This window comes from Cryptomeria japonica, chromosome 2 (assembly GCF_030272615.1).
Source record: "Cryptomeria japonica chromosome 2, Sugi_1.0, whole genome shotgun sequence".
Classification (NCBI taxonomy): domain Eukaryota; kingdom Viridiplantae; phylum Streptophyta; class Pinopsida; order Cupressales; family Cupressaceae; genus Cryptomeria; species Cryptomeria japonica.
In genome coordinates, this window is record NC_081406.1 from 136,869,436 (window position 1) to 136,941,524 (window position 72,089).

Sequence of the window (72,089 nt, forward strand, 5' to 3'; positions counted from 1 at the left end):
AGGCATATTTCTTGGCTATTCCACCAAGAGTAAGGCATATAAATGCTTCAACAACTGGATACAGAGAATTGTTGAGAATGTTGATGTTCATGTAGATGAATGTCCTGAAGTCTCAAAAGGAACCAGTTTAGACAAAAAGAATGAAGATTCTTTCATTTTGCTTTTGGAACCTAAAACTGTTAAATCAGAAACCAGTAAAGCAAATTCTAATGTACTTGTTCAACCGGAACAAATAAATTTAGAAGAAGATGATAATGAAGAAGTTAACCTGAAGAGAACGATCATGTTATTCCTAGGTATGTGAGACTGAATCACAGTCTTGAACAAATTATTGGGGATAAGGATGTTGGAGTACTAACTAGAAGGAGAATAAGAGAGAACTCTTGCATGATCTCCACCTTTGAACCTAGAAGTGCTAAGGAGGCATTTGGTGATGATCATTGGGTTAAATCTATGGAGGAGGAATTGGATCAAATTGAGAAGAACAATACCTGGACCCTGGTACCCCAACCGGTAAACAAGAATGTTATAGGTACTAAATGGGTGTTCAGAAACAAGTTAAATGAAGATGGTGTTGTAGTTCGCAACAAGGCAAGATTAGTCTGCAAAGGTTATGCGCAAGAAGAAGGAGAAAATTATGGAGAAACTTTTGCACCTTTTGCACCAGTAGCAAGTCTGGAAGGTGTCAGAACTTCAGTTGCATTTGTAGCTCATAAGAAGTTCAAGGTATACCAAATGGATGTTAAGTCTGCATTTTTGAATGGGATATTGGAAGAAGAGGTTTATATAGAGCAACCTAATGGTTATGCATTGACAGATAAGGAAGACATGGTATGCAGATTGCATAAAGCTTTGTATGGATTAAAGCAGGCACCTAGAGCATGGTATGAACGACTTCATACACATCTGATGAAGATAGACTTTGCTAGAACTAGTGATGACAACAACATTTATCTCAATTCTGAAGGAGATGAAATACTGGTCAGTGAAGTATTTGTTGATGACATTATATTTGGAGGTAATGATGACATGAGCAATAGTTTTGCAGACGAAATGAAGAATGAGTTTGAGATGTCATTAGTAGGGGAAATAAAAGAATTCATAGGCTTGCAAATACAGCAAATGAAGAATGGTATTTTCGTTACTCAATCTAAGTATGTGAAAGAGGTTTTGAAGAATTTTGGTATGAGTGACTATAAACTAGTTGGAACCCCAATGGTTACAAGTTGTAAGTTGTCCAAGGAAGATAAATCTAAGTCTGTAGATGAAAAGGAATACAGATCAATGATTGGCAAATTACACTATGTTGTTCACAGTCGACCGGATGTTGCCCATGCAGTTGGTATAGTTGCTAGATTTCAAAAGAATCCAAAGGAAGCACATCTGATGGCAACAAAGAGAATTTTTAGATATCTGAAAGGTACTGTTGACTATGGGTTATGGTATCCATATGGTGGAAATTTTGATTTGAAGGCATACACAGATGTTGATTGGGCAGGAAATATTGATGACCAAAAGAGTAGTACCGGTGGAGCATTCTTTCTAGGAGGAAGGCTAGTTTCATGGAGTAGTAAAAAGCAGAGTTGTACTTTACAATCTATTGTTGAAGCTGAGTATGTAGCAGCTTACATGAATTGCACACAAGCTATTTGGATGAGGCGTATTTTGGAAGGTTTTAAGATGAAAATCTCAGAACCTATAAAGATTCTATGTGATAATACAAGTGCAATAAACATCTCTAAAAATCTTGTTTTGCATGCAAGGACTAAGCACATTGAATTGAAGTATCACTTCTTGAGGGAAAAAGTTCAAAGTAAAGATGTTATGTTGGAGGATGTTTCTACCAAAGAGCAGCTTGCAGATATCTTTACCAAACCTCTGTCTAAGACCACTTTTGAGTATCTTAGAATTCAATTGGGGGTTGTCCCTCTTCATGAAGTTAGTTGAGCATGATGCTGATTGCATCAGTCCCTGAATTACATGTAGAATTTTACATGGATTAATGAAGAAGTGGATATATTCCACAGGGGGAGCATCAAGTTGCAGTATGTTGTTGATGCACAGTGAGAGAAGAATTACATGTTTTTACTTTCACTTTGGCATTGTTGTCAAAGGGGGAGAAGAATTATGTGTATGATTAGGGAAACCAGCAGTAGGTTGAAGACAGATAGAGCAAGGTGAATACTTGGTAATGTAAACCAGGATTCCTATTCACCAATCTCAACAACAATTAGAGGAGTTGATATTTGTATTGCCATCAGGGGAGATTGTTGGCATTTTGCATATAGATTGCATTAATGATATGTTGTCATTGATGTCAATTGAACCGGTAATGGTATTTATGTTATTGTTGATATCGTTGTTTTTGATATTGGCTAGTAACTGGTAGGAAGAGTTTTGTGGAAGGTGTTGTAAACCGGTATGTTAAGTTTGTGAGTTGAATCGGTAAACCGGTGTAAAGGGTTAAACCTTTCTATGCAATATAACCGGTAAACCCTACCTGTTGTTTTTTGTTAAACCCTAACCGATCAAGTTTGTTGGTTTATTATTTGATGAGATGGAGACACGTGTGATCATTGTATGAGGATAAGTTCAGATTGTTTTGGCGTGTTTGTTTGATGTCTTGGGAAGGAGCAAAGTGGATTGCATCTAATGCATAGTGCGTGATAAGTTACAAAGTCCGATGAAGTGGTTGGAATTTTCTTGAAGAATGTGAAGAGATTGTTATGATTTCTAATGGTCAACATTGTACCAACTTGTTTGTAATCTCGATGATGAGAATTAGGTTTTTGTTGTGTCACCAACCTAATTGATTTGTATTTAAGGTTGATGAAGTTGTTTGTAAAATTTATTGGCAAGATTGTCAGAAACTTGTTGAGTGTGTAGTTGCCTAACCGGTGAATGGATCTGCACTTTGAGTAAAGGCGGATTGAAGCTTAAAAGGATCTGATCAAGCAAATATATTGTTATTCAGACAAATCAAGAAAACCTGTTGTTTTCTAACAATTACAGCATAAGTGAAATCCCTTAACCAGGTAAGCTCTAACAAGCTTGGTTACTTATTAACCTCTAACAAGGTGGTCCATTAGCTTGGATTCTTAAATCCTCCAGCGAGGTTACTCCTAACATGGTATTGTGCTTTTCATCAAGGCATATTTGTAAATCCCTTAACCGGGTGATTCCTAATCAGAATTAGTTCTTAACAGGACTTATTGTAAAGTTTTAACAGGCTTGGCTCCTAATAGGGTGAACTTCAGAAGAGTTCAAATAGCTATCCTTGTGAGTTTCATCTCACCGTGGTTTTAACCTATTTGGGTTTTCCATGTATAAACATTTGTGTCAAGTGGTGAATGTTTTTGTGGTTATGATCTTATTTGTTGATTTGATTAACTTCTGATAAGGCATGATAACTAGAAGCATTGAGAGATGAATATGTTGAGATATGATTAAGCATTGTTGATGTTTAGAAAGATTGAAGTTGTTTACTGTTAAGCTGTCATAACAGTCAAACCAGTTGGCGTTAAGTATTCTTATGAATATTGATCTTGATAGTGATAAGTTTACTTTGTGTGATTGAATTTGAGTTTGGGAACTTTGTATCAATTTTTCAATATACTGATTCACCCCACCTCTCAGTATTCTACTGGATACTTATTATTTCATCATACCATCACTCATCCCTAGCTAAGAGGGAGTGTTGGTGTATGTAGCTAGGTCGGAGCCCTTCTAGGGCTGACCTAGCACACCTAACATGTGTATGAGCCTACCAAAGCATAAAATGTGTTTGTATTAATCAAGCCCTATGTAGGTGACATATGTAACTTGTATAATTTGCATTGCAACTGTGACCTATTCCTCTTGGCGTCAATATTGACAAGGTCGATCAAGGCAATTTAGAGGGCTAGTGTCACATATATATGTAATGTCAACTTTATTGTTCTAACACACAATTCAATGAATACCTTCTATCTTCCATCAAGCAATTACATCTATATTTTGGTATCCTACAACAAGCATCTTTGTGATCAACGAATTACATTAAGGAGACAACGAATCATCATTAGAAGTCAGTGAATTTTTGGTAGATGCACAACGTATACCTTTGAAAGCACAGTGAACCTTTGGAGGACTGTGAACTGATCTAAAGAGGTAGTGAACATCATCTAAGTGGTAGCGAACATCATCCATGTGACATCGAACCAAACTTGATGACAACTTCAATTTGTCATCCTTTGTGTGACAGCAACATCAGTACCACAGATAAGTTTATCAATATTGTATGTCCTAGGTTACTGTGCTAATAGCTTCAAGTGGTGAAGCTCATTATAAAGATCAATTAGTTATTATCTAGTAAAGATCTGAGATTTGTTGTTGGGTTTTTTACCTCCAAGAGGGAGGTTTTCTCAGGGTATATTGGTGTTATTTGTCATGTTTTTTGTTATTGCTATCTAATTGCTACATTCAAATCCTAAAATTAACAACTATAAATATCAAAATGGTCTATTAATGGTAAAGGGGTTGTGTCCAATTAGTGAGGATGATGATGTGTTACACTTATAGCTAAAAAACACTTGGACTTAATAATAACTAAGTTGGCTCAAAAATTCTCAAAATGTAATGGAAAAAACTTGAAACTAACAATATACAATTCTCACACTATACCAAATCATAGCCAATGCACCTTTAGTCTCTTTTGTAACTGACAATAATTAATAACTCTAATACCATTTCAAAAAAATGAAGTTTGAGATTTTGAGTGAATGTTTGAACAGTTGTTATAGTTAATTGATATATATCATTAGCTATGAATCTGAATCATGATACATTTATTGATGTTAGAGTATTCTCGTGATTAATTTTATTATTGTTATATTTGCTATCATGATATATTTAATTGCTTTCTTTTAACATGTTATAGACAATTTTTTTAAAACATTCTAATTTTTTTCTTGTAGTAAGGATGTTTGGCCACTCCTAGGATGTTTGAGGGACTCTCAAATGTCTCCAACAATCTTGAGGGCCACCAAATGTCAATATGATGTTTCCTCTTGCTACAACATGTTTCAAAAATGTTTTGAAGTTTTGAAGAGTTTTGGAGATGACCAAGGGACATCCCTTGCTATCCTATTATACCCAAAACATCCCATTATACCTAAAACACCATTGGGGTTAGGGATGATGGTTTGAGAACCGCAGAACCCTATGGAACACATAAAATAGATGTATGATTGCTAATCATTTTTAATCCATTTGAAAGGTAGGATGAATTTGATGGATTGGCCCCCTTGTTGTAGTAGCTTAGCTTAAGGAGGCTATTGTAACAAATATATACTTACTCATCATGTTATAAATAATATAAAATACAAGTATATTAGATACATGTTGGGGATTTTTCTTGTTTTAGACCTTAACCTAGTTTCCAATTATCCTTTAAGGGTGCAAGGAATCCAATAGCTTGTTGGACCTTAGAATGACTAAAGGATGAGGCATTATGAATAAAATGGGTTAGACAAGATCAACACGTGAGAAATTGAGAGAGTTCCTCTCTCCTAGTTTGAGCTTGATCAAGCTTATGGTGTAAAGTAAGGATTTTGGGACATAAAAATTTTTGGATAAGGGGAAATAAAATTTCTAATCACATTCATTCGAAGCTTTTTTTTTAATAAAGATGACACACACATAACTTCTATTCAAAGGTACATATGATTGAGTGAAACAATTTTATTATTCACTAATATGCCTTTGAACAAAATTACCTTCAAACAAAGACTCCTTCATTTGGAGATCTTGTCAAAAAAGAAAGAACTAGGAAAAAAGAAGGTTTTTTAGCCCTTGTGGGTTGTTATTTGCAAAAAATCCATTGTAGCATGTTTTTGAAATTGTGATGCCAAACCAATGATTTGCTACATCTATGAAACATTGAGTTTTGTCAATGCCACATCAAGAGTTTGTTCCAAGTTTACTTCGAGCGGAGGTCATGGATAGATGACATGGTCGGCCAGGGCTACGAGGAAGGAAAAAGACAATTTAAGTCATGTATGTAGGTTCATTATTGGAGCCCTAGGTTGAAACTTCATCTACCTTTCCAAAAATAATATGGTACAAATTTTGTAATTAACCTTGTTTTCTTTAGGCCATTATTTTTTTAGTTTACATGCTAATGAAAATCCCAAGTTCTTTATTTTCCTTGAGATAAAGCCCTAAGTTGAATCCCTCCATTACCATCTCCTCTTCATATATTCCCATTATTGAATATTTGACCATGAGGAGAATTCTAATCACAATGCTCACATAGAATATCTTGATATAGAAAATAAGTTAGACAACTAGAATAAATCACAAATCTTAAAAGATAAATGAGTTAGGTGATGATAAACAATCATCATTCTTAGTTGATGAACTCTAGTACCTTATTTGATTAAATATTACAAACTAGACATGTTGAAAGTGTTGAACTGACGACATAACTTAGGGGGGTGGCGGGGGCTAGGAGAATCGGTTCGAAACTTCAAAACAAGTAAATTGTAAATAGCATTCAACCATTCAACAACAACACTGAAAACACATCAACCACCTTGAACAATTTTAAGAGACTCCATACATCTTGAGTTTTTTTCCTACACCTTCCTTTCATGATTGCGGAGACTTCATGGAGACACCTTTGGTTTTGTTTCTTCCCAAGGGGAGGAACGATGTTCAGTGATCACGGAGTAGCTTCCTCATTCAGTTCAATCTTCTGTGCATATTCTACATTGGGGGGGGCTACTTGGTCTCTCTTCTCTCTTATGGGGGACTTTTTCCTCATATGGGGTTTTGTCCTTCTTCCTTGAGAGTTCTTTTGTATTTTTATCTCTTTTGGAGGGAGTTTTTTCCCACGTGGTTTTCTCTCTTTCTCTGTTTGTGGGAGATTGCATTGCATTTGTACATGGGTACATAATACGGCCTTGTAGTTAGGACTCATCTTGCATTGTTAGTTTGAGTCTACATTCCCTTAAGTTTCACTTAAGGGGGTGTTGGTGTAAATTATGTCTCATTAATTACACTTTACTTAAGTTAACTTAGATAATGCATTTCACAGTAGTTTGCATATGAGACACTCAGGGAAGTGTGCACATGGGGAAGTTGTTTCTAGGAGAAATTCCACCTTTTGTGGTCTTATCTTGTTGTTACATTCCACCTTCGGCAAATGATCCACTTCTTGTGGAAAATTTTATTATTTCTCCTACCTACCCTCACCTACGCTTGTTTTTCATTGGACCACATGTCATGATTGTGTGCTCACATATCCATATGGTCTTGTCTTTATAAGCAGACTCATCTTCATTGTATGGTTGATCCAATTGATCATATTTTGCATCTTGATGAGAATACAGTTTATTCTTATCAATCTTTTGTCTCTCTTGTTTGTTCTATTCATTGGGCTCTAGATCTTGGTTATTTTTGACAAATTATTATAGAGTTTAATCTACAAAGATTGAAGGAATATAGATTTACAATATCCAAGAAAGAGGATGTTTTATAGGGCTGAGAATAGGGGATTGAAGAATTCAGCCTGAGAGAACAGTTTGAATGCATAGATAAGGTGCAGGGAATAAAAGAATTATAAATAAAAGAGTTTGTTAAGATTTATAAACTTCAATGATATGTGTGTTTGCCAATGAATATTAGTATGATATAAGTTCATCTTTCTAGTCTATAATCTTTTATTTATTAGAAGTTGAGTCTTTACTTAATTAAAGTAATTTTGAATTGTGAATGTTTAAGGTTAGAAGGAGCTCTTGCATCAGTTACTTAGTCCTAAAATCAATATTTTGGATAAATAATTGCAACATTCAAGTAGTTGGAATCTACTAACAATGACTACAAATAGAGTAACAACAACTACATTTTATTTGAACAAGTTTAAATTGAATGATAACTATTGATGCATAAATCTATATTTAAAATACAATGTGCAGTTGTGTAAGATGCATAAATCGATATTAAAAATAATTTGTATAGTTGTATAAGCTGAAGTGGCTATATATTGAAATATTGATGAGGTGAATAAGCAATAATAAAAAAACTAACTCCCAACCATGTTTGTAGAATTTCTATAAACTAATTTGTTGTAAATGTTCCAACTAGGATGATGGTTAATGAAACATCCACACCCTATAATCTATATTATCATGGTTTACCTTAATTGACGGTAAATGAACATTCCAGATTATCTCAACACAAATCATTATAAAAACTATACTCAAGAGAAACTCTTTAACATTATGTAATACAAAAATACAAGTGTGTTGTTCTGATTTCCTATGTTGTGTAATTTATTTCAAATTTACAGTTAGCCAATTTGTTATTGGTTTGAAGATTTCAAGTTTTTGTGTGATGTAATTTATTTCAAAAATTACAAAAATACAAGTGTGTTTTTTTCAATTTCCTGTGTTGTGTAATTTTTCAAAAATACAAGACGTCGTCTTTAGTTGTGCAAGTCATTTTGTATCTTGCCTAAGGTTGTGCGCCTTGGTTTGCAAGTCGGAAGAAGTAAGATCTTTGAATGGTGACCATAATCATTGTAAGCATTTGATAAATATATTATGAGTTAGATTCCTACCATGGTTTTCCCTAGTTTTGGTTTTCCACGTAAAAATCTTGGTGTTCTTGTGTGGATGCATTTACTATTTCCGTTATTTACTTTCTAGCATACTGGTTTGAATGGATATTGTGTTTCAAGCAATTTAAATTGATGAATTAGTTTATACTGATTCACCCCCCTCTTAGCATTCAATAGTGTTCAAGAATTAGAGGCCTTATCAACTCCAAACCTACCAAGCATATCAACCCACTATGCCATTAGCTCCACTCAATATGACCCTTAAATAGAAACTATGACCAAAAATTCAGTCTTGGGTTCCCATTTTTGAATATTTAGTATTAAGGAAAGTATCTTTGGTTCAAGGCAAGTTTTGACTTCCATTTTCCAAGCCCAAAAAGGCATTTTTGAATATTTGACTTTGAAAGTGCCTCCTAAATAATTTCACAAATACATAAGACTTCAACATTACAAGGTGAACAAATTATTTAATAAAATAACTAGACTTTATCACAAAATTAAACACCTATGATATTAAAGCTAAACTATTAAAATTTTATAAAAAAATACTCCTAGTTATGCAAGATGGTTCTCATAGCCTAGGATACTCCTGCATCAATTTCACACATTTTAGATCTTTAATTTCTTCATACTCAAAGTATTATTCCATATCATTTATCCAATCAATCAATTCCTTATACTCAAATCACCTACATAGTTATAAATCTTGATTCTAGGTCTCTTTGTTGAATATTCGGGCAACTGAGAGTGGGGGTGAATCAGTTGAAAACTTAAATCAATTTCTTCAACACTTTCATAAATCCAGAGTAACCAACATAATTAATCAAAGTAGATATAACATGAAAACACATACACAAAATAAATTACACAATGAACACCAGATATGACATGGAAAACCCAAGAAGGGGAAAACCATAGAGAATGTTAGTTAACAATATATAACACCAGTTAAGGTGATTTTTACAAAGGGGGCTTACTACCAGAATGATCACTATAGGAGGGCTCACTACCTAGAAAAGGCTCACTGCTAAAGAAAGAAAGAAAAGAAAGAATCAACCACTGCAACATAGTCTGCAAAACCGGAACTACTTCCAGTGCCTCAACACCAACACACTTTGCATATCCTCAACAATTAGATCTTTCCTTTTCAAACTCGCACATCTTCGATAACAATGCTACATAATAACTCATGTAGATCATCCTCAACATATATATATATATATATATATATATATTATTTCTAGGAAACATAATCTTCTAAGTTGGTCGAGATAGAAATCTAAAATAGGTCAACACTAAACATTTTGGTGGTGGGAAGGAATGAGAAGTAGACCATACCTCAACACACATCATCGATCAAATCAGCACATTACATCCTATAACATAAAAAATGTTATCCCTTGTAATTAATGTGACAAGTGGCACTTTCCTCCATGTCATCAGAGGTCAAGCTCTGACATCATGTCCTTTTGTCCATTCAAACCATCCATGTCAGCTCTGGCTAAAGCATTACCAACTCTACCAGCATGTCTCCTTCGAGGACACATGCGCAATGTGAAGACGTTCGTGCAATGCACTAGCATCCCGCAAATCTGATAGTTCGTAGGTGGTCGTTTGAGCGTTATGCATGCACCCAGAAGTAATTGTAACGCATCTGTATGTGTCCACCGATGTTCAGTTTCCTTGCAGAGCCTTTATCTATCAATTTCAAAGGCATTTGGGAGGATTCTTTGGTAAGTTTGGCAATCTTCTTGCAGCTTAATCTCTTGGAGATCACTTTGGATAGCATTCCATCAACACCACTATTGTTATATCATCTCAAGCACACTACACCAACATTTCCAACAATTGTTCGTGAAAGGGGAGTTTCCTTAATCTCTTTCTTTCATTTCTGATACTTTTAATCAATCTTTTGTTGCATCCTTTTAATTATCTTTATCATATTATTATTCCCATGGCTTCTTGGGTTGTTCGTGGAGGTGGAAACACCAAAACGGGGGTCTGATTGTGAGTGTTTTCATCCTTCTCCTTTCCTTTTATTTTATTTTAGTCATTTCGCATCTCACAACTTTTAGCTTAGTTCATTCATTTTTTGTGTTTCATTATATTATCCATATATTTGAAACTTTATGTACGCACTTTGTACTTCGTTCGTACAGGAGGACAGAGCATCGCACTGGTGTCCCAGCTCTATGCGCTCATCCTCGGGACAGAGGCTTGATAAATCCGTTCGTGAGTCCCATATCATGGGTAATTGTCCTGGTTTGTTATTTTATCCCCTGGCTCATTTTAGTGCCAGTTCACAGAGGTAATCAAAGGACAATTTGTCCTCAAAGATGCATCATCCTTGAGGTGACAAATTCCCTCCATTACATTTTTGTGAACCAGACGTGAAATGGGATTATCTTTGTACACTTGCTTTCTGCTCCATTTAGGTGCATTTAGTCTTTTAGATTTTTAAAAGTTTAAAAATCTAAAAGCAAAATAAAATAAAATAAGAGAAGAAGAGGAAAACCAAAAAAAAAAACTTTTATTTGCATTTTGTTTAAATTTCTGCATTTTTTCGTTTATCATTTAAAACCAACTTTAACATTTGGTGTCCCTATAGTATGGCCCTGAATGTCGTGTAGCTTGTCTATGAGATTTACAACTCAGATTGCAACAGGAGCCATAGTCAGGAGGTCATCCAGGAAGAGTTTTCCCCCTGATTGCTACAATCCTCCTCTACCTAACACCATGTAGGGTGAGTAGTCATTTGATCCCAATGAGTTCTTGACCTCTCATAGTCTAAAATCTATTCCGACTGGGGGGCTTCTCCTTCTAATTCTCAATCTAACTCTACTAGGAGTTCTACCCTGTCTTCCCCTCCTATGGTCGATCACAATTCTGTAGTCACTGTGGACCTTGAGAAGATCAATATGTTGGAACAAAATCAGAGAGACTTTGAGGGTTTCTTGAATAGAGAGATTGTCCTCCCCTAGACCGGGAATGTCATGAGTACCTTGAGAGACATGTTAATCTCTAATAAGAGAGGCCTGGAGATGTTGAGGGTTTTGTCCATTATTTTTAAAAACCATGTGCCTCTGGCAGACGCACCCCTATGGACAATCAATATGATCCTTTTAGTTCTTAGGTTAGTGTTAGCATTCTAGGGCTGAGTGCCCACACAATGGGCTCCACCATACCTAGCGTCAGTGCTTCAATAACTCCCTTGGGCTACATAGGCATGGCTAGTAGTTTGACCTTCGTCGTTGCTCGGGTTTCAGTAATCAGCGCTAGCACTACATCTGTTGGTGGCACTAGTCCTTCTAGAGGGTCCGGTGGAAGTGGCGATAGATCTAGCCCACCTCCACCTCCTCCACCTTCTAATCCTGACCTAAATACAATCTTACAGAACATAGGGCAGTTACAGTGGCGGCTAACAAACTAAGCCTCTGCCTTTGGTCAATCATTTGTGTCTGTCTGTTACAGGAAAAGACTCCTTGACATTACCATCCTAAATACTATCCTTCCAACTACTGCTAAGTCCCTGAAGTTTGATAGGTTCAATGGTGATGGGACTCAAACGTGCATATAGATTCCTTTATGACTATGTGTAGTGACTACCATAGTCTAGATTTCATCTTGCTGAAATTGTTCTCGCATTCCCTCAAGGGGATAATGTTAGAATGGTATAGCTCCTTACTTGACCATTCTATTTATACCTTTGATCAGCTTATGGATCTTTTCCTCAAGTGGTTTCAAGAGAACATTGGTAGCAGGGTCACTATCACTGACCTTGTTCATTGTAAATAGAAGCCCAATGAGAAGATCACTGATTTCATTTCGAGATATCAAGCTATCTCGACCAAGATCCCCTTTACCCTCTCAGATAGTGATCTGCAGAGGATGTTTATCAACAATTTGTAGTCGACATTGAGGGAGAAACTATCTCTTAATCCATCTTAGAACTTCGCTAACATGTGCTCTGCTTTCACCGATTGCCAACACACTGTATCGTAGTTCAGAGATACTTCCTTGAATCCTTGCGGTGGGTCCTTTGCAAGCACATCCACGGATAGGTCCCGAAAGAATAAGGTTGTCGCTAATGTTGCGGCAATTCCTCTAATGGCTATTGCACAAGCCCCGCAACAAAATAAAGTCTTCACTAAGTTGAATGAATCCTACTTGAGCATAATGCATCGGTTGTTGAAATACAACCTTATTACCCTTCCAGAAATCAAACCATTGTCTGATAGTCAGCCTTATCTGCATTGGTATGACGGTTTGAAGTTTTGTCATTAACATCGTGTGCCTGGTCATGACACTAAGCCATGTTATTGTCTTTGACATGTTGTCCAAGACCACATTGACAGTGGTGAAATCAAGGTGGATGCACAGAACCACAAATCGAATAAGTTTGTTGATAAAACCAACAACGCCTTGCAAATTTCTATCAATCCTTTCCCTTTGCATTCAACAAACTTTATCTCTACATCGGATCCTTCTTCAGATGATGGTCCATATGTGAACATGGTCACCATGACCCCCATTAGCTCACCTCCAGCCTAGAAGGGGAAGGTATCTGATTTATCCTTGTCATTTACCCCTCTGGATGCCTCGTATTGCAGACATCATGCCCCTCTTTACGTCCCTGTCAAGTTGAACTATCAAAATGTCACAAGTGTGATGGTTGACCCATCTAGCAGAGTCGATGTTATCACAAAGGAGACTCCCTTTGTGAACAGTTGGCATAGATCAGCGTATGATGAATATCACGCAACTTTGAGGATGCATGATGGGTTCTCTATCTGCCCCTTGGATAGTATCACCTTGATGGTCCTTATAGGGCCTAAGGTTGTGTCCTTTGTGTTCATCATCATTCTCGAATCAAACCTCTTCTAAGTTAAGCTCGACATTCCTTGGTTGATTCCTATGGAAGTAGTCCCCTCGGTTGTGCACAAATGTCTCAAGTTTCCCCATGAGGGCATGGTGCATGTCATCTAGGACACTAGATACCGACCCCTGATCGCTCATGGGGATTTTTTCGTTGGACCACTTTTGGCCTGCTCTATTGGGGCCTATGCTTCCACATGGTGATTTAATGTACCACACTTATTATTAGTATAAAATGAGGGATTCGACCCCTAAATCTATACAACCTAGTGTTTTGTTGCCACCTCCTGCATCGACCCCTCCTCCATCGATTCTTGTCTTGGAGTAGGGAGTGCCTCATGTCTCCTCAAAATTGGGGGTCGAGGCTAAGTCTGCTCCCTCGAATACACCTCTGCATCCGCCTAGGACCGCATAGCCTCCAACAATGTCTATTGTTCTTGCAACTACGTCCAATGCAGCCAAGGAAAAGACACCCTTGCTATCAAAGTTCGTGGCCCACCCTCCCTTCGAGCTTCCGATCATGACCGATATTCCTCTACCATCTCGCTACAAGAAGGGGAAGCGCTCTTCTTGTGTTCCATCATCTCTACTTGCACCTTCCTCACAACCTATGCTAGCACCCTCTGTTCCTCTGACCTCTCCTCGAGCGAAACGAGGTAGGGCGCTTGTTGTTGTGAATATGGTGCCTCTCCAGGATGCATCTCTTGTTTTATTAGTTGGGCCTTCTCCCATCCTTGATACAATTCTAGAGGCCTCTCCTATGGAGCATGATGCTCCTGAATCCTCTCTGACTCCGATTGGTGGTCCTCACCTCCGTCAGAATCAGCGTGCGTGTGAGCATAAACACTTTCAACAGGCCCAAACTTAAGAGCGTGATGATGCCTTATAGTTTGCTAATGTAGCTCTGACACCCAACGATGTTGTTTTAGAGTCTATTACCTCGATTGCTCCCATTTCTGCACCTATTTCGATCTCGCTCCTTGCTTCTTTAGGGGCTTTCGATCAACCTCCCTCTAAACAGGTGCAATTTTTCATCGCTCCTTCTTTGGATCCACCTCTTATCACTTCTTTGTCGGAAATGCCTCCCTTGTCTTGGCCCCTTAACATGTCACATACATAGGTGGTGCCTAGTGTAGCTTTGTCTACCCCGCTTACTTCGCCACCACTCTAGCATCCAAATTTTCCTAGGGTCCTTCAGCCTGCTACGGTTGATAGGAGGCCTAACACTCCTATCTTGTGTAGGCACAAGTTTGAGCAGGGCGTTGTTCTGGAGTTCTTACGGTGCAAGTCTTCACAGGTATTTTCTTCATCCCTTCCTTTGCCTATCTCAATGCTTGTTGGTTTACCTATTTTTGTTTGTATTCGAGAAGGCCTCGCCTTCTCCTAATTTTGTCACTGCCCCTCTTCTAGAGGTCGACAGTTTTGTTCTTGTTTCATCTTTTCCAAGTGAGTCACATGCATCCTCCAGGGAGGCCTGCATGTTTGGCTTCTTGGAGGACATACAAGCCTTGTCTACTATCTTTAGACAATTGTTGACCCTCACCTCCTTCGAGCCTATAGACGAAGACGTCGTTGCTACTCTGTCTCTTTCCCTCGCTGCTGCTGAGGCACCCGGTGCGACACTTGCGGTAGTCCCTCTCCAAGATCACCGCCTTCTCCCTATGACCTAGATTGGGAGGACAAGGCTCTTCTTGAGGATGATGATCTCCTACAATACGATCCCCTCCTAAGGGTTGATTGTTAGGACTTATTTTTCATCTATATATGCTTGCATGTGTGTGTGATTGTGTTCCCATGTGCTTGATTTATCTATTTGTTCCCTCCTGGAGGACCCAAGTCACTCTGTAGGTACTTGGATATGGGAGGTTGACTTTTTTATCCATTGTGCTCTCCTGAAGGACTCGAGTTACTCTGTAGGTGCTTGGATACAGGGGATTTTCTGTCGTACACATTCCTCTATTTGTCTACCTCCTTCTATTTGTCATATCTTGATTTTTGACATTCAGGAACGATGCAAAGCGTTGGGGGCATTCTTTTCCTTCTTCCATGTTGACCCAAATTTTTATTTTCTCTTTGTCTTCATGTGCTCTTCTTCAAATCTGATAATTTTGGCACTATGACGATACACCCATCTCATAGTGATACTATATATCTTTTTGACACTGTTATGGTTATGATGTCAAACTATCAGATCCCCATGTCCTCTTGCATTGCATATTTTGATGTTGTGGATATCTATGTGCCACTTTCTCTTGGTTGCATTCCACGGAAACATCTCGTTATGTTGACATGTCACAACTGCTCTTCTCCTTAGAATGACATGCCTTTCATGCCTATCATTCTAAGGGGGGGAGCATCATATGTGCACTTATCTTTTTAGCTTTGGAATTTGTCCTTTTAGCTTTTGCATTGGTGTCTTTTATCATTATTTTCCTTGTTTGCCTAGGTGGAGGCCAAACCACTTGATCTTTTTCTTTTTCAAGATCGCTTAGGTGAGGGCCAAACCACTTGATCTTTTCTTTTCCCGTGGTCGCCTACATGGGGGCCAAACCATTCTTGAGTGCCTTTGTAGGGACCAACCTACTCCTTACCAAATTTATCTTCCCTATTGCATGGCTATCTAGCACGTTGCTACCCATGCTAGTAAATCTATCTTTACCCACCCTATCGCATGGCTATCTAGTGTGTCGCTACCCATGCTGACAAAATTTTATCTTTATCTGCCCTATCATATGGTTATCCATATCGGCATATCACGCCCTATCGTATGGCTATCTAGCATAACATATCTTGCTACCCATGTCGATGTATCTTATACCATGGTGAACGCTTATCTCGTATCTTTCCATAGTTAGGGGCTTTCCTCCATAGAGAGGTTTGTTTATGTTAAGTTGTCTTATCCATTTATTTTCTTATCATCCATCACGCTAGTCTACAACTAGTATGTTTGAGATCTACCAAATAACAACATCTGTACCAAATCTCAAAATCATCTCGCTAGGGGCAACCTTGTCTGATCAACAAAATTTTGCCTCCCTATTGCGACTGGTCTTTCTCTGTATCTTCCTCTACGTTATCTTCACATACCTTGGCAAAGGCATGCTCGCTAAAGTGGGGGCAAAATGTAACATAAAAAATGTTATCCCTTGTAATTAATGTGACAAGTGGCGCTTTCCTCCATGTCATTGGAGGTCAAACTCTGCCATCATGTCCTTTTGTCCACTCAAACCATCCATGTCAACTCTGGCCAAAGCATTACCAACTCTGCCAACCTATCACCTTCGGGGACACATGCTCAACGTAGATATATTAGCATAGTGCACTAGCATCCTGCGAATCTAATAGTTCGCAGGTGGTCGTTTGAGCACTATGCCTATGCTCGGAAGGAATTGTAACGCCTCTGTGTGCACCCACTGACGTCCAATTTCCTTCCAAAGCCTTTGTCTATCAATTTCAAAGGTATTTGGGAGGATTCTTTGGCAAGTTTGACAATCTTCTTACAGGTTAAGCTCTTGGAGATCACTTTGGACAATATTCCATCAACACCACCATTGTTACAACATCTCAAGCACACTACACCAACATTTCCAACAATTGTTCATGAAAGGGGAGTTTCCTTAATCTCCTTCTTTCATTTCCAATATTTTGTTGCATCCTTTCAATTATCTTTATCATATTATTATTCTCGTGGCTTCTTGGGTTGTCCATGGAGGTGGAAACACCAAAACGGGGGTCCGACTTAAGTAGGCTCTAAAACACAACCCCAATATTTTTCCTTCTTGCTTTTGTGTAGGTTCACGGAATTGAGAGAATCATCATTTAGCGGGAGGCTTCAATCGTGGACCGATTGTGAGTTTTTTCATCCTTCTCCTTTCCTTTTATTTTATTTTTGTAATTTCGCATCTCGCAACTTTTAGCTTAGTTCGTTCATTTTCTATGTTTCATTATATTATCCACGATTTAGAACTTTTTGTACACACTTTGTACTTCATTTGTATAGGACGACATCACATCACGCTGGTGTCCCAGCTCTGCACACTCATCCTCAGGACAAAAGCTTGACAGAGTCGTCTGTGAGTCCCGGATCGTGGGTATTTGTCCTAGTTTGTTATTTTATCCCATGGCTCATCTCAGCGCCAGTTCACAGAGGTAATCAAAAGGATAATTTATCCTCAAGGATGCATCATCCTTGAGGTAACAAATTTCCTCCATTATAAATTTTGAACCCAAAATATGACTCACACACTACACCAATGCTACTACTCATCCTCCAATTGTAGACTTAATCCACACCCAAAAATCATTGCCCAAAACAACAAAAATAAGAATGGAGTCAAGCTACACATGAATATAATTGATCAACACCATATCCGATAAATAAAGATATCTGGATCACCAATACTAAAACATGAATGACAACAATTATGTTGACATCAATGAAAAACGATCATAATCATCAACATCATATTTGCAACAATCTCCCCCTTTGTCATTGATAGCAACATCCATCAACAACAAACAAATAACTCTCTCTACACAACTCTGCATTAATCCATCTTCTCATCAACTTTGCATACATCCCCCTTTGACAACAATGACAAAGACATACATAACTCCCCCTATGAAACTTACTCCTGCTCCCCCTAAGAGGAAGCACCCAAGCATCAGTCCAAGTAAAAATATGCAAGTTGTTCACTAGATCAATGCACATCCAAATGTACATCAATTCAAATTAGGAAGGGGTAATACCCCTAACTTCTACCATAGATACTCAAAAGTATCTTTTCACAATGCCTTCGTGAAGATATTTACAATTTTCTCTTTTGTAGGTACATACTCAAGTTTTACTTCATTATCCAACACCTTTTCCCTCAAGAACTGATACCAAATAGATATATACTTTGTTTTGGAATGTTGTATCAAATTCTTGGAAATGTTTATTGCACTAGCATTATCACACATAATTGAGATGGGTTCATTGAACATAGCATCAATATCCTTCAATGTCTACATCATGTATAGAATTTGTGTGCAAATAAAGATGTTGCAATATACTCTACTTCAGTTGTGGATAAAAAGACAAAATCCTACTTCTTACTTAACCAAGCAACTAACTAGGAACCAAGAAAGAATGCTCCACCACTTGTACTTTTCCTGCCATCATTAATTTTGGCCCAATCCGCATCAGTATAAGCCGTTAGAGTAAAATCTGAAGTTCCAAGATACCATAAACCAAACTCTCCTGTTCCTTTTAGATATTTGAAGATTATTTTTATTGCCACAACATGCGATTCTTTCAGTTCTTGCTAAAATATAGCTCCCAAACAGACTACATACATGATATCCGGTCTGGTAGCAGTCAAATATAACAGTCCTCCAATCATTGACCTGTACTAACTGGCATTTCCTTTAGGGGACTTATCAACTTTTGTCAACTTGCATTTGTTGGTCATAGGTGTAAACACTGATTTGGAGTTCTCCAACTTAAACTTCTTCAAAAATTCCTTAATGTATTTCGACTGAGAAATGAAAATTCCTTTGTCATTCTGATTTACTTGCAAACGAAGAAAGAAATTTAACTGACCAATCATGGACATCTTGAAAATTCCTTCTGCATCTCATTAGAAAACTTTCTACATATGCCTTCATTCTCTTCAAATATTACATCATCAACATAAAGTACAACAATTAAGGTTTTACCTGAATTAGTTTTGAAGTATAAATTATTGTCATTCGAACCATTATGAAAACCTTGATCAATCAAATACTTATCTAGCCTTCTGTACCAAGCTCTAGGAGCTTGTTTCAATCCATATAGGGTCTTTTTCAATCTACAAACGATGTTTGGATTATCTTTCAACTTAAATCCTTCTAATTGTTCAATGTAAACTTCTTCTTTCATATCTCCATTCAAAAATGTTGATTTCACATCCATTTGATAAACCTTGAAATCCTTAAAAGCTAGAAAAGCCAAAAAAATACTAATTGCCTCCATCTGAGCAACTGAGGCATATGTCTCCTCAAATTCAATTCCTTCAACCTGTGTGTAACCTTTGAAAACCAATCTTGATTTATTTCTCACAACTTTTATATCTTCATCTAACTTGTTTCAGAATACCTATTTTGTTTCAATCACATTCTTATTTTCCGGTCTGTGAAATAATTCCCATGTCTGATTCTTCTTCATTTGATTTAGCTCTTCTCTCATTGCTTTTATCCAATTTTAATCATTGCATGCTTCTTCTATAGTTTTTGGTTCAATCTTTGATAATAAACATATTAGAACTTGAACTCTTGAGTTGTTTTGCTTCTTGCGATAATTCGATTGTTCTTATCTCCAATAATCTGATCCACTAAATGATTCTTCTGAACATATCTTGGGAAATTAGATGTAGATGTCAGATCTTCCCGAGCTTCATTTTCTTCTTCACCGATTTTCTCTTCCCTTTTTCTATTAGTCGATTCATCAAACTCATATCCTACCAATTTGTCAGATTCTTTAGAAATGTCTTCATCAACCGTCACATTTGCACTTTCAACAATCTTGTTTAGCCTTTTGTTATAATATTGGTATGCCTTGCTCCTTGTAGAGTATCCTAGGAATATGCCTTTATCTTCTCTGCTATCAAATTTTTCACGATTATCTTCGTCTCTCTAGATATAACACTTGCTTCCAAATACCTTGAAATATTTCATTGTTGGAGTTCTACCATGCCATAGCTCATATGATGTTTTTCCATGTCTTTTCTGGTATATAATTTTTTTAAGAGTGTTTGTAGTATGAATTGCTTCTGTCCAATAGAATTTTGTGAGTTTTGCTCCTTCAATCATAGTTCTGGTTGCCTCTTGTATAGTTTGATTCATCCTTTCCACTACACCATTTTCTTGAGGTGTCCTAGGGGTGGACATCTGTCTTTTAATACTATGTTTCTCACAAAAGTTGTTAAACTCATCAGAAGTAAATTCTCCTCCTCTGTCAGACCTCAAACACTTAATCTTTCTATCAATTTCAGCCTTGAATATCTTAAATTTTTTTAATGCTTCTAACTTCTCTCTAAAAAATGCAACCCATGACATTCTAGAATAATCATCAATTAACAACATGAAATACTTCTCACCTTGTATGCTCCTTATTCTAGTAGGATTGCATAGGACTGTGTGCACTAAATCCAACAATTTGTTGGATGAATGCTCATTTCCTTAGTATGTTCCTTTCATTTACTTTCCAACTTGACATTTTCTAAAAATGTTGTTGTCTAGTTTGGTCAACCTTAGTAAATCTCTTACTACACTTGATGAATCAATCTTCACCAAATTATCAAAATTGATATGACACATCCTCTAGTGCCAAAGCCAGTTATCATTGATTTGAGATAACAAACAATTCTTTGTAGCTCCTTCTAACAGATGCATGTTTCCACTAGTCCTTTTTCTTGTTGCAATAACAATTTCGGATCCCTTCCAGATCTCACAACCATCATCCTGAAAATAACATTGTAACCATTTTTGAACATATGTCCAACATTGAAAAGATTATGATCCAGCCCTTCACATAGTAAACATTGTTAGTATTATGCTTTCCATCAAAATAAATAGAACCAATTCCCACAATTTGTGTTGTTTGGTCATCTTTGAACCTAACAGAACCACCGTACTTTTCAAGTTTCACAAACTTATTTTTATCACCAGTCATATGATTTGAACATCCACTATCAATCAACCATTCATTTCTATCTCTTCTAACATGTAAGAAAGCAGAAACAGTCTTAAGAATATCTATCTTAGGCACATCTCTTTCTACCAAAAATAAATAATCACCATCTTCATAATCCGATTCATCATCTAAAATACCAACATCATCTTTGACATAATAGGCTCTCTTATTAAACTTTCCTTTACATTCTCTAGGCTTTTGTGTTGAACCTTTTTCCGGACATCTAGTAGCTATATGACCAATCTTTCCACATTTAAAGCATTTCAGAGGTAACCTACCTTTGTACTTGTTATATATTTTCAATTATGTCTTCATCTATCAAGGTGCTGCCAATTTATCTGATTTCATTTACTACACTAACAACCTTCTGAAAATAGCTTGTTCTATCCTCTCCTTCCATTTTCAAGTTCTCATATCTACGCTTAGCTGTTAGCTTCTTTGATATTTTAACTCTATCATTTCCTTCATAGATATCTTTCAAATTTTATAAAACCTCATAAGTATTATTTAATGAAATAACATGTGTCAATCCAATCTTTGACAAAGCACTAAAGATAGCATATCTTGCATTTTCATTCTCTCCATAAGCTTGAATCTCATTTGGAATGGTAAGACTATTTTCTAGGTGTACATACTTAGTTTTCACTGCATTCCAAGTGTTTTATCCCAAAGAGATCAAGTAACCTCTCATCTTCACTTTCTAGCAGCTATAGTTGGATCCTTCAAAGATAAGAATAGTCAATTTATGTGTCATCGGATCAAGATCTACCTCAAGCGGTTAAGCTCTTCTCTAAGGAACCAAAGCTTTGATACCAATTGTGGAATATCTAGGCAACTAAGAGGGGATATGAATTACTTGACAACTTAAATCAATTTCATCAACACTTTCATACATCTGGAGTAACCAACATAATTAATCAAAGCAGATATAACATGAAAAAACTACACAAAACAAATCACACAATGGATGCCAGGTATGACGTGGAAAACCCCAAAAGGGAAAAACCACAAAGAATGGTAGTTCTCAATATAAAACATCAGTTAAGGTGACACTAGTTAAGGTGATTTTTACAAAGGGGGGCTCATTGCCTAGAAAAGGCTCACTGCCAAGGAAAGAAAGAAAGAAATGAAATAATTCACCACTACAAAATAGTCTACAAAATTGGAACTGCTTCTGGTGCCCCAACACAAACACACTTCACATATCCTCAACAATCAGATCTTTCCTTTTCAAACTTGCATATCTTCGATAACAATGCCACACAAAATTGCCACACACTAACTCATCCTCATATATATATTGTCTCTGAAAACATAATCTTCTAAGGTAGACAAGACAAAGACCTAAAATAGATCACCACAAAACATCCTGGTGGTGGGAAGGAATGAGAAGTAGACCATACCACAACACACATCACCAGTCAAATCAACACATTACATCCATTACAAATTTTGGACCCAAAACATGACTCACATGCTACACCAATGCCGCTAATCATTCTCGAATTTTGGACTTAATCCAAACCCAAAAATCATTCTCCAAAACAACAAAAATAAGAATGGAATCAAGCTACACATTAGTACAATCGATCAACACCATATTCGATAATAGAGATATCTGGATCACCAATATTGAAACATCAATGACAACCATTATGTTGACATCAATGACAACCAATCATAATCATCAACATCACATTTGCAACACTCTTACCAATCTTGAAAATAACTTTAACCTTTTGATAATATGATTAAATTATTCTTCTTTTAAGGTTTCTTCATTTTGATCTGTAGTTTGAGCTCATAACTCATCATCATCACTTTCATCCCCATACCTATATGACCCCTTTGCCTATATTCTTCCAAAACATCCAATAAGAATTTCATTTTCCTCATCATGTCTAACTTTTACTCCATTCTTCTAGTGACATTAGTTATATTAGGTGCTCTCCTTGGTGGCATATTTACTTGGCTTTGGTGCAACTACCACAATTCATTGATCTATCTACAAGATTGCAACTACCTCACAGTAAATTCTTTATTGACAAGATTTTGCAAACTACCTTAGGTCGATGATTTGTTCACTCATGAGTCTACTATAATTCCTTTCCTCCTAAAGGATTTAGAAACTTGCTTTGATACTACTTGATGCAATCATGTATGGAGAGTCTAGAGGAGGACTATCTAATCATGCAACTTAGATTTAACATAGTGGGATTAACATAGAATAAAAAAATAACTTCTCACTAATTCGTCATCATAGAAAGATTACAATATGGCCTGCTAGCTTACCACATTCTCATTACAATTTGTTGTGCAAGATAGAGCGATTGAGCACAACCTCTCAAATATCCTACTTTTCATCTAATTATATTTCTCATTTTTTCTTCCAAATAAATTCAAGAGGTGTTTATATAGTAGTTCCATGCTTAAGGAATGATCCTTGAACTAGCCACAAGAGATCTCAAACCTTGATGTTTTGTGAAACATTCTAGTCGGCCTAAATATGATGATGAAGCTTCAAGAGTTAATGAAACTCTAATTAAAAATTCCTCTATTATGTACTACTTTGTGAAATGTTTATTTGAGCGTCACGAGTCATAGGAAGGTCCCACAAACTATGTGCATTAAACTACATGCTAATGGTTCTGTACATTGAGCCTAATATCAACTCTAGAAATGATAACTACTTAAAAACTTATTCAAACCCCCAAAATCAAGATATGATGTGTGTAAACTAATACATATTTCTAATTTTTTGCCTCAAGATGAAAGGAGGTTATGTGTTAAAATGTGGTGGAATGTATTGAGACACATATTGAGTAAGATGAAAGAAAATACAATTTTTTTTAATAATGCTAGATTGCCTTTCAACACGAGATGGTCTTGCATTAGAATCTAAAGGCTATTTTGCTCTTGATTCTAAATTATTTTGTTGATTATTCATATGCTAGTTTAGTTTTTTCAAAATTTTGATACTTAAGTGACCCATTTGCACATGATTGATAGGATCCATTCCATTGATTAAAAAAAGCTTAACTTTGGGTTTCAACTTTGTGATAAATAATAAGGAATCATGCTTAACTCGCACTTATCCTTTATGTAATTTGGTTTCCCAATCCTATTCACGTCTTTGAATCAATCTAGTAAGTTGGAGTTCCATATGCAATTTCTTATAAGACTTGCTGCTAGAATTTCAACCCCTCCAACAAAAGTGAGATCTTCTTGAATTTTCTTCGCCAATTTATACATAGCATCAAGCCTTTCTTACGTAGATGCAACAAACAGTGAAAATAAAGATACATGATTATCAATACTTATATTTTTAAGCTTAGATAAAGCTTTTAAGGATAATTAGTTGTATTATTGAAATTCAAACCTTTGATTTGGTTTTAGCCTTTAATGTGGATAACATTTTCCATATGTCATTTAAAGACTTCCATTAGTTTAGAAAATTACACCTCATCATTAGCTGATAGGCTTTCCTGGTGGTTTTCTAATCCCAAGAGTTCTTTGGGACATTGTTAGTCATTTCAATTGTTCTTGTAAGGTATTATATTAAAACAAATAAGGATTTACATTTTAGATTTACACATTAAATACCATGCAAATATTTTCTTATCTAAATGTATCTATTGACCAATTCAAATTGACTTGCTCAATGGTTATGTTGGCTTCTTTGTTCAATTAGCCACTTGCTAGTGAACTTCATTTTATGTTACTAGAGTTTCTATAATTGATGAAAACTTTCATGATGGTGATTTTTTTTTTAGGCAACTTAAATTGACATTTCCTATTAGTAATTGTTCTCATTTGATGAGAATTTGAATAAGGTGTTTTGTTGATACGGATTTGTGTATTTGTTGATAAGATTTAATTTTGGTAGATCAATACATTTTTTTTCAAATTTTTAACCTTAGATATCATTGAGTAAATGAAAACAAGTTTTTAATTCTTCTTTTTGAAAAATTAAAAAAATAAAAAATTATGTTTGATTCTCATGAAATAAAAGAAATATTTATAAAATTATGTTTTCACTTACTTTCATACTTTTTCTACAAATATTTCAATCCACTTGTTCAAGATTATTTCTACTTAATTATAATAATATATATATAATTATTATCTAATTAATTAAAAAAATATATATCTAATATATAATAAGGTAAAAAAAAGTGACACCGCTAAGTCGCTGCTTTAGAATAACGTCTGCTTCTATGTTCTTTGTTGCATTCTCATTCTCCTCAATCTTCAAAACAATACTGCAAAATCTCCTCATCTCAACACACACACAAGCAGGACAAATTTAATGTTGAGCCCTTCACTCAGTCCGTTACTGCCCTCTGTAAATCGGGAAACACAAACAAGGCCTGGGATCTCTTCCACTCAGCCCTAATTAAACGCTGTCCTCTTGATGTCGTATCCTTCACCGCTCTTTTAGATGGCCTTGTAAACTCTGGTGATCTCTGTAGAATCAAACCCCTTCTTGCTGAAATGGGAGAGCTGGGAATACATCGAAATGTTATCACTTATAGCCCCCTCATAAAGGCTTTGTGTGAACGGAATCAAATTGAGGAAGCGTATAAGCTCTTGCAGAGAATGAGGCATGATCATTGTTTTCCTGATATTGTTACATTTAACACTCTGATCGATGGAACCTGCAAGATTGGTAGAATAAGTGAGACTCTTATTTTAGTAGCTGAAATGATACAGGACGACCTTTCTCCTAATACCGTTACATACAATACCCTAATGTGTGGTCTCTGTAAGGTAGGTAGGGAAGACGAAGCTATCAGATTACTAGCAGCAATGAGACATGGGTACCGTTCTCCAAATATTGTTACATATAGCACTCTGATAGATGGTCTTTGCAAAGTAGAAAGAGTAGATGAAGCTCTAGTATTAGTAGCTCAAATATTACAAGACGGCCATTTTCTTAACATCTATACTTATACAAATCTGATAGATGGCTTTTACAAGGCTGGAAAAACAGAGAAAGCCTACAATCTATTTGTGCGCATGATGGAGTTTGGTCCTCTGCCCGATGTAGTGACATTTAGTGCAGTTATTGATGGACTGTGCAAAGATGGCAGGATGGACAAGGCTTGTGATTGTTTTCATATCATGTCCAGAAAGGGTTTACAGCCAAATGTAATTACTTATAATTCTTTGATAGATGGCCTTTGCAAATTACATGAGGTGGATAAGGCTCAAAAATTGTTCAAAGAGATGCTAAGGAGAGGTTGCTCCCCAAATGTTGTTACCTACAGCATTCTAATTGATGTTTTGTGAAAGAGTAACAGGGAAAAGGAAGCATTTACACTTATTTCTGAGATGGAAAACAGGGGACATCATTCTGATGTAACTACATAGAAGACACTAATATCTGCATTCTGTAGAAGAGGAGACATGGACATGGTAGGCAAGATGTTAGAGGAGATGGCAATGAGGAATTTGAAACCTAATGAAGTGACATACACCACAATCATTGATGGTCTGTGCAAGGCAGGCGATCTTTCTAGAGCACATTCACTCATGAATAAGATGTTTGATGAAGGCTTGTCTCCTGATGCAGTCACTTGTAACTGTCTGATTGATGCCCACTGCAAACTTGGTGAAATGGATAAGGCCATGACGGTTGGCATTGCCCCAGATGTTGTAAACTATAACACATTGATTGATTGTTTTTGCAAGGAAAACAAACTAGACAGGGCTTTCTCAATGCTGAACGAGATGAAAGCAAAGGGTTTGGTTCCAGACATTATCACATATAATACATTACTTGATACCTTACGCCATAGACATGACCTTGAAAAAACACTTTTGTTGATGGATCAAATGAAGAAAGAAGGCTGTGCTCCGAGTGATGCAACTGTTCGGATACTTGATTGGCTGGTTGATCTTGGTCAAATTAAAAAATTATGGAACTTTGTAAATGATGATTCTTTTATTATTTCTAAGGATGCATAAATCTTATGCCTTGGTGAGTGCTAGCCATATCAAAATCACCCCTGGTTATATATTTTCCCAGCTAAAAGTTGATCTTTGTACAATCATTTCAGTGTCACTCTACATAGAAACTTACTTCTGTGCAGGGATGAGAGAGTTAATGTTGTTATATTATCTTCTAGCTTGACCTCCAATCATGTACGATCCTTTATAATGAAAGCATAACTTGATGGTTCCTTTTCTTTAACGATGATCTTATTGTCAGTAGGTTACAGTTGCAAGCAATTCCATAATTCTACTTAAAAATTTGTCAAATGACTTCAAACATTTTTATAGATTTATACATGGTATGAAATATTCTAGGGCTAGCACTACATACGTTAATCTATATAGGTAATTATAAAGGTGTGAGTCACATTCAGTTCATTGTTTTCCTCTCAGCTCAAAATGAGGCATCTATTCGATGCCTTCTTAGCAACCTGGAAACTGTATCAGAAGTAAAATATGAGTTGTGGCAATCCAAAGCTATCAACTGCTTATTTTTCTTTTCTTTCAAGATTTCTTCTGTTGACAACTTAGATAACCCTCTTATAACCCTCCTCTTACACCTCAGGCACTTCCTACAAGATGGATTTCAGACAGTTAGGCATATCTTATATATAAGTATTCACTTAAGCATTTATATATCTATGCATAAACAATATGTACTGAGAAGGGCAGATCTGAAAATAATATTAGATTTGTTGTTTTAAGTTTGATTTAAAGATTTATTCCTTTGATGTATTTGTTCTTGCATGGCTAAAGGTTTGGTCTGGATTTCCTTTCTTTATCAAAATTAGATCTCTTTCGATCTGTTGAATGTCTTTTTGGGTGTGATTGTATTTGTGTTGTTTTTTTGATGTTCGATGATTGTAATTTGTGTGATATTTGATGATTTACAAATAATCAGATCTACACAAATGACTGATGTCTGCCCTTACTTCCTTATTTAATATTAAATGCTTATTCTATTCATATTCCAGTTAGATCCGAATCTGATTTATGTATTTAATGTTTATTCTTCTTGTTTTCTGTTTTCTATTTTCTTCCCTTTTGTATCTTCTCATGTGAGGGAGAGTCCAATTTTTCATTAAATTTAATTAAATTTTAATTTTATTCTTTTATATTTTAATTATAATCTTATTTTTATTCTTTTGTATAATAAACCTTCACACTCACCTTATCCAGGCACACAAATCTGATTTTGTATCTCAAAATTAATAAACATTAAGTGCCCAACGATCGCTTCTCTATTCACTCTACCTTCACTGAAACTTATGAGTGATAAGAGTATAAAGGTTCAATGGAAAGAAAGTAAAATAAAACTTGTGCAAAAGATTCAACTATGCAAACTTAAAATTGTACAAAAATTTCATTGTCCAAACTTTCACACTTCCATAAATGCACATGAATTAAATTTGAGAACAAAATATTTCTTAGCAAAAAGATAGCAACTAGTAAGGCAGGAAACATTCAAGTTTCAACAATCACAAGTCACCTATGTATTTAGAATAATCTATAAATTAAATGATCATTTTCCATGACAGAGAATGTTGGCACTTTCTAGGCCAAATGTCTCTTCAGGGTAACAAATGCTCTGATACCAATGTAGAACATCAATAACAAAAGAGACATGATTACATTGGAAACAAATTTAAAATAAGAATTTCATTATAATCAGACTCTTCATCTATTGCATTGAATGCATTTTCTTTATAAAGCCTTTTTTTTGTGTATACAATTATCTTACAAGAATGAACTTCCCAAATAATGTAACTACAAGCTAATTAAATTATTGAATGTAAATCTTATTTCCTAAGAATATTTTTCTTACTTACTCAACCTATTCACCTTGCATAAAACTAAAGTGGTTCTTATTAAGCTATGAACTGTGGGGATGACTTTTCATATCTTTCATGGTGTTTGGTAATAGAATTGAGTGCAATATCTTTATTTAATGGGCAAGAGCTTGGAAATTGCATTAAAAAAAAGATGTGAAAGCCTAATATAAATAATCCTAGTACAATGACATGAAAGCTTATTATATCATGAAGTTCTCATAATAATGGAAAACTTGGTTAAAATTGTATTTTATTTATTTTGACTCATATAAATATCAAAATGGTTCATTAATGGTAAAAAGGGGTTGAGTTCAATTGGTAAGGATGATGATGCATTACACCTATAGCTGAAAAACTTAGACTTGGTAATAACTAGGTTAACCCAAAATTTCTCAAGAACTCAAGGAAAATTTTGAAAAAGTATTTAAACATTAAAATTAGAAAACACTAAGTATTTATTTATTTTTTGCAAAAAGATGATATAGCCAACTCGTTATTACCAAATACCTACAAATTGACACGATACTATTTGAAAAGGCAAAATCAAAAGGATAAAAATTAATGCTAGACATTGGAAAGTATTATCCAAGAGTTACTCCTTGAGTCAAAAATGAGTTTTGAGAAAAAATTAGGGTAGAGTTATTGCACGAGAAAATCTTAAGTTATTTTGACTTGTGACCTTTGCAAATAAATTAATAATATGATGCAAGTATTTGAGTTGTTATGTTGCCTAGAGATAATATTTATATTAAGTTGCACTATCATATTTTTTAGTATTGCATTCTATCACAATTGGTAGTGATGGCTTAGAATTTGGAAGATAAGGCTACACACAAAGACAAATATTTATGAATTTTACAGGTTTTTCTCTAGTATATAGAAAAATAGAGATGACAAAGTGCACATTGTTAGCTTGTTAACTATGCTAAAGTTTTTATTGGATGCACCAAAAGAGATGTACATCAATTGGAGGAAGTGTGTGAAGGTAGTTTGAGACAAGTTGAGTAAGCGTGTGAAGGTAGTTTGGGACAAGTTGAGTTTGTGTTGGGAAAGACATATCATTTTCTTACTCTTGGCATAATGTGTCAATGTTAGATCCGAATCAACTATGCATTTGTTTTAAAGGACTTATCTATGGCTGACTTGTGGACATTATAAAAGGGTTTCAAGCCAACTTGAAGGTGTAAACAATATTGGGATACATATATAATGCTAACCAATTTCATTCCAATGTGCACTTGTTATGTATGTGTGATCAAATAAGAGTTGAATTCTATGAAGAGAAGGTGATGAGCATACATTACAAAGTGTGTGAACTAAGATGCATATCATATACACATTGTGAGAGTGTTTTGAAGAAGAACATATCAAACAGATGATGAAGATTTAATTTGAAAGGTTTACATGACACATATTTTGTATTTGAGGTTGGTGCCTCATGTAATTTGTATTAGTGCTCAATTATTTGGATTAGGGGATTGGTTTCTCCTATAGGTTGGTAGTTACAAATTAGATTGGGGATGGGTGCCTCTTTCTTAGGTTGAAATTCCCATGGATTGGTGTCTACAAAATCATTGTAAGTTCATTATTATTTTGTGAGGCTAGACTTGGGTAGTAGATCCAAGCAATAATTCTCAGCATGGCTTTTCCCTTCTGGGTTTCCATGTAAATCTTGTGTTCTCTTGTGTTGTTGTGTGGTTGTGCTTATCTCAAATTGCATAGTTGTTTTGATGATGTTGTGAGACACTAAAATGATATATATGTTGCATTAAGTTTTGATGTTAAAATTGGTATATATTGATTCATCCTACTCTCTCGATATATCTAAGTGCATAACATAGGAATAATCCATTGGATGCTGGGATTTTGAAGGTTGGTTCAGATTCTTTAATGGAGAAGAATGTTTCTTCGGATGACACTAAGGATGGCTCGGTGATTAAAATTGTTGGAGTTCAGGATGTTGTTGTCTCTTCTGCTAAGAATGGTTTGTTGTCTCTTACCCCGTTTGTTGGATCTTCTTCTTTGGTGGATGACATTCCCGCTACCCAGTTTGTTTTTGGACCTTTGTTTGATCCTTCTGATTCTCAAATTTCTGCTATCCCTGCCTCTCTGGATGTTGCCTCTATTCCTCCAGGTGGTGGGAGGTCCTCTATTCTGGAGTCGTCTTCTTTGCAAAGGACTATTGCTAGGGTTGAGGAGGGATGAATTACCATTAAAAGTAAGAAATCTAAATCGTCCCAGGCCTCTTTTGATATGACCCTTCGATCTCACAAGTGTAGATCAAATACTTGATCAGTCATGGTTGGGTTAGGGCTACTTGTTGGTCTTTATTGCAGCTAGTTGGTTCTTGTTGGGGGTCCTTCTTGTGTTTTCCCCCATCTTTTGTTTGGTTTCGTCGTGTCTCTCTTGTGTTCTATTTCATTGAGTGGGCTTTCAGGCTTATCTTAATGTTCGGGTTTTAGGTCCTTCCAAAACCTCTTTTGTATAGGGTTTCAGGTCCCTTCAAAACTTGTTTTCCCTTAATAAAAAACATAGGAATAATCTATGTTAGACACAAGAGGTCTCAAACCTCATTTTTTTTGTGAAACATGCAAGTCGGCCTAAATATGACGATGAAGCTCCAAGAGAATAGAATTCATTGTGATTCTAATTAAAGATCTATATAGCATTGTACTACCTTGTGAAATGTTTATTTGAATTTCACAAGTTGTGGGAATGTCCCTCTATAAACTATGCACATTAAACTAATGTTGATTCTAAAAATGATAACTAAAAAACTTATTCAAATACCCTAAAATCTAGATATGATGTTACCTTGAGTTGAAATGAGGTTATGCACTAAAATATTGTGCACCATATTGAGACTCCTATTAACTACTTGATGAAAGCAAATAAATATTTTTGGTTGATGCAAGATTGCCTTTCAACCTGTGATGCTCTTGAATTGAAATTTAAAGACCATTGTGGTCTTGATTCTAAATTATTTTATTGATTATTCTTATGCTAGTTTATTTTTCTTAGATTTTTGGTAGTTTAGTGACCAATTTGCACATGATTGATAGACCCATTCCATTGATTAAAAAAAGCTTAAATTTGGTTTCTAGCTCTGTGATAAAGAAGAAGGAATCATGCTTTACTCAGTCTTAGCTTTTGTGTCATTTGGTTTCCCAATCCTATTCACATCTTTGAATCAATCTAGTAAGTTGGAATTCCAATTTGATAAGAAATTTCTTATAAGTAAGACTTGTTGCTAGAATTTCAACCCCTCCAAGAGTGAGATGTCTAAGATTTTTTTTTGTGAATTATTAATCACATGTTGCAAGATACTATATTTGTATTATTGAAATATAAACCTTGGATTTGGTTTTACCCTCTAATGTGGTTAATAAGTTCTATGTGTGATTTAAATACTTCCATTGGTTTTGGAAATCATATCACATCGCTAGCTAATAGGATTTCCTTGTAATTTTTCAAGCCAAAGAATTCATTGGGATATTGTCAATCAATTTAAAATTATTTTACAACAAGAAATAGATTAGTCATTGTATCTATTTGTGTAGGGTATTATTTAAAAAACTTGTGCTTGCTTGTTTGTTCAATTAACTGCCTACTAGTGAACTACCTTTTATAAACCTAAATTGTCCATAATTAACGAAACTTTCAAGATGATGATTTTGTTCTTGGACAAATTGCATTGAAATTTCCTATTAGTAATTGTTATGAATTAATTGGAACTTGAGTAAGGTCTTTTGATAATGATTTGCCTATTTGTTGACAAGATTTAAATTTTGTGAAGCAATACAATTGTTTCCAAATCTTTAACTTTCAAATGCCATTGAATAAATTAAGACAATTTTCTTATTATTCTTTTTGAAAAATAAAGAAATTAAAAGATATATTTGATTCTCATGAAATAAATGAAATGTTTACAAATTATGTTTTCACTTATTTTTATACCTTACTTATGGTAAATAAGTCTTGCTATAATAAAATATATGCAATTGTGACCTAATCAGTCAACAAGGTTTTTTTCTTGGGTTTTTAAGTGTTTTCAAAATGTTTTGGACACCTTGACAAAAAGCATGCTGATGCGGCATCATATTTGATGATGTGGCCCTGAAACCTTAGTTATAAACAATGGACTTGTCAAGTAAGCTGCTGTAAAAAATTGGGAGTGATTTGAAATTTCCACGTAAGATTTTGAGAAGCGCGAACTTAGGGTGCACAACTAGTGAATCCTCTCCCCTAATATTATTATGATGACTGCCACCTATATAACTAGAAATTGATATTTATACACTCATTTCAGTGTCACTCCCCATAGAAACTTACTTCTGTGCAAGGATGGGAGAGTTAATGTTAGTCATATTCTCTTCTACCTTCACAAACTCCAGTCATGTATAATACTTTCATGGTTCCTTTTCATTACTGAAGATCTCTTTGTCAGTAGGTTACTGTTGCAAGTGATTCCATAATTCTACTTAAAACATTATCATATGAGTTCAAACGTTAATTTATATAGGTAGTTGTAAAAGGTGTGTGTCACATTCAATCCATTATTTTTCTCTTAGCTGCATCAGAACTAAAATATGAGTTATGAGTTGTGGCAATCCAAAGCTATCAATTGCTTAATTTTCTTTTCTTCCAAGATTTCTTCTGCTGACAATATCATACTCTTTGCTGGCTTATTTAACACAATTTAACCAAGATAAAAAGATTTCTAATGAACAAAATACTATGCTGGAGTTAAAGTGAGTATTTGCATATCTAACTTTAGGGAAACAATCATAATCTCTGCAGTTGACTATCATAATAGAGACATAAGAATTACACTAGGGAAAAAATGTTCCAATTGGGGGTATCTTAGTGAAGGATTGAAGAAGAAAACAACACTTGCACAACATTGAAGAAATTAGATCAGAGATTTGAAAAAACATCTCATTCAATCTCAGATTATTGATCACCTAAAAGATTCTAATGACAAACTGTTCTAACTATGCGTCAGCTTCTCTTGAACTTATAATATTTCTCTCTTGCTCAGAATACTGGTTTCCAGTGAATCAAACTCAGTTATGGCTTCATCAGTTTTTGTGAATCAGTATATTAGTTAGAGGCTTTTTTTCAATAAAAGATAATAAGATTTTTAAGTAGGGATGGTAACATAACATTCTAAAGTATTTGAGATGTAGCCATCCTTTCTTTACAATTATTTAATATCTATTTTTTTCTTTTTGATCTTAGTTGGTTGATCTAAAGTATTAATAAAAGTTAAATAAAATTTAATAATTACAAAAAATTATATTAAAAAATTTAATAATTATAATGAATAAATAATTTAGATAAATTTTACAATTTCAATTCATTTAGTTAAATAATTTTATATTTTTTCTATTCTAGGATATAAATATTTTTAAAAATAAAATTTTCTTTATGTAAAATATATTTTTTCCTTTAAGATTTATTAAGGATAAACTTCAAGTATAAATATGAGAAGTGAATCCTTTTTTTTCAATTTCAACTTATACTAAAAAATGTCACTATTGGTGTTTGTTCTTATAATTATTGACACTACATTATCAAAATTGTTTCTATCATGTAAAATCTTAGATAAACGAAATTGAAATATATTTTATTGTAATAAAGAATCTAATTGCCTCAAAACATGGATAACCCAAAATTAAAGTTAGCATCTTAAACATTTCTAATGATGAGTATGAATAAAAAAATCAATTGATAACTCACTCATTATTAATTAATACTAAAAAAAATATTTTGCCAAATTTGAGTAATTAGTTCTAGGTAAAAGGTTTCTAGCCCTTCTCCTTTTCTAAACCTTAGTAATAAAGTAAATAATTCTTATCCCACTTCACTACTCCTCTCATAAAGTAATTTTGTATATTTTTTGGTCACCTAATCATTAGGTAGGAGATTTTTTTTTTCAATGGATTCTCCTTGTCCAAAGGATTTGTGCTGTCATTTTGTTTGTGCAAAGGATCCAATAACCGACTCTCCTTCTTTGATAAGGTGAACGCTATGGGTCAAGATAGGAAGATTAAGAAACTAGGTAGGCCACCGGTTCATGCATTCGATGGGAGTGGGTTTGTGTGTTTTTTGTTATGTTAGTCTTTAGTCTCATGTGTCTTTGAGTTTTGTTGTATCTAATTTTGGGTGCCTGCTGGTTTTTATTATTTTTTAGTACTTGGCACTAGGGTTTTGGGTTCTCTCCTCGTAAGTCCCATGGCTTTCCTCGCTTTTTTGTCTATCTAGCAGTTATGTAATGGTTTGGGCCTCTCCTGGTTTAAACTAATAAGAACAATTGTTTAGATGAATTCATCAAAAATGTGCCCTAGGAAATGTTCTGATATCAAAATTTAGGTTGAATGCATGAAATATGAATTTGAATATGAATCTATGTTGTTGAGGCATAGGAACTGTTGAACACAAGATGTCACTGAGAGGGGGGTGAGTCAGTGATTTTTAATCTTAAACCTTTTATTCCTAAATGGGTGTACCGGTTAGCAGATCAAACACTTAAGTGAATATACCGGTGAGATAGGGGAAGACCAAAATGCAAGCACACACAAAAGGCACTTCACATAACACTAGATATATGAGGAAAACCCAATATGGGAAAAACCTTGGTGAGAAATGTTGTTGGAGTCTACTTCTCCAATCCAGCCTCACAATAAACAATTGTGTACAATGTTTAGGGCACCAACCCAAGGAGCACCAACCCCTACACCGAGCACCCACTCAATGATATACAATATGATAAATCTTAATACAATAGTTATAAACCGGTTACAAAAGATTTTTGTAACCTCTACATATAATCTCTCTGTTGGTTTAACCCTACTTTGTTCTCTATCGGTTCTATGCTCGCATTGTTCCTACTCTCTTTCACTCTCTATTGCAACTTTACCATTTTAGACTCTACCTCTTCTCTGACGGTTTACTATTCTCTAATCCAAGACCTAATATTTGTGTTCAACCTGCAATAAAAATGATACTAGATTTGGGGATGTGCCCCACGTACGGTGGGTGCCAAAAATGTGTGCTGGAATATGTGGTGATCAGAATATCAACATTGAGATCAAAAGACCAACATACCAATGAGACTTTTGAGTGTAAATATTAACTAACTTAAACTAGTTTAACTTCTCAAGATATGTCTCATTGTTCTCAATCTCATAGGATCCCTAAAATCAATGGTTTTCTCTCATATCGTTGAGTAAATGACTTAGGAATGACAACTCCAAGAATGAGTGATATTGTGATCTACATGTATGAATACATTTAAAGATCTATATGATATGTTCAAACTCATGATATCAAGCTAAAATGAAGATAATGATATGATATAGATATTAACAAATTATCCTAACATGATATACTAGCATGGATATGTTATGATATGAAATGCTTCTTAATGCTAAAATGTCATTCTAACAAAGAGAGGCTAAAATGCTTGATATAATTAGACTATAATGTAGATGCATGAAACTTGGATCTCTCAAGAATGAAGAATGTGAGCTCTATTTATAGATAAAATAGGACAATGAATGGTTAAGATTGAAAAATCTTAACAATGGCTAGGATTGAAAGTTACTCAATCCATGTTTTCAATTTTCACCAATGAAATAGTGATAATTGTCAACAAGAGGTGGCTTGAGAGGAGATGCAAGAGGCATTAACTACCGAAGAAGAGATGAAGGTCACCTTAGGAGGTTGGGTTATGGTTAGGTTAGGGTCATCCATTGGATAAAGCTTTTACCCAAAGGATAAACTCTTGTGCAAGGGTTAGATGGGACAACTAGGGTCAAGGCCATGAGTGTTTGATGAGACCGTTGAGTTAGATGAGGGTTAAGTTTGGAGAGAAAGTCTCTAACCATGAGGGATGGTTGTATTAACCATTAATGGTTAATAGGACTTTGGGGGAAAATTTTGTAAGAGTCCTTCCAAATTTGGGGAACTCAACAAGTTAACTTGTTGAAGAAATAAAGTCTTTATTGCATTTAGGAGACTTTCTTCCAAACTTGAGAAGTGACCTCCTCAAACTTAGGGAAATGATATGATTAGATGAGTTAAGGTTAATTAATTGGGATTAGATAGGTTCTAGAAGAATGATTAGGAGGCAAGTGGGAAATGTAGGAAGGGGCAAGTGGGAGAAATAGGATTTTAATTAAAATAAGATATTTTATTTCAACTAAAATAGATGCAACTTGCATTTGTAAGAAAATACAAGTGGGGGGGTGGGGTATAAACAAATTTGATTTATTTATATGCAAGGATCAATTTAATTAAATGTAAATTTAATTAAAATGGAGAAAGGGGATTTAATTAAATAAAGTGATTTATTTAATTAAAGGCTAGAAAGGAGTTAGATGAATTTAATTAAATAAATAGAATAATTTATTTAATCAAATAGATGAAAATGAAGAAATTAATTAAATTAGATTTAATTAATAGGGGGATACGGTTTAAATAAATATTAAATATTTATTTAAGAAGGTGGTCATATTTATACGTCTACAATCACAAAGAAAGATAACTTGTGGAGGACCAAATCACAATCCATCTGAAATGAAGATACACAAGACTAGCCCAAACAATATCTCAAAATCATAGCACAAAATTTGATCACACCAAAATATACCAAAGGATATATTAAACTCTGCAAAGCAGTGATCTACAAAACTGGATCACAAGATCTTCCCAATCTGCATACACCAGAGCAATACATAGGAATATGTTGATATCAATGACAAAAACAGATCCTAGTAGCTACAATGCACAACAATATCCAACATTACTTCAGCATGCATTTGATTTTTCTAACTACCTGTTTGTCTTTTATTCTCTTTGTAGTTTCAGTAGTTGCTGATGAAGCATTCTATGGAAGTGGTTGGTGGATCAACAATGTACTCCATCTTGAACTTAGACACTCTGAGCACCTCCTTTGTACTCTCTAGTCTATCTTAGATATCAAAGTTTGATCCTAATATTTATATTTCATGGTTGGTGGGTTTTTCTCCTATTTAATCTCTCCTCTAGTCTTCTTTCAAGATGAGGTAGAAGGTTCCATAAGCCTACTTCAACCTGCAACACAAGATACATAAATAGCTCCATCATATTGGCAAAACCATAAGGGACTTCAGAATTTTAGGATTCTAGGGTCTTCAAAGAGTCCATTATGGATGGTTTCAGGATACTAGGGTTTTGGGGTCCATTACTAATGGTTTTAGGATCTCGAGGTTTCAGGGTCCATTATTGATGGTTTCGGGATCCCGAGGTTTCGGGGTCTATTATTGATGATTTCGGGATCCTAGGGTTCCGAGCTCCATTACTGATGGTTTCGGGATCCTGAGGTTCTGAAGTTTCAAATTAGGGTAATAGAGGGAGTTTCAAGATTCTGGGAACTCGAGATCTTGGGACAAAGAAACAAGGTTGAGAAAACATAAAACCCTAAGTGTTGATTCAAAATCAACTTTATTGAAAGGAGGGAAACTATGACTAAAGCTAAATTACGAAAGCAAGGAAACACACAAAAAAAAATGCGAACAAGCAACGACGAGACGACAACAACAGGAAAATGAAGACTCACACAAACAACTTCGAGGTTCCAAGATCTCGAGGTTTCGAAGGTCAAAAGGAGAACAACCTCAAAAGTCTGGAGTTCTGGAACTCCAAAGAAGTAACAAAACACAAAACAAAGAGAGAACATGGGATTCCAGAATTTAGAGATCTTGGGGCTCCAAGAAGCAAACAAGGGACTTCGAGACTCCAAGGTTTTGGAGTTTTGAAATCAAAGAGAAACCAACAAAGAGACACTTCGGTATTCCGAGATTCTAGAGTTTCGAAGTATCAAAGCTAAAAATTATGAGGACTTCGGGGTTTCGGAATCCCGAAACTCCAAAGTCAAACAAAGCAAACAAAATAGAAGGAACAAAATGCACTTCAGGATCTCAGGAACCCAAGGTTTCGAAGTGCAAACAAAAAGAAAATGAGATGAAAACAAAGCAAAGAAAAGGGGGGGAGCAGAAGTGAAAAGTTGTGGTGCATTTTTTATTAAGGAAAATCAGGTTTTAAGGGACTCGAAACCCGCTTACATAACATAAAGATAAGCAAGAAAGAAGCTAGAGAGAACAAAACATAGAAAGAAAAGCTGCAAAAGACCAACAGAAAAACCAACAGCTAGGGAAAAGGACAACAAAAATCCAGCGAGAGACTAGAAAACAAAGACCAGTATTACATTTCAGATAAAAACTTTTATAGATTCTTCCACGTCCTTAACCAACATCATCATAGCCTTAGCAGCTTCTCTCAGGTCTTTGTTCTCCTGCTTCTGATGGATGTCTTTAGTCTTCATCTCCAAATCACTGGTAGTCTGCCTTGTTCTTCATCTGGAGGATTGGGGAGCAGAGCTGGAGGTCGGCATATTGTCAATGATCACCATCTCTTTGTTATGTTGGTTCTTCTCCAAACAATCAACCAGGGCATTCATATTTTGAGACAAGACCTTCAAAACCTCAAGGCTATGATTCATAAATTTCTTCAAGGCCTTCTCGGTTTTAGTAATCCAGTTGATAATAATTTCATTATCAACCTTAGCCTTATCTTTGACAATTCTGATCACATCTTCAAGATGCTTCAAGTCTCCCTTAATCAAATCTTTTTCCAGCCAGTCTTGCATTTCAATTTCATCATCTGCCTCGCTGGTGTCCACCTCCGCATCCTCTTTCCCAATATTGGTATCCTTAATCGAATTCTAAATCTTATAATCCAAATCTCTCTGTTTGTTTTGAATACTGGAGATATTTTCAATTACCCATTTCTGGAAATTGAAAAATTCCAGAGTGTTATTTCTAGCAGCATTCAAAATGGAGTCTATCGTTTCCCTACCCTACGCAGAGCTCACAGAATTAGGGTTAACTTCCTTCATGGTATTCTGAGCAACATTCCTGCTATCCGAGACAATAGGGTTTGAATCAGGCTTTTCAACATACACTTTTCTCTGCACCTCCTCCTCTTCTCCTGCAACTGCTTTCTTCTCATTCTCTGCTTCATCATCAACCGCCTTCCCATGTTCCTCCTTTGACCTAGCTTCCACATCCATGTTATCTTTTTCTACATCATCAACCCTCTCTTTGTTATGAAGAGGAACATTAGACAAATCATCGTCAGACTCAAAACCATCATGACTATCTGAAATATGGGCATTTGCCACCAAAGGATCTTCCTTATTAACCCTTGTTTTTTTCTTCAAATGCTCATAAATAAGCAGAATGAGACCTTGGTGAGATATGGGATAGGATTTGGGCTTTTTTGCATGGTCGGCCAAGCTTTCATTCAGGGATGAAGCTAAATAGAAAGGCAAAGAGATCTTAAACCCATGGCATAAAAATGGTTTAGAATAGCAAAATAATAATTATAAACCTTCGTAAACCTATCGTCGACAGTTAAGAATTCCATCAAAACCCTTAACGTCTTCTGCCAAAAGGAATTTACCTGATGAGGGAGGTAGTAAGATACATTGTCTTTCTTGGTGAGCTGAACCTTCTCTTCATCACTTTTAGGGAAGTTTTTAATAGCTTCCACCACAAACTTTCGATCTCTGTAAAACTTGGTATCTTCCTTCTGTAAACCAGTAACTTCCGCCACCAAATCCTCATCGAGCTTCCAAGTCTCCCCAAACAGAGTGACTTTGTTGTTGTTCCATCCCTTGGCAAAGCCTTGAGACACCAATTTTTTACTACCATGCAATTTTTCCATGTAGTCTGTGAAACCATGTCTATGCAACCTCCGCCAAACTTTCTGTTCGCTTTTCCAATTATCACAGCCAAAAAGCTCATTCCGATTAAGATTGCCTCCCATGTTGAAATACAGGTAGAGGCTTTCAATAGAGCACAAGTTACTCAAAAACTGAAAACCAAGACTTAAGCGCAGACTCTTGAACATAATGTTGGGCTCGAAAAATAGGGTAGTTTCTTTAATTTTGAAGAGGTATTTAATAATAGTCACAATGAACCAACACTTATTATGACTAGCCTCATCACACCAGTGATCATAATCACAATGCCTAAAAATGATCATCAACTAACACTTCACATAACCCCAATCTCTGTCTTTGATATCTGGACCCAGAAAAGTAATGATAAACTTAACTTGAACCATGGACACGATCAAATAATAATTGCGCCCAGACATCCTTCTTACAATAGGCTTCTCCAATATATTTAGTGTCCTCCTCTAAATAAACCCCCTCATTAGATAATAGGTCAGCAACCTTGTTAACTTCCCTTAGAGTATGAGAAATGAAAACACTATCGTAGTCATCTAATAATTTTTTTGCACTTTCAATGATATTGTAAATGTTCCAAGAGGGAGAACTAGTGTCTTTGATAGCCTGAATAATATTGAGGGAGTCCCCTTCTAGCCATATTTTTTAAAAATTTAAAACCCTGAGAAAGCTGGAGGCATTTTAACATTGCCTGAGCTTCAGCAACATGATTGTTTTGAACTCCAAAGGGAGAGGAAATAGAAGCAACACAAACACCATAAGTATTTCTGATGACTCCTCCCCCTCCTGACTTCCCGGGATTGCCTTTGGCTGCCCCATCAAAATTCACCTTGACCCAATCATGAAAGGGAAATCTCCAAACAACATTTTCTCTCCTAATCTTAATGTTAGATTTGCAAGTCTTGTGAATCAGATTCTATTCGGTGAGGATACCTTTCTCATTATCATTCATATTAAGATAACTCCACTGCTTGTTGTTTCTGTGAAGAGTGTTTATGTTTTCTTTAATTGCCCTGCAAATCTTTTCAAAAGCCACCTGAGACGTACACTTAGCCTCCCTAAAAAAATTGTTATTTCTCTCCTTCCAGATATACCAACAAGTCATAGGAAGGATCAAGGACCAAAGGGTCTTGATGAGAGGAAATTCGGTGGGAAAGATCCATTGCCAAATGACTTCCTTGAGACTGTTATGCATAACCCATTCAACTTTCCATTGCAACCAAAATTTACTCCAGATTTCCCAGGTAAAGGAGCAATGGATAAACAAATGATCCACGGATTATGCCTCTTTCTAACATAACTCACACCTATTAGGAAACATGAAACCTCTACGAGACAAGTTATCAAAGGTAAGAATCTTATTGTGAACTACAAGCCAAAAAAACATATTGACTTTAGGAATGAGGACTCTATTCCAGATTTTAGTCCATATAGGGTTGTTGACCTGAGTAATAGTATTTTTATAAGCAAATGTAATAGTGAAGTTACCCCTGGGATTACTCTTCCAAAGAAACACATCATCAAAGTCTTTATTAACAGAAAAGGATAGCAGATCCTGCTGAAGCAGCAAAAACCCAGCATAAATAGCATCAATCCTCATCCTTTTATTCTCCTTCCAGTAATTACAAACCATAGACACATGCCTTCTTTTGCATTCATCAATTAAATGGCTGCAATCCTGATTAAAGAGAGGTTCATCTTTAATCCAAACATCCTCCCAGAACCTGATTTTGTCGCCTTTGCCAAGGACCCATCCAGCTCCAGCTTTAGCAACTTTTATGGACTTGATTATACTATTCCATATGAAAGACCCAACAGGGATATCTTCAGAGTAGAGAAGAGAATGAAGTGGTTGGTCATGAATATATTTATCAAACCACACCCGACTCCAATCTTTCTTAATGTCATAAGCCCTCCGTATCTATTTAGCAAGCAGAGCTTTGTTAAAAAATTTAAGAACTTTAATACCTAAACCCCCCTTGCACTTAGGATTACACACTTTGCCCTAGGCAACCAAGGCTATCCTTTTTTTGTCTTCTACCCCTAACCAAAGAAATATTTTATGAATCCTCTCTAGAGCTTCAGCAAATTTAGCCGAAATGCCAAACAAGCTAAGAGCATAGATAGGAAGATTCTGAAGAGTGGCTTAAAGAAGATGAAGCTTACCAGCTTGACATAGCATAGATCCTTTCCAACCTAGCAATTTCTTGTTGATTTTATCAATTAAAAAGTTCCAGAAGGAGTTTGGGGGAACCAAACCCAAAGGGAGACCCAAATAAGTGGAGGGGAGCATCTCCACCTTACAACCAATGATGTTAGCAATTCTTTATTGCCTCATAATAGGGGTATTTATGAAATAAATAGTTGACTTCTCCCAATTAACTTGTTGACTGATGGCCAAAGAATAGGAGCTAAGAGCACCTTTGAAGGTAGCAGCCTCACCAACAGAAGAATATCCCATTAAAATTGTGTCATCAACAAACTGTCGATGAGTACAAGACACACTAGCAGAGGAGGGTTGTAGTCCTTTGATGGTTTTATTCACTTTCATTTTTTGAATTAGTCTACTCATACTCTCCACTAAGATTGTAAAAAGTATAGGAGAAATAGGGTCTCCTTGCCTGATTCCATTAGAAGATTTAAAAAATCTCGACAAAGACCCATTAATAAGGATAGAAAAAATTGGGGTAGATATCAGTTCTCTGGTAACTTTAATTACCTTCTCATCAAATCCAAAGGCCTCCATAATCCTGAAAAGAACCTGCCATTCCACTCTATCATAGGCTTTTGCCAGATCCAATTTTATCAGAAACCCTTCTTTATTAGCAGCATTAAGAGAATGGATATTCTCATGCACAAGAATAATAGAATCCAAAATCTGCCTACTAGGGACAAATCCTTTTTGCTCCTCAGAGATGACAAAGGGTAGAACAACCAAAAGTCTGGAAGTCATAACTTTAGAAATAATCTTATAAAAGGAATTACAAAGACTTATTGGCCTAAAATTTCCCATAGAGTTTGCCCCAGCCACCTTAGGAATTAGAGCAATAAAAGTATAATTGATTTCCTTAAGGATTCTTCTGGACCCAAAGAATTCTTTAACAGCATTGACTGTATCTTTCCCCACAATATGCCAATATTCCTGAAAGAAGAACATGGGAAAACCATCCAGGTCTGAAGTCTTATCCCCTTGAAAAGAAAAAATGGCTTTTTTAATTTCATCAGCAGTAGGGATAGCAAATAAAGTCTTATTCTGGTAAGGTTCAATAATCTTGGGAATGTTATCAACCAGGTCTTGTTGCTTAGCAATGTCAATATCCCTACTACCAGTGAGGAGCTGAGAGAAGAACCTAACTGCTTCATCCCCAATATCATCATCTTTAAGAAGAATTTTGTCATCAACAATTAATCTAGATATTCTATTGGCAACTTTATGTTTCATGGAAGTCATGTGAAATAATTTAGTATTTCTATCCCCAGCTTCCAGCCAAATAGCCCTAGATCTCTGTCTCCAGTAGATTTCCTCTCTGGATATAGTGGTGTGAAGTTTGGCTAGAATATCATCTTCCTTAGCCTTGGGATACTTATTATAACCATCTTTCTGAATAGAGTTTTGGATCTGATCTAATTCCTCCTTCAACTTTTTTTTTGATTCAAAAATATCTCCAAAAACCTTCTTATTCCAGATCTTGATGTTATCTTTGATGTTTCTAAGTTTTTTAGCAACTTTGTACATGGCAAATCCATCCACATTAATATTCCACCAATTGGAAATGGATATTTCCAAAGATGGGTGTGATATCCACATTTTCTCAAACCGGAAAGGAAAACAACGTTTGCTCTTAACAGACTCAACAACAAAAGAAATGGGATAATAATCCGAGCCAATTCTATTGATGATAGGCAAAGAAAATCTATGTGTAAGGAACCAGTCATGAGTGATAAGGGATCTATCAAGACTTACCTGAATGAGGTCTCCTCCATCCCTTCGATTAGACCAAGTGTAGGAAGCTCCAATAAGATCAACATCAATCAAGGCATTGGCATTGATGAAGTCCATCAGGTCAATCCTACTATCCAGTTGGGCTTGAGTTCCTCCAAATTTGTCAATTCCTTGCAATGGGGTATTGAAATCTCCCATCAACAGCTAGTTGTCCTAAGAAAAAAACCTTCTTTTCTGTTGGATTTTGTCCCAAAATTTACTCCTAGCAGCTTTGGAATTTGGGGCGTAAATGTTGGTAACCACTCATTCCTTTCCTTCAGTAATACTTTTTACTTTCATTGATATAATATTACCATCTTCATCTATCAGATCAACAATAGTTTTCTTGTTCCAGAATATAGCCACCCCACCTGACGCCCCATTCGAGCTACTACCACAAACTCCTCCATGTTTAAAGAATTTTAAATTTTCAACTTTTTCCTTACTCATTTTGGTTTCCTGAACCAGGATGATATCCGGCTTATGATCTCTAATAAGATTTCGTAAAACATCCTGTTTATGGAGACCATTTACGCCTCGAATGTTCCAGGAGATTACCTTCATTTGGAAACCTGGGAGTAGGATTCCCAAATAGTTCACTACCTTCCATCAGCTATGTTTTGTTTTCTCTCCTGGTCCTTGTGCCACTTCATGGGTTTACGACCCTGCGGAGATTCGGAAAGACCAATATCTGCCTTAGATCTGGTCCTAGTTTTAACCCCATTAGAGCATCCTATCTTCTTATTTTTATTTTTTCCCACTCCTATTATCTCTTCATCATCTTCATCTTTGTGAGCAGCTTGCTTATTATTCCACGGTTCTCCACCTTTTTGAGAGGAGGTTGGCATTTCAATTCCAGCACTCTGAAATAGAGAATTTAGTTTAACCTGAGACGATCCAAACTTATTCATTTTTCCAACAATAACTTCAGGTCCTTCAAAGTCATTTGGACAAGCTTTATTACTTTTCATTACTGAAACTTGAAGGGCCTCATCTTGGGATTCATTCATGTCGTCAATCTCACCTTCTTCAAGAATTTCTTCTATGGTTACATTCTCTTCCTCTCGAGTCTGTAAAACTTCAAATACATTGACTGTTTTGATCTCAAATTCACTATTTTCATTCTTTTTATCTTCCTTCTGAAGGGTAACCTTGAGAGGAATAGCTTTCCTATCATCTTCTGTTATATCTTTTAGGTTACTAGGAATTCCACTTCCTCCTTCCACTCTATTGTCCTCCTTTTTGTTAGACTTCTCTTTCCATATCTATTTAACATGATTGTTAGGCTTCTGGGACTTTTTGGGGTTACTTGGGAAATCCTTAGCCCAATGTCCAGCTTTCTTACAAGAGAAGCACACAAAGGGGAGGGACTCAAACTCTATGGTTTGTTCCCATAACCCAAGTTTGGAGTTTATTTCAATAGAACTAGGAAGGTCCATATTCTGAGAAATATTGACACAAATCCTCGCATACACTAGTCTCTTTCATGTTGCTATCATAGGATCTATAGCTACAAGCTCCCCAAAAGTTGTGGTGCATTATGCAAGGCATAACACTACGTTTACTCAAAGATAAGATCATCTCATTCTTCCATTTTTTATAAGATTGAAAAAGAGGATCACTTTTTGGTTTAAGAGATTAGAATTGTTCGGACAAAAAATAATCAAGACAAACATCTATTTGCCTAATGGTGTGTTGGTACATGCTATGATTAATAGTTATGATCATATTACCAAGAGGGAATTTTAAGCATTTATATTGAACATTAGAGGAAATCTCTTTCATGGAAGAGAGCCAAGGTTGTCCCAACTTCACATGAAATTATTCTGATGTAGGAATTATAGAAAAGGCAACGTCTAAAGCTTTAGTACTAACCTCAATGGGAAGAGAAATAGAACCAATAACATGACAAGAGAAACCATCAAAGATTTTAATCACCACATCACATTTCTCATAGGTCACTTGATGCAATTGTAAAATATAAAGAAATTCTTTAGTTATCACATTAATCATACAAGCTAGATCAATGAGCACCCCTCAAGAGGGTATGATTTTGATTCTCACAATGATATATAATGGTTCATCAAGTGCTTCAATAGTCTCACTAGGATAAATGTAATGCAAAAGGTCTTTAGGAGGTTCAATTTCATCTATAAGGTTCACCACAATATTAGCCTCAAGGCCAACATCATTGGGAGAGAAGGCATGACAATTGGTCTCAATCACATAAGTGGAATGGGAAGGTAAAGGATCAGTGAAAATATGAAGGTTTGGATTAGGATCTATGGATTTGTTTCCTTTATCATTGCCACCAACCACAAATATGGTATTGTTATCAATCAAGTTTTGAATTTTACTCCTTAAGGAATAACACTTTTCAATGTCATGACCAAGTTGACGATGGTATTGGCATAAATCTTTGGCATCATAAGGGGGAAAAGGCTTAGTTGTATCAATTGGTTTAATAGGTAGAAGCTTCAACACATTACTTTGTAACAATTGTGGCATAATACTATGCAAAGATTCATTAAGAGAAGTGAATTCTTTTCTAAAGTATTTGGACAAAGGAGGCACACCTGTTGCAGCTGCTACTTGAGTATTGTTGTTGTTGTCATTTAATTTGATGAATCCCTTATTAAATTTGAACTTCACAAAAGGTTGTTGAGCACTTTCACTTTTATCATTCAGAGCCATTGAAGAAGATTGTTCCAATTGACTCACAGTAAGCTGACAATTGTGAAGTATTGGGCACAACTGCATAGAGGAAGTAAACTCAAAAAAGAGAAGTTTATCCCTAATATATTTTTGCAAAATAGAAATAAAAAATTATTTGAATATATTGATCAAGCAAGGGAAAATAAATTTGAGAATACAAATGCTTATATCTACCAATAAAATCAGTAACTTTTTCTTTAACGCCTTGCTTACAAAGCATCAAATCAGTCAAAGTAATCTTGGGACCAAAATTATTATGAAATTGTTGAATAAAATAATTAGTCAATTGTTGAGATGAAGTAATAGAATAAGGAGGCAAAGAACAATACCATTGCAAATCTTTATCCCTTAGTGTTATAGTAAACAATTTAGCCAACAATCTTTAGTCATGAAAAAAGTCATTACACAAAGTTTGGGATGTTTTAACATGAGTCAAGGGATCACCTTTTCCATTATAAAGTTCTAATTGAGGGACTTCCACATGTTTATGAGGGAAATATTAGACAATGTTATTGGATAATGGGCTCACTACATCAAATGTGGGTACACTATACTTAGATTGATTCATAGAAGCTATTTTTTGTTGCAAGGAAGACATTGTTTGAGATAGACTATTGATTGTAGCTTATGTAGAAGGATTGAAGTTGGACATGTTGGATTGAGAAAATGGGGTAACATTGTTGAATGAAGGAAGGGGTTGAGAATAAGGAGGGATATTGTTATAGGAAGGTGGGGGTTGAGAATAAGGAGGTGGAACACTATGATAGGTAGGTATGGGAGATGATTGGGTAACAAATGGAAGAATCATAGTAGGAGGAATGAAGTAATTAAGATTAGAAGAGTTTCCCCCTTGACTAACATTTGTAGGTATGAATTTTTGTGTAGAGATAGACATGATGTTGGGTGTAAAAGTGGGAACACTAGTCATAGAGACAGTCAAAGGGATGAAATGATTAACTTGACTATGAGGTTGTGTGTAACCAAGGACTTCAACACAACTCTTCATAGGCATAATATTAGTATTAACAATATGAGAAATACCAAGCAAAATATCATGTATGACCCCCAGCATGACGGTTGTCACGAGCCCTGTTGAGAGGGCAGTCCCATGTTCGAGTCCCTTCGTCTTGTGCAGATACACTTTCTCTTGGTGATGTTTATACCATGGTTTTCGTGTTGTAATAGTATTTGACGGTTGACCTGGTCTCCTCCTGTCATTGGTTTCCACGTTGCTCCCATGACTTGAGGCATTGATGTCTCTTTGTGTTCGTTGTGCCCTACCAAGATCATGATGCTCACCTATTAATTGATCATGATGCCCCCCTGCTAGTTTAAGGAGCGACAAAGCTCATGTTGGAGAGATAAGGAGAATTGTAATGGAGTGATAAGGAGATGTTTGGAGAGATAAGGCGTTTGGATTCATAAGGAGAGATAGATATAACAAAAATATATGTAAGTGTGGCATTCATATCATCGAGGAGGTGTTAATACCTCATCATGCAATCCCCGGGGTGGGGGTCCCCCATTGTGACCCCCACTGGTTTGTAGCTCTAGTTAAAAGCGTTCTTAATAAATAAAAAATAATCACAACATTACCGATCAAAAAAAAATACCACGCAAAATATCAACACATGGTTTATCACTTTTAACCATTCTTTTCATTCCTTCAATCAACGAGAGAGCTTCACTTTCCGAGTATTGTTGACTCATCCATTGTTGAAGATTTTCAAATTGATTGTCAATCTTCTCCATTTGGTCAACGGAAACCCTAGTTAGTGATTCATCCACATCATGAGAATTATGAAAAGAATGAGGATAAATGGGGAACATTTGTAGGATTGGAAGAACCACCAACATCCTCATGGAACAAGTTATCCAAATTAGGCTCCATTTCCTCGGTAATTAAACCTTGGGAAGTCTTAAATCTACTACTTATTTTTACAAGGATACTATAGATTGGACTAATAGTAGTAAAAATCATGCACTAAGGGAGGGAATTTGGAGATTTGAATTTTGAAATTTGAAATTTAAAAATGAAAATAATTGAAAAATGCAAAAAAAATTAGAAAAAGTGATTATTCAATTAAATAAGCAAATTGATTGAAAAGATATAGAATAATTGTGAAAATTTATGCAACCCCCTAGGAAATTTAAATTGAAAATTAAGGCTTTGCTAGAATAACCTCTTAATTTAAATTTAAAAATACCCACTAGGAGATTTGAATTTAAAATTATCCACGAGAAATTTAAATTGAAAATTAGGGCCTTGTAAAAAGACCCTCTTAATTTTCAAATTTAAATTTAAAATTAGAATTTGAAATAATCAATTTAAATTTAAAAATTAGTGCTCTTTTAATTAACCACTTAATTTTAAAATTTAAATTTGAAATTTGATCCAAAATTGCAATTTTGAATTTGAGGGAGTTTTAAGATGATGAATTCAAAATTTAAACAACCCACAAGCTCAATTTTCAAACTTTTTAAAAAATAGGGTTTTTTAAATTAACCACTTAACTTTAAAATTTAAATTTGAAATTAAACTTGGAAGTGAAAATTTGAATTTTTGAAATTGAAAGACACTCAGATCTGAAATAATTAATCCAAATTAAGCAATTCACAAGGTCAATTTTGAATTGAAAAATTAGGGTTTTAGTGAAATTAACCTCTAAAGTTTTTAAATTCGCAAAGAAATCAAACTTGTAAATGAAAACTTGAATTTTAAATTGCATAAACACTCAAATCTAAGAAAATAAATCAGAATTAAAGTTATAGGGTGTCAGGTTCACCAAAATATAATGGATAATTTTTTTATGATTTTTCAGTTGGGAAACATTACATTCAAAAGAGGAAAGGGAATCCACTAGATTCAATCACAAATCAGGCAAGGACTGAATACTAAATGGATTTGGGTTAATTATGGGATAGTTTTATTCCTCTTTTGTAAGTTGAATTGTTGAAATTAGGTAAAGCGCTAAAAAATAGAGGTAAAAACATGTAAATAGTAAACTACAGATGCGGGATCGAGTTGGGCACCTGGAACTGAACAATGTAAGCCGAGTAGGATCTAATCTTCGAAAGAGCTCTCGAAATGTCGGGACCGTGGTGGTGGTCACCTTGGTCCTCCGCACTTTTTTCTCACCAAAGGGTTGATTTGTCTCTACAAATAATGCTTATTTTGAAGATTCCAGCTCCGTTCCTATTTCCTACACACAGAAAGAAAGGAAATAGGTTGGGAATAGAGGCTTGCCTTATGTCAAACCCTGATTTTGGAATTAACCATGAAATTGAAATAAAGATAATTGAAAACTGCAATGAAATATTCTCCTTTCGAGGGAGATGTTGAATTATGACTGAAAATTGAATGATGATACCTCCTTGTGAAGTTTTGCTTGCCTCCACATGGAATTAGGGTTTATGAAGTCTTCAACAAAAATAGGATGAATGATTTCCACTTAAATGCTTGCATCTTGACTTTATTGTTGCTCCAAGGCTTGAAGGAAGACTGATTAATGCTCAGTTTCTCTTGAATGCTTGATCTCAAAATCTCCTTGTTGTGAATGTCTATGTTCTCTTTTTCAAATGAGAGGAGAAATCCTTTTTATATACTTGCCCATAAGTAAAATTGACTAATTTTCCAACATGAGAAGAAATGAAGAGGGGAATCCCACTTAATTTTGAATTGCATAAATGGGTTTAAAGGGGGTCCAATTTAGGGAGGACCATGGCATGGCACCATGGTCCCTGTAAGAGCCAGGGTGCCACACCTTGGTCCTACCTTATTTTGGGTTAGGATGAAGGTGCCCAAGGGGGAGGAAATCAAGGTTTATGACATTTATGAGGGGTGTCAGCATAATCAGGTCTTTAAACAAACCAAGGGTTGCAAACACTAAGATGAAGAACCAAATACGATAAAAATTGAAAAGGAGTACAATTTTAGGATGCTACAACTCTTAAAAGGATGAAAGGAAGTAAAGTTAGCATTGGTGGTATTTCTTCAACAAGAGTTTCTGGTAAAGGTACACTTGTTTTAAATGATTGTAAAACCGAGGTTGAAAATGTTTTGTATGTTAAAGGGTTGAAACATAATCTTTTGAGTGTTAGTCAATGGTGTGATCAAGGATTTAACTTGGTTTTCAATTCAAATTGTTGTATTATTAGTAAAAATAGAAATTGTGTTAGCAATGGAAGTAGAGATGCAAATAATCTATATATTCTTGATTATACTAATGGTGAATATTGTTGTTTAAGTGAACTTGATGAAGCTTGGATGTGGCATAGAAGATTTGGGCATATGAACTTTGACATATGATTCAAATCAATAAAAAAGAAGCTATAAGAGACATGTCATAGCTTGCAAAGCCTTTTGTTTGCAAAGACTGTCAGGTGGGCAAACAAACTAGAACTAGTTTCAAATCGAAAGAGTTATCCAATATTAGACCTCCAGAGCTTGTACACAGATTTGTGCGGTCCTACTAGGATTGCAAGTCTACAAGGTGAGAAATACTTCATTGTTTTAATTGATGACAATTCATGCATGGCATGGGTAACATTTTTAAAAGAGAAATCAGAAGCATTAGAGAAGTTTAAATATTTTAAAGCTCTGGTTGAAAATGAAATGGATCTGAGATAAAATGTTTACATTCTAACAATGGAGGTGAATTTACTTCTAAAAAGCTTATCAGTTTTTGTGAGAAAACTGGTATTAAAAGATAGTTTTCAGTAGCTAGAACACCTCAACAAAATGATGTTGTTGGGAGAAAAAATAGATCTGATCAAGAAATGGCTTGAAGTATGATGAATGAGTCAGGCTAGAGACACTTTTTAGAGAGATACAATTCATACTACAGTCTACATTCAAAATAGAGGAATGATGAGAGAAAAGCACAATAAAACACCATATGAGTTTTAGAAAGGTAGGCTTGCTATTGTAAAGCACTTTAGAGTTTTTGGTAGTCTTTTCTATATCAAAAGAGAAGAGGACAACATACGTAAATTTGACGCTAGGGAAAATGAAGGTATCTTCTTGTGGTATTCCTCTAAAAGTAAGGCTTATAAATGCTTCAATAAAAGGTTACGTAAGATTGTGGAAAGTGTTAATGTAAAAATTCATGAGATTACTAACACTTGTGACTAGCATGAAAATGGTGATAGTGGCTCTCAAAAAGATGAATTAGAAGGTGGTGTTCAACCTTATTCTTCTCATAAACAAGTTGGGACATCAAGTTATAATGAAAAAAATACTTCAGCAAATGTTCAACCTGAGGTAATAAAATCCTTCTTCAAGTTTACAACTTTGGACAACAAATACTCTTTTTGAAAATGAATCTGAAATTGATCTGGGAAAGACTCCTTCTAAGTTTGTGCAAAAGAATCATCTCGTTGATGAAATCTTACCCGAGAATGGAACTAGAGGAACTAGAAGGAATGCAAATTAGTATGAAGATGATGTTACTTCTTTGTTGCTCATGTTTGAACCCAAGTGTTTTGAATAAGTAGCTGAAGATAAATTTTGGATAGCAACCATGAAAGAAGAGCTTGATCAAATACAAAAAAGTGAAACATGGGAACTTGTTCCTAAACCCAAGGATAAGAATGTAATAGGCACAAAATGGGTTTATAGGAACAAGTTGAATGAAGAAGGCAAAGTGGTTAGTGTTATTCTAAGGATCCGGTTATTATTGAGAGGGGGGGTGAATCAGTAAAACAATAAGCTGAAATATTTTACCAATCTGCAAATACTTCTCAAAAATAGTTAATACTAATTACCAGTAGCAGATCAAACAGTCTTCAAATCAGATTTACCAAAATATTACCGGTAGTTGAAGTGTTCATCATTAAGCAAATATAGTGAAGACATCAAATGAATAACTGAACAATCCATCCACAACATGAACACAAAGATTTTTCACGTCGAAACCCAAATGGGAAAAACCACGGTGGGAATTGGTACCCACAAAATTTGCACTCTTTCGGAATGTGCCCTGTTAAAGGCCTAACCCGCTTAGGAGATTTACAATAATGTTCGGTTAAGAGAAGACCCTATTAGGATTCACCTGATGAAGGGATTTTAACCTCAACCCTGTTAGGAGTAACCTTGCTAAAGGATTTAAACCCAAATTAATGAGTTACCTGGTGAAGGGATTTACAAGATTGGGCTTGTTAGGACCTACCCGGTTATGGGATTTTAATACTATTGCAACTGTTAGGAAACAACATATAAATGATCTGATCAGTGCACTCTCTTCTTGCTAGTACAGATCCATTTCAGCTCCAATCTGCTTCACTCATGCAGACATCTCAATCTCGTTCGACACACTCTCCTTATCTGATCACCGACACAAAAATCCTTCTCAAACTCGACCTAAATAAACTTATCAACTAGGTCAGTTACATAACCCTAAATTACAATGAATTTATATCATAGATTATATCAAATCATTTAAAATCATTATAGATCATTACAACAAATTTCAAGACAATTACAGCCATTGAATGATCATAACACACCACCACACATCGGTCTAATAAGTTGTCAAACCCTTATCACATTCTGCTAAGAACTTCTTTGTTTCCCAATAAATCGATCCTTATATGCACTCAAACAACATCTTATCTATTCACATGACACGTCATCTCTAAGTTAAGAACATGAAAAGATCCATTGCCAAACCATAAAACATCACCAATTAAAGATCTTATTATCGGTTCTCAAACCATGCACTAACTATACAACAATCAATTACAAACATGACTTCCGATTCTCCAAACATGATGCGGTTCCAGTCATAGACTCATTATAATGGCATAAGCATACATTCCAAACCGCAACACCTAACTCAACATGAATCTCTACCACAACCATCTCCTTCTTTGTTCGTGCTTACCGGTTCACTGTCAACTTAGCAAATATTCCATTACTGGTTAGGCTTAGATAACTTAGATGATATACCAAACATAAACAAAAATGGTTTTCATTAATGACAACACAAATAATTGATCATAAAGAATCATATCACAATTATATCATCACCAACAGTCCATCAATATATCAACACCAACATCATCCTTTACTGGTACATCATCATCTCACCATCAGTTATGCCAACGTGCCAACATTCTCCCCCTTTGGAATTGATGGCAACACTAAAAGAATGCAACAACTAAAACAATCAACTGATGAGAAATACTAGGAACTCATAATGTCATGTTGTACTAATTTGTTCTTCACTTCTTCTCCCTGTTTCTTTTCTTATCCCCCTAACTATTGTATTTCTTCTCCCCCTTTGACAACAATTCCAAAGGTGCAAAGGCATCTTTTGTCATCATTTTTGTTGCTTCATCTTTGTTGCTCCCCCTGAGGAGTAGCCCTCTTCTCATCAATCCAAAGTGAAAGATATTCAATAAGTCCATTGGATTGATGTATCGTTGGCATCCTAGTTGATCTTGGGTAGGGGTACAACCCCCAACTGACCTCTGCGATATTCAAAGGTTGCCCTAGGTAATGGTTTGGTTAATATATCTGCCAATTGCTCCTTACTAGACACATGTTCCATTCTGACTTTCTTCTCTTGCACTCTTTCTCTCAGAAAGTGATACTTCAATTCAATATGTCTTGTCCTAGCATGCAACACAAGATTCTTTGAGATGTTTATTGCACTTGTGTTATCACAATATATGATCACCGGTTTTTTCATATCTTCCTTGAATCCTTCCAAGATATGTCTCATCCATATAGCTTGTGTACAATTCATAGATGCAGCTATATACTTTTCTTTTGCTGTAGACTGAGATATACAAGTCTATTTCTTACTAGTCCAAGATACCAGTCTACCACCTAGAAAGAATGCTCCACCTCTTGTGCTTTTCCAGTCATCTACATTTCCTACCCAATCGGCATTAGTGAATACCTGCAAATAAAAAATGGTTCTATATGGATACCACAATCCATAATCAACTATCCCTCTAAGATATCTGAATATTCTCTTCAATGTTGTTAGATGTGTCTCCTTAGGGATCTTTTGAATTTTGCTACTAAACCAATTGCATGGGCAATATCCGGTCTACTATGAACAACATATTGAAGTTTCTCAATCATAGATATGCATTCCTTCTCATCCACTAAGGGTGAATCGTCTTCTTTTGACAAGTTGTAACCATACATGTTCCAACCGGTTTATAGTCTTCCATTCCAAAGGTCTTTAATACTTCCTGCAGATACTTATATTGACTGATAAAAGTTCCACCTTCTAGTTGTTGGACTTGCAAACCAATGAAATTTTTTGTCTCACCTATTAGAGACATCTCAAACTTCTTCTTCATCTCATCTACAAAATTCATGCATATATCATCATTTCCTCCAAATATGATGTCATCAACAAATACTTCTGCAATCAGCATCTTGTGTCCTTCAGTCTTCAAATAAATATTGTTGTCCTCACTAGTTCTCTAAAATCCTATCTTTATTAGATGTGCATGAAGTCTTTTATACCATGCCCTTGGTGCTTTCTTTAATCCATATAATACTTTATGCAGTTTGTATACCATATCCTTGTCTTCTGTCAATGCATACCCATCTGATTGTTCAATATACACATCTTATTCAAGAATTCTATTTAGAAATGATAACTTTACATCCATTTGGTAAAATTTAAAACCTTTGAAAGTTGCATTCGCAAGTAGCATTCTAACACCTTCAAGCCTAGCAACTGGTGCAAAGGTCTCTCCATAATCTTCACCTTCTTCTTGTGCATACCCTTTGCAAACTAGTCTTTCCTTATTTCTAACAACTTCTCCTTCTTCATTCAGCTTGTTTCTAAATACCCACTATGTACCAATCACATTTTTATAATCTGGTCTAGGAACAAGTGACCAAGTGTTGTTTTCTCAATCTGATCAAGCTCTTCATTCATTGCCTTTAACCAATCATCATCCTTAAGAGATTCTCTCACTGTCTTTGGTTCAACTGTGGAAATCAAACAAGCACTTTCTCTAATTTTTCTTCTTGTTTGTACTCCATCATTCTTGTCTCCAATTATCTGATCTACAGAGTGATTCTACTTCACATATCTAGGTATAACTGGTTCTGGTAAAGAAGTTTCTTCTTGTTCTTCTTCATCTTCTTTATCATCTACCAGTTGAGTAGTATCCACCATATTGTTCTGCTCAGCATCAATTTGAATCTTTGATTCAATAATTACTACCTTATGCTCCTCAACTGCATTAGACTTGTTGATATCATCATATTTGTTCACAACTAGGGTTTTGGGTGAGAATGCTCTTCCACCGATTCACAAATCTCCACAATCGGCTATCAACTTCACCAAAGTAACAATCAAAATCTCTTCTATGTTTCTATCATTCTCCACATGTGCTCTTCAAAAATACTAAGTGAAAAATGAGACTATCAAACACCTTTTCTTTGCCTTTTACTAAACCGGTTGAACATACCCTAATCATTGTTCAACTCTAAAACTTGATACCAATAGACATCACATCCAGTTTACCAGTTTGATCAAAAAATCACTTCATAACAATATTATGCATCAAAGTATGTAGATTTAACTTACCACATACCATTCAGGGGGGTCCGAAAATGGATCTGCCAATATGTTACCCCTAAGCCTCATACATAACTTAGTTTATCGGTGAAGGATTCTCCACACTAGGTGAAGAATGGGAATCTTCTAATGATTTGCTTTCAGTTTTCTTCCTCCATATCTTTTTCATCTCATTATCAGTTTCTTCCACGTCTATCTTCTTCTTTCCTTTATGATCAACGGACTGATCAACCGGTTTGTTCATTTTAGCTCTACAAAACTTTGCAAGGTGTCCTAGTTCAAGTGACAATGGAAACATGCCATTCTAGATGCTCTCCAAGGTCCAACATTGCCTCTACTAGTTCTTCTTTGATAATTCATAGAAACATGACCAAATTTGTGATAGATTGAACATGTCACATTCCATCTATTCTCCATTTCATAAGGACTAGACAGGTTCACATAAGGTCTCTACCAAGTAGTGTTTTTCTAGTCATTGTAAGATCTCTGCCAAGTAGGGTTCCTCTGTTCATTGAAAGATCTTTCTCATCCACCATCAGACCTCTAATCCATGTAAGGTCTTTGATTGTTCACTCTTGACCTGCACTCAACAACTCTATGCCCATACTTGTTGCAATTTAAGCAATATCCATTAAAAGTGCTAGGCATATATCCATCATATGTATTAGGCCTATAACCATTAAAAGCACTAGATCTACTTCTACAAAGATTAGCAATATGACCTACCTTATGACAGTTAAAACATACTAGTTTGTAGGTTCTCTTACCAGTGTTCTTTTTTTCTTCTTTGGTGTAGATTTGGCTTCGTGCAAGGTGTCCTTGGTACCTATTGGTTCTCCTGTTCAAAGGTTATGTATCCCAAGCCATGTGTATCTTTGTTCTGCCTTTGTGACTGAATCTGCTTATCAAGCATAGCATTGCTCTTGTTGTATTTAGCCAATATCTCATTAGCATCAGCCAACTCCTTAGTAAGGTCTTCATTCTTTTTCATAAGACTCTCTCTAAGAGACACAACCATGTCTAGATCAACTTTCACTTCCTCTTTTTCCTCTTGAAGATGTGCATGCAAGGTACTAATCTCCCGGTTCAGCTTAACAATCTCATGCTCCTTATCCCTTATTGTGTCTTCAGTTATCCTTCTGGATTCCAACTCTTGACTCATCCTGATTGTAAGGGCTTCCAACTCTCTCCTTAGATTTTCCTTATCATCATTCAACTTTTCCACTTTATTAACCAAGGCATCAATGTTTGCTTCCTCGAATGAACTATTTTCACTAAGTTCTATCAACTGCTCAACTAGCTCTCTTCTCTTAGCCGATGCATCTTTTTACTTAACCCTAAGTTCATCATAGGCTTCTTTAGATTCTGCAAGCTTCTGTGAAAGCTCTCATTTACTCATTGAACCTTCCCCCATGTTAGCCTTAAGGATCTTTTCCCAAGCGGTTAAGCCTTTAACGAAATTAAGCTCTAATACCAATTGTTATTATGAGGATCTGATTATTACTGAGAAGGGGGTGAATCAGAAATAACAATAAACTAAAATGTTTTAAAAATTTGCAAAAAATTCTCAAAAATAGTTCATAACTAGTACCGGTAGCAAATCAAATAGTCTTCAAATCAGATTTACCAAAACATTACCGGTAGCTACTTAAGTGTTCATCATTAAGCAAATATAGTAAAGACATCAAATGAATAACTCAACAATCCATCCACAACATGAACACAAATATTTTTCATGTGGAAACCTAAATGGGAAAAACCACGGTAAGAATTGGTACCCACAAAATTTGCACTCTTTCAGAATGTGCCCTGTTAAAGGCCTAGCTCGTTTAGGAGCTTTACAATAATGCCAGGTTAAGAGTAAACCCTGTTAGGAGTCACCTGGTGAAGGGATTTTAACCTCAACCTTGTTAGAAGCTCTACCATGTTAAGAGTAACCTTGCTAAAGGATTTAAACCCAAATTAATGAGTCACCCAGTGAATGGATTTACAAGATCAGGCATGTTAGGACCTACCTGGTTAAGGGATTTTAATACTGCTGTAGCTGTTAGGAAACAACAAATAAATGATCTGATCAATGCATTCTCTCCTTGCTAGTACAGATCCATTTTAGTTCCAATCTACTTCACTCCCGCAAACATCTCAATTTGGTTCGGCACACTCTCCTTCTTTGATCACCGACATAAAAAATCCTTCTCAAACTTGACCTAAATAACCTTATCAACTAGGTTAGTTACATAACCCTAACTTATAATGAATTTATATCATAGATCATATCATATCATTAAAAATCATTATAACAAATTTTAAGACAATTGCAGTCGTTGAATGATCATAACACATCACCACACATTGATCTGATAAGTTGTCAAACCCTTATCACATTTTACTAAGCACTTTGATGTTTCCCAAGAAATTGATCCTTGTACACACTCAAACAACATCTTATCTATTCACACAGATTCTGACACATCACCACTAAGTTAAGAACATGAAAAGATTCGTTGCCAAACCATAAAACATCACCGATTAAAGATCTTGTTACTGGTTCTCAAACCCTGCACTAAACATACAATAATCAATTACAAACATGACTTCTGGTTCTCCAAACATGATGTGGATCCAGTCATAGACTCATTATAATTTCATTGGGATACATTCCAAACTATAACACCTAACTCAACATGGATCTCCACCGCAACCATCTCCTTCTATGTTCTTTCTTATCGGTTCACTGTCAACTTAGCAAACATTCCATTATCGATTAGGATTAGATAACTTAGATGATATACCAAACATAAACAAACATGGTTGCCATCAATGACAATAAAAATAATTGATCATAAAGCATCATATCACAATTATATCATCACCAACATCATCCTTTACTGGTACATCATCATCTCACCATTAGTTATGCCAACATGCCAATAGTTAGAAACAAAGCAAGGCTTGTTTGTAAAGGGTATGCACAGGTGGAAGGTATTGATTTTGATGAAACCTTTGCTCCAGTTGCACGTCTTAAAGAAATTAGAGTGTTCTTATCTTTTTCTTCTTTCAAAGGTTTTAAAAAAATTCAAATGGATGTAAAATTTTCTTTTCTAAATGGAACTCTAAGTGAAGAAGTGTATATCAAACAATTTGATGTATTTATTTTGTCACAGAATCATGATTATGTATGCAATCTCAAAAATGTACTTTATGGGCCTAAAAAATCCCCACATGCTCGGTATGATAGGTTAGATAAGCATATACAATAACAAGGCTCTAGAAGAGGAATGACAAACAACAACCTTTATGTGAAGGAAGAAGGTAAACAGATTTTGACTTTATAGTGGTTTATGTAGATGATCTGATTTTTGGAAGTGATTGTGTAGATATGTGCAAAGATTTTGTTGCTAACATGCAAAAGAAATTCAAAATTTCTATGCTAGGTGAACTATCTTTCTTTCTAGGCCTACAAATTCTACAATCTAAAAAAGGTATCTTTCTTTCTCAAACCAAGTATATCATAGAGATGTTAAAGAGATTTAGAATAGAAGATTACAATCCTATGAGTATACCTATGGTAGCAGGATGTAAAATTAGTAAATATGATGACTCTCCTAATGTTAATTAGACTTATTATAGGTCTATGGTAGGCATCTTGTTATATGTTACATCTACTAGGCCTGATAGTATGCAAGCAGTTGGTTATGTGGCTAAGTTCCAGGTTGCACCAAAAGACACTCATGTTCATGTTGTAAAGAGAAAATTCAAATATTTGAAGGGTATAATGTATTTTGGTTTATGGTATCCCAAAGGTAAATAATTTACACTCACAACTTTCACCGATGTAGATTGGGGAGGTTCAGTTGATGATAGAAAAAGAACAAGTGGTGGTGATTTCTTTCTTGGAAGTTATCTTGTTTATTGGTTAAGTAAAAAGCAACCTTCTATTTCTTTATCTACAATAGAAGTAGAGCATATTACAACTGTATCATGTTGTACTCAGGTAATTTGGATGAAGAAAACATTAAAATATATAAAGGTTGAGTATTATCACCCCATTCCCATTTTTTGTGATAATACGAGTGCTACCAATACTTCAAAAAAATCTTGTTTTGCACTCCAGGACTAAGTATATTCCTATTAAATATCTTTTTTTGAGAGAGCAAGTTATTAATCAACAAGTTAAGTTGGAATAAGCAAACACTCATGTTACTAATCAACAAGTTACTCTAGGGCCCCTTTTTTGTTTCGGATTTTGTTCTGATGTTTTGATTCTAATCCTTTTATAATCTTCTTTGTAAAGGGTTTCAGGACCTAATTTCTTCTCACCAATACATTCTAGTGAACCTGACTCTCATGCTTACATTACTTTTGATTTTTATTTTCAGATTTGATTCATATGCACTTAATTGACCTATATTTGCAAATATTTTTGAAATATATAGCTTATGCACTTATGGTTACATTCACTCAATAGCTAGTTCACCTGCATTACATTTTGGTGAACCCAATTTATTTCATTCTTATTTTTTATTTCAGATATGATTTGTATGCACTTTAACATTTAAATTTTCACTCATAGATCATATTTGCAATTGAATTCCATAAATTTAGAGGTTAAATTCATAAAAACCCTAATTTATTATTCTAAAATTGTTCAAATGTGTTTTCATGCTTGATTGTTATGACATGTTATGTTAATATTTAGATGCATCTAGTGTTGAAATTTGTATTTCACATTGTTTAATTTATTGGTTAATAAATCATTTTTACAAATAATTGCATTGTTTAATCAAAGTTTTCAATCTTTGTATTCAATTTCCCTCTCTTGTGAATCAATTTTGTTACCCTTAGTCCTACATACAATATTCTAGTGAAAAGAAGTTATAAACTTAAGGATATCCCAAGGTTTAAATACTAAGGATATGGAGCCTCGGTTGGATAATTTATTCCATGTGAATGTTGGTGCTTCCTCTAATCCAAAAAATGATATCACTAATCCCCATTCTCTTTATACTTCTCATGATACATAAATCACTAACAAGGGTTACTATTGACCAATTGGAGAAGATTGATAATGAATTTGAGAATCTTCAACAATGGATGAGTCAATAATACCCAGATAGTGAAGTAATCCCCTTGATTTAAGGATTGAAAAGATTGGTCCAAAATGATAGGATAGGTGTGGATTTGTTGTGTGGCCTTGCTCATATTGTCGATACTAATATTATACCACTCAAAAGTTGTGTCCTGGAATCCCTTGGTTACTTTCAATCCACTAGCCAAGTTAATCATTCTATTCCTATGCCTACATCCTTGCCTAATGTACCTACATTTGCATCTTCTATCATGACTATGTCCACACAAAATATTAATCCTACACATGTTAGTCATGGGGACAATCCTATTAATCAATATTCTTACATACCTCCTTATGTGAGTCTTCCATTTGCTTCACAACCATCTCTTATATCAACATACCATAATGTTCACCCTCCTTATTCTCAACCTCCACCTACTTACAATAGTGTTACTCCTCCATCACAATCCAATATGTCTAATTTCAATCCATCCACTGAAGCATCTATCAATAACCTAGTGAAAATTGTTGGAATCAAGGAACACTGAGAGGGGGGCAGGGGTTGAATTAGTATTTTGCAAACTTCAAATTTATTGATCTGCTTGTTCAACCACTTAATACATTGAACCAAAAGAAAGATGCAATAACACAAAGCAATTAACCACAACACCGTAACACAATAGATTTTATACGTGGCAAACACGGTCAAGGGAAAAACTACAGTTGAGACCCACAAATGAGTATACTTAAATATAAAGTTTTACAATGAGAATGCACATGCATTTAGGTACACTACCTAGAGCTCACTGTTCAAGAAAGAGAGGCTCACTGTCTATAAATGAATTACAATAGATCACTGAAGTACATGAACTAAATAATAGCATCTACAAATGCCTAATTGTAGTTCTGATTAAGCACATTTTACAAACTTTTCACACTGCCTTATATTGTTCAGATCCACTGTTCTACAATAGTCTGGAGCACAAACCTCTAACATGTGCATGTGAAATTATGCACAATCGATCACAAACACCTTTCGCATGCCCATCGATATCCAAAATGATCATAACAAGTGATATAATATATCTGCAACAAGAAATTAATTCAACTACATATCGACTCAAGAGAACTTAACATATAATGAAATGTGCACATATTGTCGACCAAATCTAATTTCAAATACTAGTGTGAACCAAAATAATTGATCACACGTTACCAAAATTTCTAGACAAAACACTTGGACCACAAAATAATTACCAAAATCATTCTGCATAACCCGCATGTTAGTCCCAACCGGTGCTGAGAGGGGAGGGGTGAATCAACACTTTACCAATTTTACAAACTTTAAAACCTTTTAACTCAAGACTGCACTAACTTAATATTCATCAATATAAACAGTTATTGTAGAAGAACATGCATGCATGAAAATATACACAGTAACACCAAGATTTATCTCATGGAAACCAAATGGAAGAAAACAACAGTGTGAGTAGAAACTCACAAAATTTGCACTCTTCTGGAGTATGTCCGGTGAGGAGCCATCCCTGTTAGGAGATTACAAAGACATTGGTAGGTGCCACTCGGTTAATGGATTTTGTTTAAGGTATGTTAGTGCCTTTACCCTATTAGAGGTAGCCTTTTTAAAGGTCTTAGGATCATCAATTAAGATGACACCCGGTTAAGGGATTTTACAAAGGGACCTGTTAAAGTCCACTCAGTTAAGGGATTTTGAGTTGAAATGGTTAGAAAGAAACAAGAAGTTGATTTGTTGGAATAGTTACTGATATCTTGATTAGATCACAATGAAAATCATACTTTGTCTCCACCGGTTGTGTTTGCTCTGCACTACATTGGTCCTCTGCTCATACACTTGGATCTGCATTCTGCTGGTCTACTTCACACACACTTTGCTCTGCTAAATCATTTATCACCTCTTCACTCTACACTCTGCACTTTGGATTGCCTCTCATAGGATCTGCACTTTGCAAATTTTACAATCAAGAGTATTTTGAATGAACTCAAAATACTTTATACATTCTCTGTCGTCACCTTCAGGTGTTTCCTTAATCAATGAATTGCATATTTCGGTAGGTTTAGAATTCAAATCTTCTCACTCTTTCTTTGCACGTCTTGCAACAATTCCACCAACTACTCAACCAATTATGCCACTGCATCCCAAAAAAATAGTGACTTCTGGGTCACGTTTAGTCTTTTAAATGCGAACCAGAAAATTCGCAAATAATCATGGCTTAATTGCATGATAACTAAAGTTGAATTCACCAACCTTTAGTTGGGCGCAGCTACAAACTCACCAACTCACTTTTTTCCATTGCAACTATGTAATCGATCACCACTCTGAGATTTACAGTGCCCACCTATCTTCCTTCTGCTTCACCGGTGTACCAATATACCACTGCGCTCTTCATTACTGATTCATCCTTTGGTGTCGATTTTCGGTGCTTCCATCAAGCTTCTTCTCCTATTTTCCAATGAGGTTATTATTTTCATAAAACCTCAAGCCTTCTTTCCTAAGTCATCTTTTGTGACTTTATCATCACCAGAATTACCGATTTGAAGATCTAACCTCAACATCAATCTTGAGTGACAGACCGGTTAGCTTAGTTTGTCTTCCCTTGAGCTAATTAAACCTTGATCATTTGTCTATTATGTTGCTTCCATGTTGTTTAAAAGTCATCACCTTTGCTACTGAGATACACTACTCCATCGGTACCACTCCACCAATCAATGTTAGACGTCAATGACAAATCTCAGCAAATATATCGGTTCTCTAGATTAACCGATTTTGTCAATGCCAACAATCTCCCCCTTTGGCATTGATGGCAACACTTCAAAATTTGTCTTATCAGTTTCTCCTACATATACTTTCTTCATTTCTTTCTTTATTTCTATACCGGTCATTACTTCTACTCTAAGTATTGAATATCTCCCCCTAACACTGGCAATACTCTATTTCATCAACTTTGGCTCAATCACTACTTACCAATGCTCAAACACTATAAACATATAAAAATTATAATCATATCTCCCCCTTTGACAACAATGCCAAAGATGTATTTCAGTATACTTACAAGACTGCTCCCCCTAACCAGAATAGTCCACACTTATCAATCTAGTCTTAGACATTTTTCATAAAGAAATCAACTAGATTCATATAGAACCCTTTTTACTTACTTTATTGTAGGTAGGGGCATCACCCTTAGCTTACCTCTGAGGTATTCAAAGGTGTCCTTCTGTAGTGGCTTGGTGAAGATATCAACCACCTGTTCTTTTGTTGGTATATACTCCAACCTCACTTCCTTATCTTGAACCTGTTCTCCGAGGTAGTGATATTTGATAGCTACATGCTTTGTCTTGGAATGCATCACCAAATTCTTGGATACGTCTATAGCACTGGTGTTGTCATAGTGAATCACCACAAGTTTAGTCACCTTTTCTTGGATACCTTCCAATAATTGTTTGATCCATACAATCTATGTACAGTTGATTGCAACAGCCACATACTCAGCCTCAGTTGTGGATTGAGAGATGCAATTATGTTTCTTGCTTGTCCATGACACAATCATATCTCCAAGAAAGAATGCACCTCCACTAGTGTTCTTTCTATCATCAATGTTCCCTACCCAATCTGTATCAGTGAGGACACTTAAGCTGAAATCTTCTTTATGTGGATACCAAAGACCATACTCATCAGTCTTCTTAAGGTATCTAAATATTCTCTTAACTACCACCATATGTGTCTCTTTTGGATTTGCAGCAAATCTGGCAACCAATCCAACAACTTGTGCTATATCCGGTCTACCGTGTATTGCATACTGCAACTTACCGATCATGGATCAGTAAAGTGTCTCATTCACTTCATGAGCCTCATCATTTTTGGAGAGCTGGCAACCTATAACCATTGGAGTTCCAACAGGTTTGCAATCTTCCATTCCAAAAGTCTTCAATATTTCCCTTATGTACTTGGTTTGGCTAATGAATATACCATTCTTTAACTGAGATACTTGCAGGCCAATGAAGAATTTTATCTCATCGATCATGGACATTTCAAACTCTTGCTTTATTTGTTCTACAAAACCTCTGCTCGTCTTATCATCTCCTCCAAAGATGATGTCATCTACAAAGAATTCAACAATCAAATATTTTCTTTCTTCTCTGGTCTTCAGATACAGGTTACTGTTGTCACTGGTTCTCATGAACCCTATGCTTAATAGATATGAGTGCAACCTCTCATACCAAGCTCTTGGCTCTTGTTTTAGCTAATATAGAGCCTTCTTCAGCCTACATCCCTTTTGGTTACTCTATGTACACTTCTTCCTCTAAAACACCATTTAAGAATGTCGATTTGACATCCATCTGGTAAACTTTGAACTTCTTGTAAGCAGCATAGGCAAGCAAGATTCTGACCCCTTCTAGTCTAGCCACCGGTGCAAAGGTTTCTCCATAATCCAAACCTTCTTCCTTAGCATAGCCTTTGTAGACTAATCTTGCTTTGTTTCTTACTACTTGACCGATTTCATCCATTTTGTTTCTAAACACCCATTTGGTACCTATCACATTTTTGTTTTCCGGTATGGGCACTAGAGTCCAAGTTTCTTTTTTCTCAATCTGCTCCAGTTCCTCCTCCATGGCTTTCATCCAGTCTTCATCTTTTAGAGCCTCCTTTGTTGTTTTGGGCTCAATTTTAGAGAGCAGACATGCATTCTCTCTTGCTCTTCTTCTAGTCAATACTCCCGCATCTTTGTCACCAATGATATTTTTAGCGGAGTGGTTGTTTCTAACATACTTTGCTAGTACCGGTTCATTTCTTGGAGCTTCTTCTACCGGTTTTGTAGGTTCTACTTCACAAGATTCCTCATTTGCCACTACAATAGGATTCTCTTTAGCAAGTTTGACCGATACAGTGTACTCAAATCCTTGATAATCCTCTGGTTCACTCTTGCTATCCTGTTCATTTTTCTCAGAGAACTCATCTACTCTGACATTGGCACTCTCCACAATCTTACCTATCCTTTTTTTCAAAAACCGATATGATTTACTCTTTGTGGAGTAACCTAAGAAGGTTCCTTCATCACTCTTGGGATCGAACTTTCCAGAGTACTCATCCCTCTTGATATAGCGCCTGCTTCCAAATACTTTGAAATAGCTCACATTGGGTGAGTATCCACACCATAATTCATAGGGATTTTTATTTGCCCCTTTCTTCACCTGTATCCAGTTCAAGGTATACACAACAATGCTTATTGCTTCTCTCCAGGAGATATGTGGAATATCCTTTTGTATCATCAGAGTCCTCGCATAATCAATCAGAGTTCTATTCCTTCTTTTAGCAACCCCATTTTGTTGAGGTATTTTGGGTGCAGACATCTATCTCATAATCCCTTGTTCTTCACAGTAATTCATGAACTCTCCCCCTCTATCTGGTCTCAGACATTTTAGATTTTTACTCGTTCCTCTCTTTACTCGAGCCTTGAAGACTTTAAACATGTGAAAGGCTTCAAATTTTTCTTTCAACAATACAACCCACATCATTCTTGAGAAATCATCTACAAACAACATGAAATACCAGTCTCCATAGAAAATATTGGTCCTCATAGGACCACACAAGTCTATATGAACTAAGTCCAACACATTCTCAGATGAAGAAGATTTGTTATTGAAACTAGACCCAGTCAACTTTCCTAGTTGGCATTCCTTACACATAGCATTTTCAGGTTTCATAATATCAAGCATACCTCTGATAGACTTCATTTTACTAACTTTTCCTATGCTATCAAAGTTGACATGACATAGTATTTTGTGCCACAACCAACTTTCTTCTACCTTTGCCATTAGACAACTACCTGTGGTGGTATCTAGGTGAAACAGATTACCTCTAGATTGTTTACCGGTAGCAATTGGACTGCCTAATTTGTTATTTATTTTGCATATTCCTTCATTGAATTCTAACCAATAACCCTTATTGTTAAGTTGTGCAGCACTTAACAGACTATATTTTAGCCCTGCTACCCAATAAACATCTTCACAATTTGTTTTATCATTCTGGGCTATAGATCCCTTACCTTTTACTACACAAGGAGCATCACTGTTGAATCTCATTATTCCTCCATTGCAGTCCTCCATGCTAAGGAATTTTTTTCTGTCACCGGTCATGTGGTTAGTGCAACCATTGTCAATTACCTAGTCTCCACACCAGTTTGAACTAGAGATTAGTGCCATATCACTTTCCTCTATGTTATCTTCCTTTACAACTACAAATGTAATTCTATCTCCATCAGATCCTTCTGATTCTTCATCGATAACTCCTTCTTCTGCAAGATAGCACTCCTTCTTGCTCTTGTGCTTGTAGCTTCTAAAATTATCAGTCCTATCATTGCCAGGACATCTGGATGCAATATGACCTATTCTATTACAAGAAAAGAAGTTCAAGGGAAGTTTACCTTTATACTCTCCTTTTCCTCTTAGTAGTCTTCTTGCTAATAGAGCTTCAATCTCATCTTGATCATGTTCTTCAGATAGCAGGTTATCACATTCATGAGAATGACCGGTTCTTGTAGTAGAGTTGTTTCCAGTTTCTTTTCTTCTCCTTGTTGGTGCAGATATCATGGAAGTTTTGAAGGCATCATCAATCTTTGGTACATTGTTATCATAGTTGCTCAATTCAAAGGCAGTCAACTTACCGATCAGTGAGTCAAGTGAAACACTAAATGTTCCCAAGGATCTATGTTCCTGAATTGCAGAAACCCTTATGGCATATTGTGGTAGCAAGGTTCTCAAGATTTTTCTAACCACATCATCTTCTTCAAGCTTTCCTCCAGCACTTCTGATGGAATTTACCACATCTTTTATTCTTTTACTATATTGTTCAATAATTTCTTCTTCTTGCATCCTTATCTCATCAAATTTTCCTCTCAAGCTATCCACTTTAGCCTTTTGAACATGAGGATCTCCTCCATAAACAATCTTCATCTTATTCCACATCTGATAGGCTATTTTCAAATCTTGAACCTCAACATACTCATTATCAGATAGAGTTCTAGAAATCAGATCCATAGTAGCAGCATTGTCTTGCCTTTCTTTGATCTGATCTGTAGTGAGAACCCTTATAGGTTCATTATATTCCATGATTACATGATTCCAATATTGATCTCCTAGGGTTCTTAGGTAGAGCTTCATTCTACCGCACCATAAGGTGTAATTCTCCTTGGAGAACCTAGGACCCTCCTTTCGCATCATCTTGGATCTTTCCTTAAGTTGTTAAGCTCTTTTGGATCTAAGGGCCAAAGCTTTGATACCAATTGTTATCCCCAACTGATGCTAAGAGGAGAGGGGTGAATCAACACTTTACCAGTTTTACAAACTTTAAAACCTTTTAACTAAACACTGCACTAATTTAATATTCGTCAATATAAACAGTTATTGTAGAAGAACATACATGCATGAAAAGATACACAGTAACACCAAGATTTATCTCGTGGAAACCCAAATGGGAGAAAACTGCAACGTGAGTAGAAACTCACAAAATTTGCACTCTTCTAGAGTATGCCCAGTGAGGATCCATCCCTGTTAGGAGGTTACAAAGACATTGTTAGGTGCCACTCGATTAACGGATTTTGTTTAAGGCATGTTAGTGCCTTTACCCTATTAGAGGTATCCTTTTTAAAGGTCTTAGGATCATCAATTTAGATGAAATCCGGTTAAGGGATTTTACAAAAGGACTTGCTAAAGTCCACCCAATTAAGGGATTTTGAGTTGAAATGGTTAGAAAGCAACAAGAAGTTGATCTGCTAGAATAGCTATTGATAGATTGATCATATCACAATGAATATCATACTCTATCTCCACCGGTTGTGTCTGCTCTGCACTACACTGGTCCTTTGCTCATACCCGTGGCTCTGCACTCTGTTGGTCTACTTCACACACACACACTGCTCTGCTAAATCATTTAGGACCTCCTCACTCTTCACTCTACACTTCAGATCACCTCTCATAGGATTTGCACTTTGCAAATTTTACGATCAAGAGTATTTTGAATGAACTCAAAATACTTTATACATTCTCTGTCGTCACCTTCAGGTGTTTCCTTAATCAATGCAATCACAGATTTTAGTAGGTTTAGAATTCAAATCTTCCCGCTCTTGCGTTGCATGCCCTACAACAATTCTGCCAACTACTCAACCAATTATGCCACCACATCCCCCCAAAATAGTGACTTTTGGGTCACGTTTACTCTTTTAAATGTGAACCAAAAAATCCACAAATAATTATGGCTTAACTACATGATAACTAAAGTTGACTTCACCAACCTTTAGTTGGGCATAGCTACAAACTCACCAACTCACTTTTTTCCATTGCAACTATGTAACCAATCACCACCTTGAGATTTACGGTGCCCACCTATCTTCCTTATGCTTCACCGGTGTACTAGTATACCATTGCGCTCTTCATTACCGGTTCATTCTTTGATGTCGATTTGCAGTGCTTCCATCAAGCCTCTTCTCTTGTTTTCCAATGAGGTCCCAATTTGCATACAACCTCAAGCCTTCTTTCCTAAGTCACCTTTTGTGACTTCATCATCATCAGAATGACCAATTTGAAGATCTAACCTCAACACCGATCTTCTTGAGTGACAAACCAGTTAGCTTAGTTTGTCTTCCCTTGAGCTGATTAAACCTTGATCATTTGTCTCTTATGCTACTTCCATGTTGTTTACAAGTCATCACCTTTTCTACTAAGATACAATACTCCACTGATACCACTCCATCGGTCAGTGTTAGATATCAATGACAAATCTCAGCAAATTTACTGGTTCTTTGGATTAACCAATTTTGTCAATGCCAACACCGCATAAGATTGTCATTTTGCATTGATAACCCAAAAACCAAGACATACAAAGGCTTTTAACTCACAAACTAATCATCATTGGAGGCCAAAATTCTAGACTAAGGTGATACAAACATCCATCAATCTTGCCTGAAATCCACAACTCAAAATGTTATCGTGAAAAGAAATAATATTCAAAATACTGAACTTTGTCGGATACTCTATTCTAGCTTGTTGGACTTGGACCAATCTTCAATTTTCCTTCCGATACAATCAAATCACATAATGTGGATGCGAATACTGACTTGGGTTGCCATCAATGAAAACACCCGATGACTTGTATAATGTCTCTTGCCAACATAAACTATCAAATCCTTACAATATCAATTGTCTTCCATAACTCAATCTAAGCTCAATGTTCCCACATTTGATGTAGTGAGCCCACTATAATGACATTATTTGTGTGGTTCATCCTAAGCATACTAAACCCTCAATTGTAGTTGTACAATGGAAAAGGTGACCCCTTAACTCATATGAAGACAGTTCAAACATTGCGTAGTGATTTTTCTCATGACCAAAGACTTATGGTTAAATTGTTTACTAGAACCTTTAAAGATAAAGCCTTGTAATGGTATATTTGTTCTTTGTCTCCTTATTCTATTACTTCAATTCAACAATTGGCTAATATTTTCAATCAACAATATCAAAATAACATTGATCCTAAGATTAATTTGACTGATTAGATTCATTGTAAGCAAGGAGTTAAAGAAAAAGTGACTGCTTTTATTGGTACATATAAACATTTGTATTCACAAATTTCTTATCTTGTGCTTGATCATAATGTTCAAATAATTTTTATTGCAATTTATAGAAGGATATTAGAGATAAGCTTCTATTTTCTGATTTTACTTTTTTTACGCAATTGTGGGCATTGCTTCATAATTATTAGCTTCAAGTGAGTTAATTTGAATCATCCTCTTCAATGGCTATGGTTGATAAGAATGAGAGTGCTCAACAATTGTTTATAAATTTCAAATTAAAAAAAAGGTTTCTTCAAGAAAAATGATGATAATGTGTTGCAACTTCCTCCCATCAAAACAAAT

The 72,089-nt window shown here is 35.5% G+C and overlaps 2 protein-coding genes across 2 annotated transcripts; both read left to right on the forward strand.

Moving 5' to 3' along the window:
• Positions 1-13,901: 13,901 nt before the first annotated feature.
• LOC131859486 (putative pentatricopeptide repeat-containing protein At1g12700, mitochondrial) lies at positions 13,902-26,704 on the forward strand. Its single transcript, XM_059213282.1, has 4 exons — positions 13,902-14,304; positions 14,407-14,498; positions 14,848-15,105; positions 25,521-26,704. The coding sequence occupies exons 1-4, from the start codon at positions 13,902-13,904 to the stop codon at positions 26,481-26,483; spliced, it is 1,716 nt and encodes a 571-aa protein (XP_059069265.1). The 3' UTR covers positions 26,484-26,704.
• On the forward strand, positions 26,601-31,225 carry LOC131859487 (pentatricopeptide repeat-containing protein At3g53700, chloroplastic-like). Its single transcript, XM_059213283.1, has 2 exons — positions 26,601-27,086; positions 30,893-31,225. Exons 1-2 carry the CDS (start codon positions 26,601-26,603, stop codon positions 31,223-31,225), a joined length of 819 nt encoding a protein of 272 aa, XP_059069266.1.
• The last annotated feature ends 40,864 nt before the right edge of the window (positions 31,226-72,089 follow it).

What these genes read in the sequence shown, in the direction of transcription:
- LOC131859486 (XM_059213282.1), top strand. Translation starts at nt 13,902, where the DNA reads ATGTCTATTGTTCTTGCAACTACGTCCAATGCAGCCAAGGAAAAGACA. An exon ending in ATCAACCTCCCTCTAAACAG is followed by an intron (nt 14,499 to 14,847) that starts GTGCAATTTTTC and finishes GTATTCGAGAAG; the next exon opens with GCCTCGCCTTCTCCTAATTT. An exon ending in CACCCGGTGCGACACTTGCG is followed by an intron (nt 15,106 to 25,520) that starts GTAGTCCCTCTC and finishes CCCTTCACTCAG; the next exon opens with TCCGTTACTGCCCTCTGTAA.
- LOC131859487 (XM_059213283.1), top strand. Translation starts at nt 26,601, where the DNA reads ATGGACATGGTAGGCAAGATGTTAGAGGAGATGGCAATGAGGAATTTG. An exon ending in TTCGGATACTTGATTGGCTG is followed by an intron (nt 27,087 to 30,892) that starts GTTGATCTTGGT and finishes GGGATTTTGAAG; the next exon opens with GTTGGTTCAGATTCTTTAAT.